Source organism: Elephas maximus, chromosome 23 (genome assembly GCF_024166365.1).
Source record: "Elephas maximus indicus isolate mEleMax1 chromosome 23, mEleMax1 primary haplotype, whole genome shotgun sequence".
Classification (NCBI taxonomy): Eukaryota; Metazoa; Chordata; class Mammalia; order Proboscidea; family Elephantidae; genus Elephas; species Elephas maximus.
In genome coordinates, this window is record NC_064841.1 from 68,717,276 (window position 1) to 68,789,364 (window position 72,089).

The following is a 72,089-nucleotide window of genomic DNA, read 5'->3' on the forward strand; positions in this document are numbered from 1 at the left end:
ATTCAACATCGTACTTGAAGTCCTAGCCAGGGCAATTAGGCTAGACAAAGAAATAAAGGGTATCCGGATTGGCAAGGAGGAAGTAAAGCTATCACTATTTGCAGATGACATGATCGTATACATGGAAAACCCTAAGGAATCCTCCAGAAAACTACTGAAACTAATAGAAGAGTTTGGCAGAGTCTCAGGTTATAAAATAAACATACAAAAATCACTTGGATTCCTCTACATCAACAAAAAGAACACCGAAGAGGAAATCACCAAATCAATACCATTCACAGTAGCCCCCAAGAAGATAAAATACTTAGGAATAAATCTTACCAAGGATGTAAAAGACCTATACAAAGAAAACTATAAAACTCTGCTACAAGAAATCCAAAAGGACATACTTAAGTGGAAAAACATACCCTGCTCATGGATAGGAAGACTTAACATAGTAAAAATGTCTATTCTACCAAAAGCCATCTATACATATAACGCACTTCCAATCCAAATACCAATGTCATATTTTAAGGGGATAGAGAAACAAATCACTAATTTCATATGGAAGGGAAAGAACCCCCGGATAAGTAAAGCATTACTGAAAAAGAAGAAGAAAGTGGGAGGCCTCACTCTACCTGATTTCAGAAGCTATTATACAGCTACAGTAGTCAAAACAGCCTGGTATTGGTACAACAACAGGCACATAGACCAATGGAACAGAATTGAGAACCCAGATATAAATCCATCCACATATGAGCAGCTGATATTTGACAAAGGACCAGTGTCAGTCAATTGGGGAAATGATAGTCTTTTTAACAAATGGTGCTGACATAACTGGATATCTATTTGCAAAAGAATGAAACAGGACCCATACCTCACACCATGCACAAAAACTAACTCCAAGTGGATCAAAGACCTAAACATAAAGACTAAAACGATAAAGATCATGGAAGAAAAAATAGGGACAACCTTAGGAGCCCTAATACAGGGCATAAACAGAATACAAAACATTACCAAAAATGACGAAGAGAAACTAGATAACTGGGAGCTCCTAAAAATCAAACACCTATGCTCATCTAAAAAAAAAAGACTTCACCAAAAGAGTAAAAAGACCACCTACAGACTGGGAAAGAATATTCAGCTATGACATCTCAGACCAGCGCCTGATCTCTAAAATCTACATGATTCTGTCAAAACTCAACCACAAAAAGACAAACAACCCAATCAAGAAGTGGGCAAAGGATATGAACACACATTTCACTAAAGAAGATATTCAGGCAGCCAACAGACACATGAGAAAATGCTCCTGATCATTAGCCATTAGAGAAATGCAAATTAAAACTACGATGAGATTCCATCTCACACCAACTAGACTGGCATTAATCCAAAAAACACAAAATAATAAATGTTGGAGAGGCTGCGGAGAGATTGGAACTCTCATACACTGCTGGTGGGATTGTAAAATGGTACAACCACTTTGGAAATCCATCTGGCGTTATCTTAAACAGTTAGAAATAGAACTACCATACAACCCAGAAATCCCACTCCTCAGAATATACCCTAAAGATACAAGAGCCTTCACACAAACAGATATATGGACACCCATGTTTATTGCAGCTCTGTTTACAATAGCAAAAAGCTGGAAGCAACCAAGGTGTCTGTCAACGGATGAATGAGTAAATAAATTGTGGTATATTCACACAATGGAATACTACGCATCGATAAAGAACAGTGACGAATCTCTGAAACATTTCATAACATGGAGGAATCTGGAAGGCGTTATGCTGAGCGAAATGAGTCAGAGGCAAAAGGACAAATATTGTATAAGACCTCTATTATAAGATCTTGAGAAATAGAAAAAACGGAGAAGAACACATACTTTTGTGGTTACAAAGGGGGGAGGGAGGGAGAGGGTTTTTTACTGATCAGTCAGTAGATAAGAACTGCTTTGAGTGAAGGAAAAGACAACACTCAATACAAGGAAGGTCAGTCTAATTGGACTGGACTAAAAGCAAAGAGGTTTCTGGGATAAAATGAAAGCTTCAAAGGTCAGCGGAGCAGGGTCTGGGGTCTGGGAACATGGTTTGAGGGGACTTCTAAGTCAATGGGCAAAACAATTCTATTATGAAAACATTCTGCATCCCACTTTGAATTGTGGCGTCTGGGGTCCTAAATGCCAACAAGCGGCCATCTAAGATACATCAATTGGTCTCAACCCACCGGGAGCAAAGGCAAAGGAAGAACACCAAGGTCACACGACAACCAAGAACCCAAGAGACAGAAAGGGCCCCATGAACCAGAGACCTACATTATCCTGAGACCAGAAGAACTAGTTGGTGCCTGGCCACAATCGATGTCTGCCCTGTCGGGAGCACAACAGACAACTCCTGAGGGAGCAGGAGACCAATGGGATACAGACCCCAAATTCTCATAAAAAGACCATACTTAATAGTATGACTGCGACTAGAGGAATCCCGGAGACAATGCTCCCCAGACCTTCTGATGGCACAGGACAGGAACCATCCCCGAAGACAACTCATCAGGCATGAAAAGGACTGGTCAGTGGGGGGGAGAGAGATGCTGATGAAGAGTGAGCTAATTAAATCCGGTGGACACGGGAGAGTGTGTTGGCAACTCTTGACTGGAGGGGGGATGGGAAGATAGAGAAAGAGGGAAGACGGCAAAATTGGCACGAAACGAGAGACTGAAAGGGCTGACTCAATAGGGGGAGAGCAAGTGGGAGAAGGGAGTAAGATGTATGTAAACTTACATGTGACAGACTGATTGGAACGGTAAATGTTCACTTGAAGCTTAATAAAAATTAAGTTAAAAATATTATATTATGGTTAAGGTGAAAGTTTACACAGAAAATTAGGCTACTCTTTAACAATTACTACATAAAGTATTCAATGATATTGGTTACATTTTTCACAGTGTGTCATCATTCTCACTCATTCTGTTCTGGCTGTACCAAATTCAAGCAATATTGAAGGATTCTAAGGGGAAAATACTAAATGGCACAGAAAGCATCAAAAGAAGATGGAAGGACTACACAGAGTCATTATACCAAAAAAGAATTGGTCAGAGCTCAACCATTGCAGGAGGTAGCATGTGATCATGAAGGACAGTACAAAAGGAAGAAGTCCAAGCTGCGCTGAAGGCGTTGGCAAAATACAGGACCTCCAGGAATTGACAGAACACCGATTGAGATGTTTCAACAAACGGATGCAGTGCTGGAATTGCTCACCGGTCTGTGCCAAGAAATTTGGGAGACAGCTACCTGGCCGACTGACTGGAAGAGATCCAAGTTTATGCCTATTCCCAAGAAAGGTGAGCCAACCAAATGTGGAAATTGTCATTAATATCACACACCAGTAAAATATTGCTGAAGATCATTTAAAAGCAGCTGCAGCAGTATATCCACAGGGAACTGCCAGAAATTCAAGAGATTCAGAAGAGGATGTGGAATCAGGAATATCATTGCTGATGTTAGATGGATCCTGGCTGAAAGCAGAGAACACCAGAAGGATGTTTACCTGTGTTTTATTGATTATGCAAAGGCATTCGACTTGTGTGGATCATAACAAATTATGGATAACATTGCGGAGAATGGGAATTCCGGAACACTTAATCGTGCTCACGAGGAACCTTTACATAGATCAAGAGGCAGTTGTTCGGACAGAACAAGGGGATATACATGGTTTAAAGTCAGGAAAGGTGTGTGTCAGGGTTGTATCCTTTCACCATATGTATTCAATATGTGTGCTGTGCAAATAATCTGAGAGGCTGAACTACATGAAGAAGAACGGGGCACCAGGATTGGAAGAAGACTCATTAACAACCTGTGTTATGCAGATGACACAACTTAATGTGCTCCGCTCTCTCTTCCCCTGACACCCATCACTGGTAACCACCCACGAACATTGGTCTCCGAGTATATATCTGTTCTTGTCTTCTTATAAAAGTATAATCATACAGTATTTGTCCTTTTGTCACTGCTTTATTTCACTCAGCATAATGTTCTCCAGATTCATCCACATTACGTTTTGAGGTCTCAGTGTTATCCGCTATGGCTGTGTAGTACGCTATTCCATCGTGCGTATGTACCACATTTGGTTTATTCATTCATCTGTTGATGGGCACGTTAGGTTGTTAGTATTCTTTTGGTATTTGAATAATGCTACAATGAAAACAGGTGTGCACCATTTGGTATTTTTAAAGAGAAAAGAAAATTTCCAACAAGAATAAAACCTAGGTTTGAAAAAGAATTTATGTCCTATTTCCTCTTTTTGTTTTCCTTCCTTTTTTATTTGTGTGTTGAGTGAAGTCAGGATGTAGGGAGGGCTGTTTTTTTTTTTTTCATCTCTGGTTGCTCAATATTTCATCTGTTCTTAAAGAAACTAAAGACAATTTGTTTTTGTTTGTTTTAGAATGGTGTTAAGTGGAATTTTGGGAGAGCATCTTGCAGTACATGCTGTATTGGTGCTGGAAACCATGATCTGGGCTTACATTTCAGCACCCTGGTCTCTAGTTGCATACTGATGGGCTCCTGGTCTTTCTTGAATGTTTTCATAGTTCAAAGGGTCCATACTTTTCTGTGACACTGAAAAACTCAGCACACAAACGCACTCAAAGTAGGTTTTGCTAGATTGAATCATTCCCAATGAGACTCTTAAAACAACTTGTTTATTCCACAAGTATTTATTTAATTAAAACTATGTTTATTGTATGTATTTGGCCCAATGGGGGAAGAAGGTAGAACAAAACAGATCTATTTTGAAAAGCCTAGAAACTGTTTGGCAACATGAGATTTTGAGCATGACCTTAGACTTGGAGATTATCTTCTTCAACATGTTTATCTTATAGATGAGGTGACTGAATTTGAGAGATATCAAATAACATGCCAAAATTAACATCCTGAGCACTGTAGCACTAGAAAGTACGTTCCCAAATCTCAGCAATGATTTTCCACTACTCTACAGATAACAATGTGGTAACCAGAATAGGGATGGGGGAAGAAAAAAAAGGTGCAAGTACACAGAAAGATGAATTAACATACACGACATAGAGAAAACTTCTTGGGGCTTAGACTTATGCAGACTAAGGTGCACCTGACCCAAGCCATGGAGTTTTCAATCACCTCATAAGCATGCGAAAGCTGGGTGATAAATAAGGAAGACAGAAGAAAAACTGATGCCTTTAAATTGTGGTGTTGGCGAAGAGTGTTGAATATACCATGGACTTCAGAGAGAATGAACAAATTTGTTTTGGGGGAAGTACAGCCAGAAAGTTCCTTAGAAGCACGTATGGCGAGACTACATCTCACATGCTTTGGCCATGTTTTCAGGAGGGACCAATCCCTGGAGAGGTTATGTTTAGTAAAGTAGAGGGTCAGTGAAAAAGAGGAAGACTCTCAATAAGATGGATTGACACAGTGGTTGCAACAATGGGTTCAAGCATAATAATGATTGTCAGGATGGTGCAGGACCAAGCAGAGTTTTGTTCTATTGTACATTGGGTCACTATGAGTTGGAACCAACTCAACAACACCAAACAACAGCACAAGAACAACAATAACAGGACTGGAATGCCCTTGAAAACTCAACTGGAAGAGAGATCTAAAAAATTAGAGAATTCATATTTTTTAAGTTTACTTTTAGTTAAGTTATGTACACTTATTTAAACTTTAAGTAGAAAAACTAACCAAGAGATCTCTCCCATGTGTATTTATACAATCTTGGAGAGTGAAAAGCCTTTCTGAGAAAAGTAGTGAATAAAGAAACAGACTGTAAAAAGAAGAGATGAATGCATTTGACTATGTAAGAATTTAAAACTTCCCTGTATAAAACTTTCAAAATCAGCATGCAACAATGCTCAGTTCACAGATGGAGAGACACTTGGAAAAAGAATCATTCCCACCCCAAATATAAGAAAAGAGTAGAACAAACTGCAAATTAACAACTTTCTTTGAACCAATCAGAAAACGGAAGTCTCAGGGCAAACAACTCTCCCAAAATCTAGAGAGAAATAGGTGGCTGCAGGGAGAAAAAGAACTAGAACATTTACTTGCCATGGTTAGATAACTGTTGAACACCATGTAAGCTGGTAAGAAAATTCAGATAAAAAGTTATAACAGCTTGTTGAAGACCAAGCAGATGCTAGTGTGAAGCCACTGGGGGCTGCAAACACAGTGGTTTCATACCCTCTTACGGGCATTTCCTTCAGTAAACCAGCCAGAAGTTCACAGAAAAGATAGGGCAGAATCCTGAGAAATCTTCCCACATGTGCAGAAAGGGGAAGGAAACGGCGGCCTCTGCTGAAACCGCCCAGACCATTCTCTCTCTCCCTATTGTAGGGAGAATTCTCGGATGTGCCCAATGAAATACGTTGTTTGATTTCTTGACTGCAGCTTCCATGATTGTTAATCCAAGAAGAATGAAATCCTTGACAGCTTCAATTTCTTCACCATTTATCATGATGTTGTTTATTGGTACAGTTGGAAGGATTTTTGTTTTCTTTATGTTCTGGTGAAAGCTATATGTTTAAACTATGTCCTTTGGAGAAAATATTCAGCCAAATTGGCATTTTATCTCTTATCTTTTTCTGCCATCTCATTACAAAGTTTGACTTTTAAATAATTTCAAATACAGGCTTGAAGTTGAAAGTAGACGACTCAATAAATCTCACCTTTATCTGCTCCTTTACCTATGTGCCTGCCACTCTAATGTTCTGGTATCAAGATGGTCTGATTGAGGACCTGGTGGTTTTTGAAAAGGTTTTCTCTTCCCTGAGGGACACATTCATGGGTAAGGCAGAAAACACTGCTTTCTGATAGCCCCAAATAGATCTAGGTGTTTCCTTCAACACTTCCATTCCACCAGGATTTGAATGCAGCAAGGAGCATTGGGCAGAAGACACATACTGACCTCCAGCAGTATCTACAGCCAGCTTCATTCCCTGTGATTCTCCTCTCTTCTACTCCTGGTTTGGGTAGAACAGAAAATGGAAAAACTCTCCTCATCAAACCTTTTTCCGTACTCTATGTTTTGTGTCTTACGCATTCTGCTTTGAGCATCTTCCAGTTCTTGTTCTTGTTTGATATTTATAGGAGAGAATCAAACTAGTCTTTCTCTCTCTCTCTTTCTGTTCCTGTCTCAGTCTCTCTCTCTCATTGCCTAATACTTAGAATTGAAAGTCAATGATTTCAAAACTATTACATCTGTTAAGGAATGTAAAGCTCTATTTCTTAATTTGACTTAATTTGACAGCTGGACTGGAGCTGCTATATCTCTGATGAATATATATAATAAATAGGTGAATTAAGGCTTGCAAGGTAACAAAATTGCAATAACAATATCCCTGAAGTGGAGAAAATTCTCATTATATTTAATTCAAGAAATATTTAATATGTTTAGTACATAAAGAACGTTCTCCTAATAACCAAGGAGAACATTTATTATATACTATACATATTAAGGAAACCCTGGTGGCATAGTGGTTAAGAGCTATGGCTGCTAACCAAAATGTAGGCAGTTCGAATCTGCCAGATGCTACTCGCAAACCATATGGGGCAGATCTACTCTGTCCTATAGGGTCGCAATGAGTTGGAATTGACTTGATGGCAGTGGGTTTGGTTTTATACATATTAAAGCAAAAGCTGAACAATGAATAAAGAAGACCGAAGAAGAAGAATTGATGCCTTTGAATTATGGTGTTGGTGAAGAATATTGAATATATAAATATCATTCTGTTGTACACAAGGTCACTATGAGTTGGAACCGACTCGATGGTGCCTAACAACAACAACATGCATATTAAATATTTGTTCAAAATAGAAAAAGACCAAGTTGGAAAAGGCAAAATTGAAAATCAACTTTGGAAAGAGGAGAAATGCCAATGACTAATGATCATAGTGAAATATTTATACCTTCACTAATAATATAAAAAATGAAAATTACACCACACTAGAGGGTCATTTTTTTTTGTTTTAATAGGGTCATTATAAGTCGGAATCGACTCTATGGCAAAGGGTTTGATTTTGCTTTTGGTGTACTACTAAATATATCAGTGTCAACTAGCAGACTAGCAAAGCAGAATAACTTGAAAAGAATGCATACACATACATCCACTTGTCACGTCCATAAGTATTTGATATTTACAACTTAAAACGCCTCGGATGGCATGTTCATCTTTCTCAGTGTCATGATAGACTCTTCATTGTAACTGAGTCATGGTCCTGGTGTACAACTTAAAGAAATATTGGGAAGTTATTTTTGTAATTGTGTTACTGTTCACTTTATTCTTTGGTAATTAATTGCAGCTTATAACATTAAATCATGTTGCAAAGGCAGTTGTTAGTCAAGCTAAAAGTTAACTGAAATACCTTCGTCTTGCTTGCCTAAAAATGGAAAAGCCATGCATTTAAGTTGGGATGACTAATGAATGAGTTCAGGTGCCACGTTCTTCCAGTTCTTCAAAAAAAAACAAAGCAAAAAAAAAAAAAAAAAACCTGGCTAAATGAAGAATTCAGAAGTCATCAAAATTTGCTGGTCACGATAGCGCTCTCAGACACCTATATTTCTGTTTCTTTCTTGACTGTGTTGTAGTGGGCAGATATCAGTCCATTTGGAGCTGTAACGGCCAGGAAAGAAGAGGAGGCACGTGAGATCCGACCAATCTACATGGGCTACATTTGTGCCTGGGGCAAGGAAAGGTTTCAATACCCTGTGTACTGTTAACAGTAAATGTCTTCTTGTTTACTTCAGGATAGTTAGAATTGTTTATTTTGTTTGGGACAAACATGTAAACAATGAATGCTAAAATACATGGTTTAGACTGTGGTGCTGTGCTATAGAAATATGACACAAGTCACATATGTAGTTTTAAATTTTCTAATGTGCATATTAAAAAAGGAAAAAAAAACGTACAAAATACATTAAAACATTTAGCCCAATGTATCCAAATAACGTAATTTCAACATGTAATCAATTTAAGTGTTAACTAGATACAATGCATTATTTTTAAGTCAGTCTCAAAATCCAGTGCTTATTTTACACTAACAACGCATTTCACTTCAGACATTATATGTTCATCAGAAATACTTGATCTATATTTATATTTAGTAAAACATAAGTCAAAAAAGTATTTGAAGTTGTTTCAAACAGATGAAAGATTTTCTATACTAAATCAAGTACCAAAATATCCTTTAATATTTGCACCCGTATTGACAGCTCTTTTGTTTTAGAAAAGTATATTTGACTTTACAGCGAAGGCATATGAGTTTCGAAACTTTCTGCCCAAGGTAAGTAAAATCATTAACTCTTAAGTAATACTAACATCAAGTTTAAAAGTGTATGGCATAAATTGGAATGAAACTCTAAATAGATTGGTCAACAAACCGTTCTTGAAATTATAGCCAATTTGCATAACACAATTACAGTAAAAATCTACCCATTGATTCATGTTAGAAAAACGCAAAATCATTATTGGCTTGTCTTATGAAAAGTTTCAAATTCAACACAGATTCTCTAATCTGCTATAACAGAAATAGCACACATGGATGACTTTAACACACGGAAGTGTATTTATTCACATTTAATATGGTGATACAAATAACTGGCAAGGAAAATTGTATATAACACAGTACTCAAAAAAAAAAAAGCAGCTTATAAAGTAATTTTAGACAAGGATTTAAATATAGTTGTAAATGGAGATGAAGAACTAGAAAGATACCAGTTAGACAGAAAGAGAGAGATACAGAGACAAAGATACAGATATGGATTTTTTTTTATAGATATAAATATAGGTATACCTGAAACATTACATGCAGTGGTGGTGTGCTGGTAAATACAAAACTGGCTCTTCAAAAAATGCCCTGATATGTAGTGTTGGATGATTTCTGGGCTATAAATACATCCACCGTGTCCAATGTGGGGGAAGCTACCAAAGTGCCATCATCACTGAGTGCAGAAAGTTGAGAATAGATGTGCCCTATAACACCATGTTATAGTATTACAACATACAGGTACGATAGTTGTACGTAACCCCAAGAGCACAGAGTGTAGTAACAGTAAGTACAATCATCAGGAAGAATGAATTCTTATTGGTTATTTCCTTTGCTTATAATTGATTTAATTGCAATTTATATAATTTAATTTTCATGATGGCCGTATTTAACAACTAGTACGTAACATCTCTGAGAATTTAATATTTGGGTCCTACAAGACAAAATGAGCTGGCTTCAGCATACATCTGGTTACACATACAGATGTGGCAGGGACAATTGGCTGCTTCCCCAGATGTGGACTTGCCATCCATTACGTAGATTGTTGTAAAATAGTGAATGCCCAGTCACAAAGTGTGGCTTATCCACTTAACATCTAGGTGTGGTCTGTGACTGCGTTTTTGCCAGTGTCATCTGAGTGGAAGTGATGCCTGGGCAAGGGTTTTTACAAAGTGCGTTTCCCTTCTCTATGCTCTTTTTTTCTCTACCACCATCATGTTACACAGGATGATGGAACCATAAGATATAAAGAGCCCAGGTCTCTGAATTACGTGGAAAAAAGCCGTCCCCTGACAAGGAATGCCTGCACTGGATTCTTATGTGAGCTATGAATAAACTTCTGTTGTGTTAAATTCTGGAGTTCATCATAGCAGCTAGGGTTATCATAAGACACGTATAAATTTAAAATTTCTTTCCTCTATTTTTCTACACAGAATGTGGATTTTATTTAACAAAAATAATATATTTGAGGTGAATTTCATCAAGATACAATTACAATTAAAATCTTAAACATTCTGAAACTATAAAGGATTGCTTCAATAATCGTGTGAGCTGTCTTTAAAAAATATTTAAATGTGCAGAACAAATCTATTCTGACTTTGTAATAATTTATCGTCTTAAATTTTATTTAAAACTACACCCAAAGATTCTCCTTAGAGAGGATGTTAACTGTTTTTACTCTATATAAAAAAAATTACTATTTTAATATTTCACTGATTAAAATAACATTGTTATTGTTGTTGTTAGCTGCTATCCAGCCATTCCCAACTCATAGTGACTCTATGTACAACAGAACGAAACACTGCACGGTCCTGCTCCATCTTCAAAATCTTTGTTACGTTTGAGCCTGTTCTTGCAGCCACTGTGTCGATCCATCTCATTCAGGGTTTTCTTTCGCTGACCCTCCTTACTAAGCATGATGTCCTTCTTCAGTTACTGATCCCTCCTGATAACATGTCCAAAGTACAGGAGAGGAAGTCTTCCCACCCTTGCTTCTGAGCATTCTGGCTGTATTTCTTTAAAGACAGGTATGTTCGTTCTTCTGGAGTCCATGGTATATTTAATATTCTTTGCCAACACTACAAATCAAAGGCATCGATTCTTCTCTGGTGTTCCTTATTCATTGTCCATCTTTTGCATACATACGAGGTGGTTGAAAATACCATGGCTTGGGTCAGTTGCACCTTAATCCTCAATGTGACATCTTTGCTTTTTAACACTTTAAAGAGGTCTATTGCAGCAGATTTGCCCAATGCAATGTCTTTGATTTCTTGACTTCTTTTTCCATGGGCATTGATTGTAGTTCCAAGCAAAATGAAATCCTTGACAACTTCATTATTTTCTCCTTTTACCATGATGTTGCTCATTGGTCCATTTGTGAGGATTTTGTTTTATTGAAGTTGTGGTGTAATCCACACTGAAGGCTGTAGTCTTTGATTTTCATCAGTAAATGCTTGAAGTCCTCTTTGCTTTCAGTAACGAAGGTTGTGTCATCTGCATATTGCAGGTTGTGAATGAGACTTCCTCTAACCCTGATGCAGTGTTCTTCATATAGTCCATCTTCTGGGATTATTTGGTCAGCATACTGATTGAGTATACATGGAGAAAGGATACGAGCCCAATGCAAACCTTTCCTGACTTTAAGTCATGTGGCATCCCTGTGTTCTATTGGAATGGCTGTCTTTTGGTCTATGTACAAGTTGTACATGAGCACAACTAAGTGTTCAGGAATTCCCATTATTTGTAATGGTATCCATAATTTGTTATGATCCACACAGTCAAACGCCTTTGCATAGTCAACAACACACATAATGCATCCATCCGTTTGTTGAAACATCTCAATTGGTATTCCGTCAATTCCTGCAGCCCTGTTTTTCACCAATGCTTTCAGTGCAGCTTGGACTTCTTCCTTCAGTACCATCAGTTCTTGATCATATGCTACCTCCTGAAATGGTTGAACGTCTACAGATGGTTTTTGATACAGTGACCCTGTTTATTCCTTCCATCTTCTTTTGATACTTCTTGTGTTGTTCAATATTTTGCCCATAGAACCCTTCAGTATTGCAATTCGAGGCTTGACTTCTTTCTTCAGTTCCTTTGGCTTGAGAAATGCTGAGTGTGTTCTTCCCTTTTGGTTTTCTAAGTCCAGATCTTTGCTCATTTTATTACAATACTTCGTCTTGTTGAGCCGCCCTTTGAAATCTTCTGTTCAACTATTTTATGTCATTACTTCTTCCATTCACTTCAGCTGCTTTACATTCAAGAGCAAGTTTCAGAGTCTCTCTGACTTCCATTTTGTTTTTTTCTTTCTTTCCTGTCTTCTTAATGACGTTTTCCTTTCTTCATGTATGATATCCTTGATGTCATCTCACAACTTGTGTGGTCTTTTGTCATTACTGTTCAATACATCAAATATCTCCTTGCAATAGTCTCTAAATTCAGGTGGGATATACTCAGGGTCATATTTTGGCTCTCATGGACTTATTTTAATTTTATTCAACTTCATCTTGAACTTGCATCTGAGCAATTGATGGTCTCTTAGCAGTCAGCCCCTGGCCTTGTTCTGACTTATGATATTGAGCTGGCTAAATAACACATTAGATAACTTATACTTCCAAAAAATATAATCTTTACTGTGAAAATATTTGGGTTTTATATTTCCTCTCTGAGGTTTGGTGTCAAGGCTGTGTGTGAAAACTTGTGTTTAACAGATCTAGATGCTGATGAGGTGTGAGTGATGCCACCATCTGCAGCTGTGGAAACACAGACTCTGTGGGGCCTGAACTTGGGCCCTGAGACGTGAAAGGCTTTAGAGGTCATCTGTAAAATATTGTTTTCTTTCCGTTTTCAAGGTTAAATATAATATACCTGAGAACTGGGATTCTAAAACTATTTTGAAGAGTTTTGAAATCATTTCAAGTCTTTAGGGAAAATTTATTCTAATCATTCTCTCCTAAAGCTCTCTCAAAACATTGTGTATTGCAGCAATTAATTTGAAACTCAATGTAAAACACTTTACATAAAATGATTTAAAGTAAAAAATAATCACAAAAGATTTATTGACAATTCCTAATGCCTGCTTCCATGTACTTAATGAATGCTATATAAGGCAAAAAAAAAAAAAAAAAAAAAATTAAAAAAAAAAGGCAAAAGCAAACATTAAATAATAATAATAAAAATACTATTAACATAACATTTTTATGATGAGGAACTTAAATAGTGTTTGCATAAGTTTACCAGAATATACTATTACCTATAATTTGAACTAATATGAAGGAATGATATATTTTTTTCCCATTTAAAAATTTTGAAACATCCTATACAGGCAAAGGGAACTCAAACCTACGTACCCCAGAAAACTCTCTGATTTCATGATATGTTCTACTTCACTATTTGTTTATTCTTAATAACATTTGTCAATATTTATTTTTAACTTTAAAGATAAAACTGTTCTTGGTATGAAATAGCTGAGTATATACCAAAACTATATATACACACTAAGAGTCATTTGTTCCTCTAATCATAGATGAATAGATAGATATCTAGATAGCTGCCATTGAGTCAACTCCAACTCATGGTGGCCTTCTGTACAATAGAATGTAATATTATCTGGTCCTGAATTATCCTCACAATCAGCAACCTGACCCTGTTCTTCACTGCAGATATTGTGTTGATCCTTCACACCAAAGGTCTCCCTCATCCTTGCTGACACTCTACTTCACTAAAAATGGTGTCCTCCTCCATAGATTAATTTTTTAAGGAAGTGTTCAAAGCAAGTGAGTCAGATAATGTTCTGTTGTGATCTATAAGGTATTCTTTGGCTATTTTTCAGGAGTAGTTTCCTAGATCTTTCTTCTTAAGCTGTCATAGTTTGGAAGCTTCACTGAAGCCTGCACACAATGGGTGACCCTGCTGGTATTTAAAATACCAGTGCCATAGCTCAGCATCACAGCACCATGCACACCATTAAGGTATAACAAACTGACAGACGGGTGGGGGACTATCATAAATAGTTCAAACTAAAACATATTTATAGAATAAAATGTATTAATTAAAATTACATTTGATACAAACATAACAAAACTTAGTTGACCAAAATGAAATTTAGTTCAGTTAAAAAGATCTTTTTATCACGTAAAAAATAACACATTTGTGTAACTACTATGCAGAAGGTAGTGCCCTGGTGATGTGGGAGTCAATAAATATCACCTCTGTCCTCGAGCTGAAGATCGGTATACTTGAAGCTCAACATAAAAATTGAGTCAGCTTAAGTTGGTTTACAAAATATACTGCTTAAAATCATCAATATAAAATTCCATTTTATAAAAGGGAAGTATTTGTGCATGAGGGTGGTCTTTCATTGTTGTACGCTGTTTTTCTAAGTGGAAATACCACACAAGAGTTTTCTGATTTACTTTTAACATGGAAGCAGAGTTTGGACTTCATTTGTAGATACATTACAAATGCCATTTCCATTGGAGGAACTGAGGAAGACAAGTCAATACATAATTAATATACTTTGTTTTGAGATTAATACTTAAATATGTACATGGTTTATAATAAATCTGTAGCTTTTGTGATTTATCTGAGTATAACAGAAGGTATAGACTGAAGTCATAGAAATCTTGGATTAAGCAAGTACAATCAGTTTTTATTAATTCTGCTTATTCTTATGATATCCATGACTAAGCAAAATTGCAAAACTTAAAGAACATCAAAGTATTTCTTAAGAAAATACTGCTTAGATACATATTTACCACAATTAAAAAAAAAAAAGCTAAGGGAATTGAAAAAAGAAAGAAAAAGAAAATACTGCTTATAAAGTACAAAATGGAAGAATATAAATTAATTTTTCTTCTTTTTAAAATTTAGAAATTTAGTATAGTGTAATGGTTTATAGTGTAGTGTATCTGTACGCTGAGCAAATAACCCAAGAAGTTAGACTATATGAAAAAGGCCATGGCATCAGGATTGGAGGAAGACTCATTAACAACCTGTGATTTGCAGATGGCACAACCTTGCTTGGTGAAAGCTAAGAGGACTTAGGTTACTTAGTGATGAAGATCAAAGACTATAGCCTTCAGCATGAGTTGTGCCTCAACTTAAAGAAAACAAAAATTCTCACAACTAGACCAGTAAGCAACATCATGATAAATGGAGAAAAGACTGAAGTTGTCAAGGATTTCATTTTACTTGGATCCACAATCAATGCCCATGGCAGCAGCAATCAAGAAATCAATGATGTATTGCATTGGGCAAATCTGCTGCAAAAGATCTCTTTAAAGTGTTAAAAAGCAAAGATGTCACACTGAGGACTAAGGTGGGCCTGACCAAAACCATGGTATTTTCAATTGCTTCATATGCTGGATAGTGAATAAGGAAGTCAGAAGAAGAATTGATGCCTTTGAATTACGATGTTGACAAAGAATATTGAATATACCATGGACTGCTAGAAGAATGAACAGATCTGTCTTGGAAGAAATACAGCCAGAATGCTTCTTAGAAGTTAGGATGGAGAGACTGCTTTTAATGTGCTTTGGACATGTTATCAGGAGGGACCAGTCGCTAGAGATGGACATCATGCTTGGTAAAGCAGCAGGTCAGTGAAAAAGAAGAAGACCCTCAACAAGATGGATTGAGAAATCTAAAGAAAATAGAGTGGCATCTTAGAATCTCTTGTTAAACACTTTAAAAAACACATGGTATTATTCTGAATTATGTAATATTTCTTGTCATAACAGGTGCTGATCTGTTCTAAAAACCTTGTCTTCTTTAAAACCATGTGTTGAAAGCCTATAGACAGAGTGTAAACATATGTATGCCAAGTTTTCAGTACATCCTCTATAAGTGCTCAGCTTCTTTTAAAAAATATTACATAAATCTGACTGCAAGAAATTACCTCAGAACTCATCAAATTATAAGTATACAATATTGATTTGTTAGATGTATTCTCACTTTTAAATGTATAAGGCAACAGGTTGTCATTGTTAGGTTCTGACTCATAGCAACCCTATGCACAATAGAATGAAACACTGCCCAGTCCTGCACCATCCTCACAATCATTATGCTTGAGCCCATTGTTGCAGCCATTGCATCAGTCCATCTCCTTGATGGTCTTCCTCTTTTCGGCTGACCCTGTACTTTAGCAAGCATGATGTCCTTCTTCAGAGACTGATCTCTCCTGACAACATGCCCAAAGTATGTAAGACCCAGTGTCGCCATCCTTGCTTCTAAAGAGCATTCTGGTTGTATTACTTCCGAGACAGATTTGTTTGTTCTTTTGGCAGTCCATGGTGTATTCAACATTCTTCACCAACACCACAATTCAAAGACATCAACTCTTCTTCGGTCTTCCTTATTCCTTGTCCAGCTGTCACATGCATATGATGCGATTGAAAATACCATGGCTTGGGTCATGTGCATCTTAGTCTTCAAGGTGACATCTTTGCTATTCAGCACTTTAAAGAGGTCCTTTGCAGAAGATTTGCCCAATGCAATGCATCTTTTGACTTCTTGACTGCTGCTTCCGTGGCTGTTTTGTGGATCCAAGTAAAATGAAATCCTTGAAAACTTCAATCTTTTCTCTGTTTATCATGATGTTGCTCATTGGTCCAGTTGTGAGGATTTTGTTTTCTTTATGTTGAGGGGTAATCCATACTGAAGGCTGTGTTACTTGATCTTCATCAGTAAGTGCTTCAAGTCCTCTTCACTTTCAGCAAGCAAGGTTGTGCCATTTGTGTATTGCAGGTTGTTAATGAGTCTTCCTCCAATCCTAAAGCTCTGCTCTTCTTCATATAGTCCAGCTACTCAGATTATTCTCTTAGCATACAGATCGAATAGGTATGGTGAAAGGATATAACCCTGACTCACACCTTTCCTGACTTTAAACCAGTCTGTGTCCCCTTGTTCTGTCCAAACAACTGCCTCTTGATCTATGTAAAAGTTCCTCATGAGCACCATTAAGTGTTCTGGAATTCCCATTCTTCGCAATGTTATCCATCGTTTGTTATGACCCGCACAGACGAATGCCTTTGCATAGTCAATAAAACACGGGTAAACATTTCTTCTGGTATTCTCTGCTTTCAGCCAGGATCCATCTGACATCAGCAATGATATCCCTGGTTCCACGTCCTCTCCTGAAACCGGCCTGAATTTCTGGAAGTTCCCTGTCAATATACTGCTGCAGCCTTTTTTGAATGATCTTCAGCAGAATTTTGCTTGTGTGTGATATTAATGATATTGTTCTATAATTTCCACATTCAGTTGGATCACCTTTCTCAGGAATAGGCATAAATACTGATCTCTTCCAGTCAGTTGGCCAGGAAGCTGTCTTCCAAATTTCTTGGCACGGACAAGTGAACACTTTCAGTGCTAAATCAGTTTGTTGAAACATCTCAATTGATATTCCATCAGTTCCTGGAGCCTTGTGCTTCACCAATGCCTTCAGTGCAGCTTGAGCTTCTTCCTTCAGGACTATGGGTCCCTGATCATATGTCACCTCTTGAAATGATTGAACATCGACTAATTCTTTTTGGTATAGTGACTCTGTGTATTCCTTCTATCTTCTTTTGATGCTTCCTGTGTAGTTCAATATTTTGCCCATAGACAAAGATTGTCAGAGTGAATTAAAAAACAAGAGTGTTGTTAACTCTCTCCTCTAGTGTGATGAGCAGTTTTGATCATTGTGATGTTATTTGGTCTGGATAGTTTATTGAGCTTTATGTCATCCGCAAATATGATGTGCATATCTTCACTGTACTATTGAAGTAATTAATAAAATTGCTTGTTCTTGACAGCCCCAAAGATTGCTTCAAATCAACAGTGTTTTGGGAATGGTTATTCTATATTACAAATCAACCGAAGTGTACTGTCATCTAGCCCAAGTTTGAATTCTTGGGCACGAGGACATGAGGGGCGATTTGACCAAATAACTTACTGAACCTAAGAAAAGTGTGTCTAGCATGTCTATTAACCCCCCATCACCTACCATGCTAATAACCATTGAATGTTGTTAAAGAGGGGGCATGACTTGGATCAGTTAAACAGTCGTGCTCAAAAGATTGCTTTTTCTTTCAAATCCCTCAAACACAACTGCTTTAATTCATTCCATTTTTTTAATTAAATTGTTATCATACATAATTGGCTATGATTTATACGATTTTGTGCATGTTATGGCACACTTTCCATGATTCCTCAAGATATGTTAACTGAAGCTCAATAATTACACCCACACATTTTCTGTGAGAGGTGTGATGGTACGTATTAGCCATGTAACAAACTCATTTAGATAGTTACGCAGGCCCTTCCAATCTAAGTATTTTTTGCTTCACAAATTCAATAGTATTCACTTATTCAACCAATATTTATTGAGTTCCTATTAAGGGATCAGTCTCTGAAGAAGGGCATCATGATTGGTAAAGTACAGGGTCAGTGGAAAAGAGGAAGACCCTTAATGAGATGGACGGACACAGTGGCTGCAACAATGGGCTCAAGCATAATGATTGTGAGCATGCCACAGGACTGGACAGTGTTTTGTTCTCTTGTACATAGGGTCACTGTGAGTCGGAACTAACTCGACGGCACCAAACAACAGCGACAACGACGACAACAACCTAACAACATTAAGTGACAGATACTGAGCTAAAAGAATATGCAAATGATTGTTGAAGATTTACCTCACTCTCTCTGCCACCTGTGAACAACCTGTAACTCTAGTCCTCTCTTGTTCATTTTCTACAGTTTTCAAATTTCCCCAACCAATTCCCTTCCTCTTTCTCTGTATCTTTCTCTCTCTCTCCGTCTTTCTTTATATGTGCAAGATATGTTTAATAACCAATCACATAATAAATCAATTTACTGATTTATTTGAAAAATAGTTAATTCTTCCATAAATGACAAGAAAACAAATGTTAGATGAAATTCACAACAAACGTTAAGCATAAAGAGTAAATAAGTTAGGAGTTTTTCAGATATGGAAGAGACCCATAGGAAATGTGAAGTATGTGTAGGGAGTTAGCGTGTGCCTTGTGAGACATAAAAATAACCTGTAAGAAGTGATAAATACAGATAATAAGGAAGATACTAACCTGTTAAACATGCTAAAGATAGAATCAATGGAAAAAGGTGAAATAAATAAGGATGTTCTAAAAGATGGAAATGAAGGGAAAGGACAAAGTCATTGTCATGTAACCTCTGGTCCAGTAAAAAAAAAAAATTATGGTTTATTATGGCATTACGTATACTCTCCCAAGATTCACAGATAAAATTCACAGTTGCAACAGCTAATTAACAATCTGTAGCTTTGGCCAGGCATGTTCCTCCTCTTACCTCTATAAAGTAGGTATGTATGGTTAGCTCAAGGCACACTCCATCTGATTGTGTCCCCCTGCCTAAATCTCAGGTTTGCTCCTCCTACCTCATCGTCATCTGAGGAAGGCTGATGTAGACGTGTAAGCCAGACTCATATCACCCAGATTCAGACAATGCTGTCTCTCTCCCTGCTTGTGCCCTTTCCTAAGAATTTTAACTTATCCTAGCTTTCTTACCTTGATTTTTACTCTGAAGTTGATTTAATAAACCATGTGATTTGAGCATATTCATTTGTCGTGTGAGGTTTCTATTCCAATATCTGGGATAGCTTAGCTGTTAGTGAAGTTGAGAGTCTACCACTACATCAAGATAATTTCCTACACAATAGCTATAAAAGCTTTATACCATAATATGTTTCCTGTCCTTAGTAATTCACTCAAATGCATAGTGTCTGGAAAAGAGGTTGACAAATGTTTAAAATGTCTAGAAAAGAGGGTGACATTTTTACCTTGTAGTTTGGGTACATTTTTCATTCTATACAACAGTATTCTGTTTATTCAAATAGAGGGCCAAAATGAATGGGAGGTTATTAGAGATAAGTTGTGGTAGATTATATCATTAATATATTTTAAAATATGTGCATTACATTATTATACTGTACTGATACTTAATCTTTATTATTTATAAAATTAAGAGAGGTACCTAGAGTTTAAAGATATTCAGCAAAATAAGTAAGCATGAAAAATATAAATCATTACTCTCTAGGTCCTCACTCATATCTGTTTGGCATACCCCTTATTTACATATTTATTTACTTTAATAAAAAAAATCCATAATGAATTTGTATCATAGTCAATACCGACATAAATAAAATAATGTTTCTTAATTACTACACCAAGAACATTATGATTCATTACAAATATTCTGAATCAATTTGAATTTAGAAGATCTAATAAAAACATATTTAATTAGTATCTTTCATCCTAACAGTAGTGCAATTTCTGGCCATGAAAACATAGACTTCAAAAATCTCACATGCAGTGTGCATTCATTTAGATGGAAGTAATATTGAAACAGCCACATTTGGCAGGCTAGGCCACTTCTGTAGCATTATTTTCTTGTTAGTGAAATCATCTAGAGACAAAAAAATATTCATAATGTGTTTGAAGCACTCAGAAGAGAAAGATGATGAAGTGTGTTTCTTCAAAGCATAAATTGTAAAATTATTCATATCAATGCTAAAAACAAAACAAAACTCATTGCCATCGAGTTGATTCTGATTCATAGAGACCCTGTAAGACAGAGTGAACTGCCCCACAGAATTTCCAAGGAGATTTTGGTGGATTCAAACTGCTGACCTTTTGCGAACTCTTAACCACTGTGTATATGGAACACATTTCTGTAACAACAGGTGATAGAGAAACATGGAACAATGAAACTCTTAGCATTAAATATTATAGATGTTTTAATCAGAAAGGAGAAGAAAAAAATCGGAAATTTAATCTACATTTCCCTTAAGATCTAAAATTTATTTAGATGGGGAAATAGCATTTTGTATAGTTTCATAATGTAAAAGAGAAAATTGGCAAAGTTTACATCCTCAGTTATTTTAAGTATTTAAAAAAAAAACACAAAATTAATCATTTAGGACAGAAACATAATTGTCCCAAGAAGTTGAAACTGAGTAAACGTCAAAAAGTGGTTTGTAAACTACAAAGGATTTTATTTTGGGGCTCTGAATCTTGGTTGGCCTTATGCAAGGTCTGTTACATTTTAAGCATCTGAAAAAAGGATATATTTTTTTAATGATTTACTTTGTAGATAAGAATATAGGCCTTTAATACGATAGAAATTTTAGATATGTATTCCAGAGATCACATCTAAAATTTCTATCATATTAAAGGAAAAGGCCCATCATTTAGAAGGCCCATATTCTTATCTACAAAGTAAATCATTAAAAAAAAAATCTTTTTTTCAGGTGTTTAAAATCTAACATGCCTTGCATAAGGCCAACCAAGATTCAGAGCCCCAAAATAACAGATTATGGATAACATTGCGAAGAATGGGAATTCCAGAACACTTAATTGTGCTCATGAGGAACCTTTACATAGATCAAGAGGCAGTTGTTCAGACAGAACAAGGGGATACTGATTGGTTTAAAGTCAGGAAAGGTGTGTGTTAGGGTTGTATCCTTTCACCATACCTATTCAACCTATATGCTGAGCAAATAATCTGAGAAGCTGGACTATATGAAGAAGAACGGGGCATCAGGATTGGCGGAAGACTCATTAACAACCTGCGTTATGCAGATGACGCAACCTTGCTTGCTGAAAGTGAAAAGGACTTGAAGCACTTACTGATGAAGATCAAGTAACACAGCCTTTGGTATGGATTACACCTCAACATAAAGAAAACAAAAGTCCTCACAAGTGGACCAATAAGCAACATCATGATAAATGGAGAAAAGATTGAAGTTGTCAAGGATTACATTTTACTTGGATCCACAATCAACAGCTGTGGAAGCAGCAGTCAGGAAGTCAAGAGATGCATTGCATTGGGTAAATCTGCTGCAAAGGATCTCTTTAAAGTGTTGAAGAGCAAAGATGTTAGTGAAGAATATTGAATATACCATGGACTGCCAAAAAGAACTAACAAATCTGTCTCTGAAGAAGTACAACCAGAATGCTCCTTAGAAGCAAGGATGGTGAGACTGCGTCTTACATACTTCGGACGTGTTGTCAGGAGGGATCAGCCCCTGGAGAAGGACATCATGGCTGGCAAAGCACAGGGTCAGCAGAAAAGAGGAAGACCCTCAATGAGGTGGATTGACACAGTGGCTGCAACAATGAGGTCCAGCATAACAACGATTGTGAGGATGGCGCAGGACCGGGCAGTGTTTTGTTCTGTTGTGCATAGGGTCGCTATGAGTCGGAACCGACTTGACAACACCTAACAACAACAACATTCTAGAGAAGGAATATTAAAATTTGACACTTTACATGTAAGGTAACATTTTTAAATGGTAGATCTAATACAGCTTCCTAGGAGAAAGATGGGGTTTGGGTTTCTGCCTTGATCTCTAGAAGAACATTAATGCTGGCAGGAAAGATTAGCAAAGTTAACCACGGTTTCTTTACCACACAATGCAATTCAAAAATTCAACTTTATGTAATGCATTCCTCCCACTTTTGCCACATGAAGGTGCTTTTTCATGGATAATGTCACGAGCAGGAGGATAACTTTGGGCCCCTATACGGACTGTATGAAGTTTTGGTATTAGGCTACGGTGCCCAGCTTAGAAAGCAGTCTTGCCTTGGGCACCTATGATAATACCGCTACCAATAGTTGCCATTGCATCGACTCTGACTCATGGCAACCCTTGTGTGTAAGCAGGACTGCTCCCTCAGGTTTTCAATGGTAGGTTTTTTGTATGTAGATTGCCAGGCCTTTCTTCTGAGGTGCCTCTGGATGGATTTGAAACTTGAATCCTTTAGTTAGCAGCTGAGCATGTTAACTGTTTGCACCACACCTCTGATAGATTGGGGGATTTTACAGAGGCCCAGTCCTGGTTCAAGTGTTTGTTTTTATACTAATGGAAACCCTGGTGGCTTAGTGGTTAAGTGCTACGGCTGCTAACCAAAGGGTGGGCAGTTTGAATCCACCAGGCGCTCCTTGGAAACCCTATGGGGCAGTTCTACTCTGTCCTATAGGGTCGCTATGAGTCAGAATTGACTCGAGGGCACTGGGTTTTTGGTACAGCAGAATAGGACTTCTCAGCAGGTAACAGTGTGCTACAGTTAAGAGGAAAGACTTCACGCTGCTTAACTGAAATAGAACTATTATTCCAATATTGTATATATAACATATAATGTGTAATACATAGTGTGTGGCTGTCTATCTATCTTCAGAGATATTATATCTCTGTTCTTCTGTAGCAATGACTTTTTAATAGAAGGTGGGAAGGAACAAATGCATTGAGGAAACCAGGCTTTTCATGTGAAAAGTAAGTTAAAGAACTACAGAATAAAGCCCATGGGAAACAATACCTCATGATATTTTAAAATTTGAAATTCCATAATAAAGCAAAAATTACAGTAGTAAAGATTTTACCATATCGAAATACATTCATACGACCTAATATAGCTTGGCTGCTAACCCCCTGCTGCTAACCAAAATGTCGGCAGTTGGAATCCACCAGCCATTCCTTGGAAACCTGTGGGGCAATTCTACGCTGTCCTGTAGGGTCGCCAAGAGTTGGAATTGACTTGATGGCAATGGGTTATGGGTAGGGTATATTAGCTGCAGTACATCAGCTTGTATTATATTTTATTATTTGTTTAAGAAAACCTCTCAGCTGAAATATCTTTCCACAAATCCTCTCAGAATTCCATTTTCGAGGATGTTTCCAAGTTTTGACGCCTGACTCTTGCGGAGCGCCGTGTCTGTGGTTAGCAAACTGCTTGACTCTGTGTATTTAAAGTTCTGTTCTGTAAAAACGGGTGGGTGTAATGAAGATTTAAGGGCCGCCTGAAATGCATATGGCATTCTAAGGACATTACAGAGGCCTCCCACTCGGTACTTCTATCCCTGAGTGCACTTACAGCCAGCGATTTCTTCAGGGGAAATAAGGGCCTAATGGCAACTCTTTGACTTGACTGGAGAAGAAGGTTGTCAGCAACATCCTTCTTCCTAGATAAATAATTTTACTTGCTCATTCCAGATCGAAATTTGCAGAACACCTCATAATAATTATGATAAAGCCTCAAAACTCCTCGGAGAGAGTTAGTGAACTAGGAGACTGCTCCATCAACAATTCGATTCTTATGAGTCATTTTTCCATCTAGTTTGGCAAAAGTTAGCTTGCTCTGTCTTCATGCTCATGTAATCCAACCAGAATTGGAGTTCTGATTTCCTTGTTCTTGAATGTTTATGCTTTAATAAGGTGCCCTTTTTGGAATAAAACAACAGAAATGACATGCCACTAGTTAGATGGCATTTTCTTTCAACCATCTGAGAAAGTTCCCTTCTGCTTTAGGCTTTTTTTTTTTAATAAGTCATATCTGTCAATACGTGTGTGTGTATAATATAAATGTATAGGTATTAAAAGTGTTGCCCTTTTCCTTACATTAACTGCTTATAGAGATGAAGAGACATGAAAATTAAATGTGACATAAATAGCACATTGCATGTTTCATATATCATATCAAAGTTCAGTATAAATATCTTGAGAAATATATCTAAAAGAAGCATAAAAAATATACTCTTTTAAAGACCATGTGAGTAAAAGGTAAATCATAAGACTAACATACACTAGTGCTATAAATATGGAAAAAAAAACAACACACAATTGTGTTAATCGTTACATATATATATATAAAAAAAATACAGGTATGCGTGTATTTGAAAACCCTGGTGACATAATGGTTAAGTGCTATGACTGCTAACCAAAAGATTGGCAGTTCAAATCCACCAGACGCTTCTTGAAAACTCCATGGGTCTGTTCTACTCTATTCTGTAGGGTCGGTATATAGGAATCGACTCCATGGCAATGGCTTTTTTTTTTTTTATGTGTATGTATATATGTGTGTGTATATATATATGTATGTGTGTTTGTATGTATGTGTACATATATGTATGTGTGTTTGTATGTATGTGTACATATATGTATGTGTGTATATATATGTATGTGTGTATACGTATGTATGTGTTATATATGTATGTGTGTATACGTATGTATATGTGTACATATACACCATCCTTACAACTGTTGCTATGTTTGAGCCCATTGTTGCAGCCACTGTGTCAGTCCATCTCATTGAGGGTCTTCCTCTTTTTCACAGACCCTCTAGTTTACCAAGCATTATGTTCTTTTCTAGGGACTTGTCCCTCCCGATAACATGTCCCAAGTTTGTGAGACAAAGTCTTGCCATTCTCACTCCTAAGAAGCATTCTGTCTTTACTTGTTCTGAGACAGATTTGTTCATTCTTTTGGCCACTCATGGTATATTCAGTATTCTTCACCAACACCATAGTTCAAGTGCATCAATTCTTCTTTGGCCTTCCTTATTCATTGTCCAGCTTTGCACGTATATGAGATTGAAAATACCATGGCTTGGGTCAGGCACAGCTTAGTCCTCAAAAGGAAATAAATAAAAGCATTTTTTCAGTTTTAACTATCTGTTAGAATTCCCTTTTAAAGAGACACACACCAATTTCTGTATTTGCAATAAAATCAGAATTAAAGAAAAAAGCAAGACATCTTCTATTTTACCAGAATTTTACACAGTATAAACCTTATAGCTTTGTGATGTATAATTATATTTATGAAGAGTAATTCTAGCTCCACTCTTGTTTTTTAGAGGCACCTCAAACTATTGGAAAATATGAATGAATAAAGCAAATAAAAATGGAATATTTACCAATAATTTATGAACAACTCAACTAGTATATAACCTAAGAAAAATTAATTATGTCATAATTTAGCCTGCATTTAGAGGCCAAAAGTAAGACGATTTCTTCTCCAAATATACATACTCCTCATTCAAAATAAAAAACTCACGTATCTCCTGAATTTAAGATATTCAGACATGACACCTTTTAATCTTTGTTTATTTATTTTTTTTATTCTTTACACGTGATTAATGAGTACCCAAATATATACTGTCCATCTGATTCATTTTATTATTTTTCAAAGCTATCTTTGTACAAATAAGTGATTCCTATCGCCTCAAACAATATTTTCCTATTTTTCCCACCACTGTATGGCCATACTGAATCCACCAAGGCTTATCAATATGAATAAAAATTACTTCGGAATATAAATTATCAAGAAAGTGTTTAAACATAAAAATGTTTTACATATTTTCTTTAAAATAATGTTTTAATTATGTGAGTGCTACATGGCACATACAAAAACACATCAACCTGCAGACCAGCCCACTGGTAAAGTGGCGAAAACACAGGTAAAAATTTGACTTAATGTTTATAAAAACCGAAACCAAACCAGTTGTCATCGAGTCAATTCCAACTCATAGCAACCCTATAGGACAGAGTAGAACTGCCCCACAGAGTTTCCAAGGAGTGCCTGGTGGATTTGAACTATTGACCTTTTGGTTAACAGCCATAGTTCTTAACCACTACACCACCAGGGTTTCCAACATTTATAAAGTAGTTTTAAAATACAAAGCAAACATTGTATGTGTGATAGTATATTTACTAAAAATTCGTCAATCCATGTGTCCATGACTAGTATTCAATAAAATTAACCAAAAATCTTCTCTAAATTTAATATTTTCCAGAAAGTATAGTCCATTTTATTAGCTTAAGAGCATTTACTGTTATTCATTTTGTCTCAATTTATTTAAAGTTATTTAATTATATTATTCAGAACTAAGTAAATCTTTTCTTTCAATTTGAGCAAATTCCCTGCCAGCCTGTATAGGCCTGGTTGCAAATGTGCTATTTTCCTTGAATAACCAAAAACCAGCACCTGTTGCGGTCGAGTCGATTCCGACTCATAGCAACCGTATAGGGCACAGTAGAACTGCCCCATAAGGTTTCCAAGAAGTGCTGGCAGATTCAAACTGCCAAAATTTTGGTTAGCAGCTTTAGCTCTTAACTACTGTGCCACCAGGGCTCCATTTTCCTTGCATAGTACATAGCTTATTACTTAATGGAGGTCCCCAAAGTTATTTTCTTGCCAAACATTTTTTAACACAGGTAGAAATGCATCTCAAGTAATAAATGGATTTAATACATAATACGTAAATTCCATGATCTGGACATTTCACACAGGAATCTCAGCTGGTAATCTATTTCAAATTGTATTGTAAACCCTAGGTAAAGAGTAATAAGGCCTTGTAGCCCTCTTCATCTTCAAAATTAGCACATCAAACAAATTCCTCTCACACTCTGAATCTCTCTGACTTTCCTCTTTTGCCACCAGAAAACACTGCTTGTAAGGAGCGCATGTGATTAGGTCAGGTCCCCTGGAGTAATCTCCCTACTTCTGTGTCAATTGTGCCACCAAACATAACCTAATCACCAAGTAAAGTTATTGCTGGTTGTAAAAGTAAATAAATAGATGCCCAGCTATGTTCAGAAGATTCCATAAAACTCTGTGTTAATTGTTTTGGCCAATATTTTTAATCATTTCTTTGGATAAGAGAAAAGGCACAATTATTACATTAGCATTTATCATACAAGGCAAAATAAAACATGCAGAGGTCTTATTTTTCATTTTATTATAAATATTTAAGAAATGAGTCAACATTAATGAGACAGAATTTTAGAAAGCTCAATTTTTTTTTTTTTTTTTTTGTAGTTAGATTACTAAGGTAGGCCGAATAATGGCCTGCCAAAAATGCCCACATTTTAATTTCTGTTACCTTCCATGGTTAAAGGGACAGCAGATGTGATTAAGATAAGGATATTGGGATGAGTAGATTACCCTGGATTATCTGGGTTGGCCCGATGTTATCACCCCAAAACCAAACCAAACCCACTGCCACCATGTTGATTCTGACTCAAAGCAACCACATAGGGTTCCAAGGCTATAAACCTCTGTGGAAGCAGACTGCCACATCTTTGTCCTGTGGAGCCACTGGTGGTTTAGAACCACTAACATTTTGGTTAGCTGTCAAGTGCTTTAACCACTGTGCCACCAGGGTTCCCTATATCCCAAGCCCAGTGCCGTCAAGTCGATTCCGACTCATAGCGACCCTATAGGCCAGAGTAGAACTGCCCCATAGAGTTTCCAAGGATGTGATGAAAACTTATCAGGTGATAGAAACGTTCTGATTCACTTAATCCACTGCCATCGAGTCGATTCCAACTCACAGTGACCCTATAGGACAGAGTAGAACTGCCACACAGGGTTTCCAAGGCTGTAAATTTTTACAGAAACAGGTTGCCACATCTTTCTCTCATGGAGTGGTTGGTGTGTTCAAACTGTCAATCTTTTGGTTAGAAGCTAAACCCTTTAACCACTGAGCCACCAAGGCTCCTTAAAAGTTCCTTATAGGAGGGATACAGGAAATATCAAGACGGAAACCGAGGGCGGAGAGGAGAGAAGATGCTAAGCTCTTGACTTTTAAGATGGAGGAAAGGATCATGAGTCCAGGAATATAGGTGGCCTCTTGAATCTGGAAAAGGCAAGGAAACGAATTTTCCCCTACAACCTCCAGAAGGAACGTAGCAATATGAACCCATTTAAAACTTCTGACCTCTAGAACAGTAAGAAAATTAATTTGCCTTACTTTAAGTCACTGTTTGTGGTAATTGCTTACAGCAGCAATAGAAGCCCAAGACAATTACAAATAAAAAAAAATAAAGTAAGTATTAAATGGAGTCAATGTTTTCTTAAACAGTTCATATGAAAATGTTCAAGTTCAATAAGCATTTATTAAATGTAATATTTAAGTATGTGCTATCAAGGGTACCAAGATAATAGGCAGGGCCTCTGTCTTTAAGGATCTCACAGCAAGCAGGGCATTTACATACATTGTGGTAAGGCTGGTAGTGTTATAGGGGCAGGGCAAGACCAACAAACACTAGGTGGGAGGAGAAGAAGGGGTTGATCCGGTTTGCAAAAGGAGGTACTAAGTCCTGGCAAACACATAGGTAAGGATGGAGAGGGAAGGGTTTTTCAGGCTATAGCATGGATTAAGGCACCATGACAGGAAACATCATTGAATATACACAGGACACATCATTGAGCATGAATTGTTTTGTGAGTAGTGGCATGGTTGTGGCTGGAAAAGATGATATAACGTTTGCATGCTGTGGTACACAGTCTGTGTTCTGTGTAACAGGTGATAGGAACTGACCAAAAGCTTTTTTAGAGGAGAAACAAATGTCAGCTTTATATTTTAGAATGAGAACTTCAGCAGCAGATTTCAAAATGACTGGAGTCAGGGAAGCTGATTTGAAGGCTCTTACAGTTGTGCAAGTCAGAAATGATGAAGGCCTAAATTAAAGCAATAGTAGTGGTAACAGTGAAAAAAAAACAGCTTTGAGAATAGTTAAAGTGGGTAAAACTTCAGAGAATAGTCGTCAGTTGGATGTGGCTGAGTGGCAGTATAGGATAACTGAGTTTTCTGGTTTGGGTGAATGGAGACCAGGTCACAAATGAGTTTGAAATAGTTTAAAAGAAAGGAATATCTGAGGAAAATATGATGAATTTTGGACATGCAAAGTTATATACATTAACTTAGTATGTTTTGGACATACATCAGTTTTGGACCTATTAGGTTTTAGATTTTCACTGTATATACAAGTTGAGATGTTTGGTAAGCACATATATACATGTATCTGAATTCTTGGGGGTACATCATAGGGGTCTCAGCTGAAACTTTGAGGTGATAAAAACAAGAGAATGGATAAAATTGCCTAAAGTAAAATATTTAAGAAGAGCAGAGGGAAAAGAAAATACAATCAAGGAATTCCAATATTCATTGTGTGTAGAAGAAGGGAAACTACAGAAACAGAAAATTTCAGAAAAGGGGAATGTAATAGAATCAAACGTTTGGAGATTTTCAGCATATAAAGAAGTGTTAAAATATCACTTTATTTCAGCATAAGTATTTGGTAGGTATCAAGAACATGGTTGATTTATTTTATGATGGTTATAATGGCTTGATGTGAGTAGAAGCCATAAAGCTAAAAGCTGAAAAGTGGTTCAGAAATAAGGACATTCTTAGTCAACGTAATCTCCTTTTCAAGAACTGTGGTTATGAAAGAAAATGCATGAGATGTATGATCAAGGTACACCTACTCTTCACTTATTGACCAGCTTGTTATCCAACATTTCACAGTTACAACAATGGTAAAAAATCTCCTATCCTACTATTTAGCACATTAACAACGTATGTCTGGCAGTAAAGAACACTGACTTGTGAGGTGAGAGTAACACTGACCGTGATGGTTAAGGTTATGTATCGATTTGGCTGGGCCATTATTCTCAGTGGTTTGACAGCTATGTAATGATGCAATTTGGCAGTTATGTAATGATGTAGTCATCCTTCATTTTGTGATTGGATGTGGTCATCCTCCATTTTTGCCTAATGCCAATTTTTGCATAATACGTGGTCTTTGGAACCTAACCACGTCGATAAGTTAGGAGTGGGTGTAGTCTTTTTTTCTGTACTTTCTTTTCTTTTATGTTGAAGACTTCAACTTTAAGTTGAAGACTTAAATAGACTAGTGCAAAATAACCATTGGGAAAAAGAAATTTAAAAAAAGGAAGTGAATAAGCAAAATCCCTGGAAGAGGATACCAAGTAGACATGGAAGGATTGATGTTGACTGGGTTGAGAATGATCTCATCATCTGAAAGCAGAGAGAGATCTGATGGTGAGTGGAGATAGGTCATGCCTGAATTCTTTGATTTTCTCTATTAAGAAGAAAGTTAAATGATTATGTAGATAAAGGCAGTGAATTTTATAAAGGATTGAGGAAGTCAAAAGAGCACTGGAATAGTCACCAAGGATAAATGGAGATTTAACTGGACAGAAAGACAAATGAATGCATCACCAAATTATAATGTGGTCTTGTGAACTTGGGGATCACAATGTAGGTATGGTGCCAGTGAACATAGATGGTAACTTGGCAATTAGGAAAAGGTAGATTATGGAATTGGTTTGTGGTAGTAGTTTTGTTGAGTAGATCTATCAGGAGTATATTCAATTGTATGTAACTGGAAAATCTCAAATGGCACCAACAAAACAATCAGGATTGATAGGCCTAGGTAATCTGAAGTTTCTAACAGGAACTTTAATGCTAAACAGTCACAGGAAACTCAGTTTCATGACATCTGGAAGACACCACTCCTCAGTGTTCCTGGAAATGTGGTCTGAAAACTCAATATCTTTGAACTGATAGGAAGTTCAAAAACATGAGACGGCTGCCCAGAAAAATGGATGTTATCTTAGCCTACAATAAACAGGGATTGAGTCTATGAAAAATAAAACACCACTGTTCTCTGATATAGCAAGACCATATCAGAATTTTGCGTTGTTTTCTAGAAATCATATTTTGAAGAAGGATACTGACTGGTTAGTATATATCCTCAGAAAGATATATAGTAGTGAGGGCCTGGAAAGAAAATACTAGCATAATTGAATTCAGAAAAGGGAAAATGTATGGGAAAAGTGATTAGTTACTATTAAAGATTGAACTGATAAGTCATAAGCTTGATTATACCTAGTTGCTGTAGAGGAAAGATTCAGAACCAAGGGATGGAAATTATATTCATTCAGATTTAAGCATCAAGATAAAACCGCTAGTAAACAGTGTGGCTTCCATATTGAATGGGTTCGTTTATGAGATTGTGAGCTGATTACCTCAGAAATATTTCAGGTGGAGGCATATGAATATAAATCAGTGATGTAGCATGCTGTAGAAAAATTCCAAAAACCAGTGTAATGCTAAACTAAAATTCCTTTAAAAGTCTTTTCGATGTCTCTCCAAGATTTTAAGAGATGCCACAATTCTCCACAAAATATTTTTTAAAAATAGTCGTATATATCAGTGTGTGTAAATGTATGTTGTAGAAATAGTCAGGCTGGGGACTCAGATATATAAGTTCTAGCTCTGATTTTGACATAATAAACTATACTTTGGTTAAATTATTTAAATTTTCTGTATCTCATTTCTGTTCTCTCTTTTGTGATATAATTTTCTTGGTAAAGAATATTAATATTTAAAGAAGTTCCCTTCTTCCCTACTAATCTATATTGGCCTAAGAGAAATAACCATTCCAACTAATTGCTTCTTTATATGGTATTGATATAATTTAATATGAAAACAACATTGTGTGTACACAAGTGTATAAATGCACACAAACACATGATTTATCTGTATGCCTGTGTTTCCATGTGGACTACTTAGGCTTTCAAAGTTAAAGAAAATATCTTATTCCTATTGTCTTTCTCCATATTGCTTAACACAGTATCACAGCATCTAGCGTATAGTAGCCATTTACATATATATATATATATATATATATATATATATATATATACATACACACACATACATATATATACCGTGAGTTTATAAGACTGATTCCCTGTTCCATACTCATCATAGCCATATGCAGGTGTCATGGTTAGTAAGACAAACTCAATTAAAGAACACCCCAGATTTTATTTTGGTTTGTGATAGAAAGGAGTACAAAATCCTACTGGCATTCAAACTTGTGTAAGAATAAACCATTTTGGATGGGGATGAATTCAGTGAGCTACTTGGCCCAGGCACTTTCCCACACCTCTGTTCAAAGTGGCGCATGTCTTCTGTTTCACACGGCACCATGGACTCTACACTGAAACACATGAGGGGGTTGTGCTTTCCTTCTGCGTCCTTATTGGAAGGCAGTGTGGAATATCGGAGAGAGCACTGAGTTTGGCATGAGATAATTATAGTTCCTATCCTGTATCCTTTACTTACCAAATGTGTGATTTTAAAACAAAGCAATACAACTCTGTAGAAGTCAACTTCCTCCTATCTTCAATGATCACATTCACATACCCCGCCCCCCGCTCCAGGATTGTTCTTATAATGAGACAATGCATGTGAAATCACTCAGTCCCTAGTCTGCGCGGACTATGTCCTCAATACATGTCATCGGGGGACAGTGACAAGCTCTAATGACAAAATTTAACTCCCAGTTTTTAAAGATCAAGGTGTGATTCTCATACCACTGTCTTTATAAAGAGTTCTGGATCCTCTGGAGCTGGCTTCAAGTATAAAACCTGTTGCCATCGAGTCAATTCTGACTCATAACGATCCTACAGGACAGAGTAGAAACGCCCTACAGGGTTTCCAAGGAATGGCTGGTGGATGCGAACTGCTGACCTTTTGGTTAGCAGCTGTAGCTCTTAACCACTGTGCCACCAATGCTTCATTGAAAAATATAACCAGTATTTTAAAGTTCGTAAGATAATTTTTCTCTCTTCCTGTAATATATGTGAAAGTTTTTATGGTTTTATTGAACATTTTGCTTTGATTTTTGCAATATAGATTAGATTACTTTTTCCCTTGAGGCCATTTACTGAGAAAAATGTTATGAATTCTTTATGGTCGATTTGTCCTTTTTTTAGTGTCTTAATGTAATTTTTTTATTCTATCAATTGACTAAACTTATCTATTTTAACAGTTCTTTCAACCTTTTTTTGTACAGAACTATTTTTCCAAATCTTTTTGAATTATCAGTGGCAAGATATTTTAGAATGTAATATTTATTCCCTAATATGTCTATACTAAAGTTTTTTGAAAAATTTGACCATTTCTAATCTTTCAGACCACATTTTTCTTATTGGAATTTAGGGTATTAAAATTCTCATGGTGTTATTATCCTTAGGTACAGTGTCGTGGGATTCAAAGATCTATTTGGGACACTACAGAACCACCCTTATCTTTAATTGGTGAGTATACTTTGAGAATCCCCCAGGTTTCCATTTCATTAGGCAACGTAGTGAACAGAAAGGAAATCTGGCTTGCATCTCTCTTAGGCGAACTGGGTTTTCTAATACCTTTTATGGACTAACTGTTCCTACTATTTCTTCTCTCTGGAATAAAAACAAGCAGCTTTCAAAATTTTTCACGTGCACCATTTGGGTGTACAAACAAATTTGCTGAGTTAAGCAATTCATCTGAAAACGTCATGGAATAGGTGCTGATGAGAGTCGTTCAAACGATCACCTCTTCAGGCATCAAGTCAATGATTATACGTTGAATCACAACTTTATTTCATATTTTGAAAACATTCTACTTCTTTAATATAATATAGGACATCCAAAATGGTTTATTTCTCAAAAGCTAATACATTGGGTCTGACTGGATTGCACACATATGAAATAATATCATAGTTCTTGAACTTTTTTTTTACTTGATGCGTAATTATCCCCATTCCATAGGACAAATACTTTCCTTTATAGCTAAATAAAAACATAGACAGAAATGACAATTCAAATTTGAATATATTTCTCTATTTTAAAGATAAATGCTAATCAATACTGAATTAAAAAAATTTTTTTCTAAGTATTATGCATTAATCTACTCAAACCATCTCCTTCCTGCCTACCTATGGCATTATAGAGCCTACCTGATTGTATTTAATTAATTTGAAACTCTGTTCTTTCTCTATATTATTTTTATAAACATTTCTTAACCTACACGCAGAAGATGAGCGATAAATATCATTTTTATGTGCTTGATTACCTGCATTCAATTTGGGAAGAAACGATGGAATTCATTCTTCACTGATTTTTCAAACATGCTCTTCAGCTGGGATTATTTCAGAAGAGGTCTGTGTTTTCAAGGAAGTATCAGGAGGACTGAAGTCATACACTGCGACTCAAACAAGTTTCGTAGCTATTTTCAACTGAGGCTGAAGAGCCATATAAAAATAAAATGAAAAAAATAAAATTAGAATAAATGCGCATATCTCACTGGGTTTTTCTGATAGTTAAATAAGAAAAGGTATGTGGAATTATTGTGAACTCAGGAAAATAATATTGAGCAGCCACATTACCATTTTGTAACCTACTTGTATACATTAAAAAAGGAAGATATTTAAATCTTTAGTAAACTTGAGGAGTCTTTTAAATGGACTAGCAATGCCAGTGAAAATTCACCAACACATTACATGGGACACGAGAAATTCTAGGGGTAGGCTGAATAATAGCCCCCACGTGTGTCCATCTCTTTTCCTTAGAATCTGTGAGTATGTTACCTGACACAGTAAAAGGGACTTTGCTGATATGCAGATTTGTAAATTAAGGATCATGAAATGGGGAGATTATCCTGGATTATCTGAGTGGGCCTGATATAATCACAAGGGTCCTTGCAGGAGGGAGGCAGTAGCAGGAGATGAGATTATGAAAGCAAGAGTCTGGAGAGATGCGAGCAAGGAGTCATGAGCTAAGGAATGCAGGTGGCCTCTAGAAGCTGAACAAACAGGAAAATGAATTCTCCCCTCAGAACCTCCAGAAGGAACCAGCAGCCTTGCCAACACCTTGACTTTATCCCAATGATACTGATTTTGGACTTCCAACCTGCAGAACTCTAAGATAATAAACTTGTGTTGTTTTAAGCCATTAAATTTGTGTGAACTTGTTACAGCAGCAGCAGAAAACTAATACTGTTCTCTATAAATATTCTGCCACTACAGTAGGGGAGGACGAGGACCATTTCTTTAAAAGGAGCAAAATATATCAAATTTATTTTTCACTCTCGTTTAGTGATTTCTTGTCAGCTCCTGTGCCACACAAAAACACACACAAACATGTTCATACACACACACACAGAAGTCTATGTTAGGAGCTTCTTGCTTTCCTTTAGTTTAGGGATTGCAAACTGCAGGCTGCAGGCCATATCTGGCCCAATGCCTGTGTAGTACAGGCATAAGCTAAGAATATGGTTTACATATGAACATTTGTGATTTATTTGACTATAGGAAATGCTAACTTGGAACTCCAAGTAAGTGAAATGTTGTCCTCTTCAAAAATAGAATCCAATCTTCTCATTGGTAGGTATGTTTTGAAATTCAATTATTATTACTATGTTTTGAATTTCCTCAATAAAAATATTGTTGAAATTTATTTCCTCTCTTGTGTTGCTGTTACATGCCATCAACTCTGCTCCAACTCATAGTGACCCTATGTACAATACAAGGAAACACTGCCAAGTCCTGCACCATGTTCACAATCCTTGCAAAGTTTGAGTCCTTTTTTGCAGCCACTGTGTCTCCATCTCATTGAGGGTCTTCCTCTTTTCTGCTGACCCACTACCTTACCAAGTATGATTTCCTTCTCCAGTTACTGGTCTCTCCTGATAACATGTTCAAAGTGTGTGAGACAATGTCTCTCCATTCTCACTTCCAAGGAGCACTCTGGCTGTGCTTCTAAGGTAGAAATATTTGTTCTTCTGGCAGTCCATAGTATTTTCAATATTCTTTGCCAACACCATAATTCAAATGCATCAATTCTTCTATGATCTTCCCTATTCATTGTCCAGCTTTTGCATGCATATGAGGTGATTAAGAATATCATGGATTGGATCCGGTGCACCTTAAGTTCTCAAAGTGGCATCTTTGCTTTTCAATGCTTTAAAGAGGTCTTTTGCAGCAGATTTGCCCAATGCAATATGTCCTTTGATTTCTTGACTGCTGCTTCCATAGGTATTAATAGTGGATCCAAGTAAAATGAAATCCTTGGCAACTCAGTACTTTCTCTGTTAATCATGATATTGCTTATTGGTCCAGTAGTAAGGTTTTTTGTTTTATTTATGTTGAGATGTAATCCAGACTGTAGTCTTTGATCTTCATTAGTAAGTGCTTCAAGTCCTCTTTGCTTTCTGCAAACAAGGTGGTGTCATCCACATATCTCAGGTTGTTAATGAGTCTTCCTCCAATCCTGATGCCCCATTCTTCTTCATATAGTCCAGCTTCTCAAATTATTTGCTCAGCATACTGATTGAATAAGTATGGTGAAATGGTGAAAGGATACAAACCTGACACACACCTTTCCTGAAACTAAACCATGCAGCATCCCCTTGTTCTGTTCAAACGACTGTCTCTTGGTCTATGTATAGGTTGAGCATGAGCACAATTAAGTGTGCTGGAATTCCCTTTCTTTGCACTATTATCCCTAATTTGTTATGATCCACACAGTCGAATGGAATGCCTTGGAGCAGTCAATAAAACACAGATGGTTACCTGTTAGGTAAAAACCAAACCCGTTGCCATCGAGTCTATTTCTGACTCATAGAGACCCTATAGGACAGAGTAGAACTGCCCCATATGGTTTCCAAGGAGTGGCTGTTGAATTCAAACTGCCAACGTTTTGGTCAGCAGCTGAACTGTTAACCCCTGAGCCACGAGGGCTCCACCTGTTATATAGGTACCCGCATACTATCCTCTAGTTTGCTTCTTGGCATACAAAGCTTCATGGCCCTTTCCAGAAAAAGTTTGCTGACCCCTGCTCAAATACCAATAAATCCAGAATAAGACACCCCACATCAAAGACATTCACACCACATGTCTTGCCTTTTTCTTTTTCTCAGCACATGGCCTTACTATGTGCAATTCCTAAAGGTGCGCCAACGGATAAATTAAAAAAAATAAATAACACCAACGAATATGCTAAGAAAGTATTGTAATAGTTTTTTGAATGTATTGAAACTCCCAATCATGTTGAAAACTTGCCTTCCGAAAGATTGTAGACCAAGAATGTCATTAAGTGATGAATCAAGAGTTTACCTTCAGCAGCCAGCCTGTGGAGGAGGTGATTTTGTACACAAAAGAATTTGAACATGACGCCTTTTATTTTACCATGTAATTGAAGCTGCGTATTTCAAGGATTGCTTCCAATCAAAAGTTTCCTGTTTTCAGATATCAGGTGAAAGAGGAAAGATCTCTCAAACTTTCCACCACCCTAAATTCTTTCTTAAGGTTTTTTTATAAGGTGACCCTCAGACTATCCCTGTAATGAGTAATGCTGGCTTAGGGAGGAATTCCTGAGGTAGAAAGAAGGCCTTTTGAAATGGATTCACTTTTCAAAAATATAAATTGAGCATACAAGAAAGTTTTAGGAGTTTCTGACAAGAAGTTAAATATTGAGAGATGTCTTTCAATGGTCCTGTCTGGGCAAAAATCATTGCTGAAACAGTGATATTTTTCGGAAATAGACCAGGTTCTTCAGGGCTTGGCCACATTATCTATATACATTCAGCCACAGAATATAATATTTACAATTATATCTATCAGAAGTTAAAAAATAGTCATTAAATATTTTAGGGAAATTAATTGCATAAGTAAAGGCACTTGGCTGCTAACCGAAAGGTCAGCAGTTCAAACTCACCAGCTGCAGCTCCACAGGAGAAAGATGTGGCAATCTGTTTCTGTAAATATTTATACCCTTGGAAACCCTATATGGCAGCTCTACTCTGTCCATAGGGTTACTATAAGTCAGAATTGACTCCTCCGCAGTGGGTTTAAATTTCTATCACCTGATAAATTTTCATTCAATGTGTAGGAGCCCCGTTGGCACAGTGGCTAAAGAGATTGACTGCTAACAGAAAGGTTGGTGGTTCTAAACCACCAGTGGCTCTGTGAGAGAAAGATGTGGTAGTTTGCTTCCTTAGAGATTTATAGCCTTGGAAACCCTATGGGGTCTCCATGAGTAGGAATCAACTGGACAACATTGATGGGTAGGGACAAAATCGAGTTGTTTGTTCTGTTTTTCTAGATAAGCTCCATACAACATGATGACCCCCTGCCACATGTGGCTGTTGAGCACCTGAAATGTAGTTAGTTTGAATTGGGAGATGCTAGTAAGTGTAAAATATACACCAGAGTTTAGTCTTCAAGTAGGATGCAAATGTCTTATTAATAATGTTATACTGATTGCACATATGTGCCTAATATAAGCCAGACCGGATGCAAAATATTAAAAATAAAGGAATGTTGAAGAGAGGCAATCCCAATCCTTTACCAATCCAGTGTGGTAAAGAGGTAGAAAACTATACGTATTATATGGCTACCAAATGCCATTATAGGGAAAATCCAAGTTGCTTTGAGGAAGAGGAGAAACATACATCACTTGGTGAGTAGGATGTTAGAATTCTGTTAGCAAACAATACTCTTGAAGCTTAGGCAGGCTTCCGGTTGTTATGTTATGAAGTGTCTTGCAAAACATATAGCAGTAGACACAATCATGCATGTTGTTGGTGTTGTTAGGTCCTGTTGAGTTGGTTCCAACTCATAGCGACCCTATGTACAACAGAACAAAACAATGCCTGGTTCTCTGCCATCCTCACGATCATTGGTGTGTTTGAGCCCATTGTTGCAGCCACTGTGTCAATCCATCTCATTGAGGGTCCTACTCTTTTTCACTGACTCTCAGTTTACCAAGCATGATGTCCTTCTCCAGGAACTGGTGCCTCCCGATGGCATGTGCACAGTATGTGAGATGAAGCCTCACCATCCTCACTTCTAAGGAGCATTCTGGCTCTACTTCTTCCAAGACAGACTTGTTCATTCTTCTGGCAGTCCATAATATATTCAATATTCTTCACCAATACGATAATTCAAAGGCATTGATTCTTCTTCTGTCTTCCTTATGCATTGTCCAGCTTTCATATGCATATGAGGCAATTGAAAACAGGATTTCTAAGGTTGTAATCTTTACAGAAGCAGATTACCACATCTTTCTCCTGGGGAGCAGCTGGCAGGTTCGAACCACTAACCGAAAGGTGCAGAACCACTACCATTTTAAAGTGCTGAGCACTTTCACCACTGTACCACCTATCCTTCCTATTATATCTAATTATGACAATCATTCTTAGTTTAGTTCAAACAGTAAATAGCAATGAAACAATTGTGTTTTTAATGGAGAATTTTCTTTTTGGTGAAAAGCTTCAGAAGGACTTGTAAGGGAGCAACACTGGAAAGAGACAAATTATGGCATTTGGCAGTACTACCAACCAAAGATGATAGTGGCCTGAACAAATGGTGGTAATGGAATTATTCTCAATCAGCTTTGTTTCTCAGTAATTCTATTCATATTATTGTTTTCTCCAGCCAAACACAACTAATCCCTGAACCTGCATTGTTCGTTTGTTTGTTTCACATAGCTAATTGGCTTTCCTTGTCTTGTTCCTGCTTCCTGAAATATCCTTCCTATTATACCTAATTACAAAAATTCTACAAATATATTAAGGCACAATTCAAATGTTATCTCAGTCATGACACATTCCTTGATTCCTGAATTGGAGGAGATTGCTTCCTTTTGTGAATAATCACTGCAATTTTTACCTCTTTTATGACATGTGGTGCATACTGACCTACTATATTACTACCCTGGGTATTGGCCATATTTTTTCCCTGCTTTAAGCTTATCAACAAGTCCCTGGGTGGTGCAATGATTAACACACTTGGCTTCTATCTGTAAGGGTAGGAGTTCGAGCCCAGCCAGAGCTGCCTGGGAAGGAAAGTGCCTGGCAATCTACTCCTGATAAGTCAGCTACCAAAAACCCTATGGAGCGTTGTTCTACTCCGACACACATGGTGTCATAGTGTGATGGACTAGACTCGATACTTGATTGCAACTTTTTTTCAAGCTTATAAAGAGCAGCATATGTCTCGTCGTATGCTTGTATTTATCTCAGCACATATGATATAGGGATATCATGTGCTAGGGACTTGATGAACACATTTTGAATTCATTAATTAGTATAGTTTAAAACTACATTGGTTAAATGGGTAATTAAAAAATGGTCATGAAGTTAAGCAAGTTATTTACTGCCTGAGAACTTCTCACAGACCGAATGAATAATATCAACTATAGGTATATAAACCCGTTGCTGTACAATAGCATCTGTCAATACTGCTATTTGAGGATTAGCTGTTATTACGGAAGCTACTGTTTTGGCACAGGTACAGTTAGATAGGTAAAAAAAGACATTCTGAAATAAGAAAAAGTTATAAAAGTCTGCTGACTAATTATGTAAGCAGTTTATGCCAGGTAATAATGAGATTTTTTTTACATTTGGCAACAAAACTCATCAAATATTTGGGCTTTTTTACATCTCTCATATGTGAACCTAATAGTTTACAGAGCTGTCATAGAGTAAAACATAAAAACGTATATATTAAAGAATTGTGTCTTTTGTTGTCACACCTTGTTATCCTATGCTAAATCATGTTGGAAAAAATATATATGTATCCATGACGGCAGTGAGGGACACATACTGTATCTATTCTACTGAAAAATATTTTTCAAAATCTAGAATAAATTACATGTGCTTTAAATTTCCTAAATAATGAAAAAAGGTGGGCTTGCTTTATGATTTTTTTTGAAAAGACTATAGGGTTATAAAAAAAAAAAAAATTTTTTTTTAATGTTTTTTTTTTAAAAGACTATAGGGTTATAGTAAATATTTATTCCGATATTCTTTTCCTTAGTAGACAGTGTTGTTAAAATCAAACTGATATTGAGAGAGGCGGGGCCAAGATGGCGGACTAGGTAGATGCTACCTCGGATCCCTCTTGCAACAAAGACTCGGAAAAACAAGTGAATCAATCACGTACATAACAATCTATGAACCCTGAACAACAAACACAGATTTAGAGACGGAGAACAAACAAATACAGGGAAGCAACCAACGACTTTTCGGAGCCTGGAGCCAGCGTCCCAGTCAGCGGATTTTCTGGAAAAACAAGTTTCCCAGGTCTGATATCTCTGCTTATTCAACAGAGCCCTCACTGACCCACAACAGGGAACTGAGGGCTGAAGCTCCCCCCAGACCACCTAGCCTCTTGCCTTAGGGGTCTAAGGAGGGTGACACCTACCAATCAGTAGAGGTACTTGCATTGGGGGCCTAAGGTACAGCTGCAGTGCCCTCCCACCAAGGTGCTATAGGAATAGAGACACACCTACCTCAGTGACACCTAGGGGAAGACTGTCAGCATCCTGCCCCCCCTGGAGGGTGAACCCCAGCTGCTAATAGAATCTGGTGCACACAACTATCACCACTACTTCTCGAGGTGGATAGGTGTTAGGGTGCACCACACACTTGATGACCCGAAATCAGATTCTACTCAAGAATAGTGAATAGACTCAGGCATATATATCTGGCAACAGCCCAAACCAGCTGGTAATAGGTCATAAGTAAGTCAAGGGCTACAACAAACAAGACAGCACAATCTAGTAGCCCATCCACGTATATTGAAAGAAAACAAAACAAGATAAGACTCAGTAAGCAAATATACAATAAATCACTACAATATCTTAGTGATGGCTTGGAGACAGCAGTCGATATCAAACCACATAAAGAAGCAGACCATGACAGCTTCTACAACCCCCCAAACAAAAGAATCAAAATCTTTCCCAAATGAAGATACAATCCTGGAATTATCAGATACAGAATATAAAAAACTAATTTACAGAATGCTTCAAGACACCACAAATGAAATAAGGCAAACTGCAGAAAAAGCCAAGGAACACACTGATAAAACAGTTGAAGAACTCAAAAAGATTATTCAAGAACATAGTGGAAAAATTAATAAGTTGCAAGAATCCATAGAGAGACACCATGCAGAAATCCAAAAGATCAACAATAAAATTACAGAATTAGACACGCAATAGGAAGTCAGAGGAGCAGACTCGAGCAATTAGAATGTAGACTGGGAAATCTGGAGGACCAGGGAATTAACTCCAACATAGCTGAAAAAAAATCAGATAAAAGAATTAAAAAAAAAAAATGAAGAAACCCTAAGAATCATGTGAGACTCTATCAAGAAGGATAACTTGCATGTGATTGGAGTCCCAGAACAGGGAGGGAGGACAGAAAACACAGAGAAAATAGTTGAAGATCTGCTGACAGAAAACTTCCCTGACATCGTGAAAGACGAAAGGATATCTATCCAAGATGCTCATCGAACCCCATTTAAGATTGATCCAAAAAGAAAAACACCAAGACATATTATCATCAAACTTGCCAAAATCAAAGATAAAGAGAAAATTTTAAAAGCAGCCAGGGAGAAAAGAAAAGTCTCCTTCAAGGGAGAATCAATAAGTTCAGACTACTCAGCAGAAACCATGCAGGCAAGAAGGCAATGGGATGACATATACAGAGCACTGAAGGAGAAAAACTGCCAACCAAGGATCATATATCCAGCAAAACTCTCTCTGAAATATGAAGACGAAATTAAGATATTTACAGATAAACACAAGCTTAGAGAATTTGCAAAAACCAAACCAAAGGTACAAGAAATACTAAAGGAAATTGTTTGGTCAGAAAACCAATAATATCAGATGCCAGCACAACACAAGGTCACAAAACAGAACATCCTGAAATCAACTCAAATAGGGAAATCACAAAAACAAATTAAGATTAATTAAAAAAAAATGCTCATAACAGGGAATCATTGAAGTCAATACGTAAAAGATGGCAATAATGACAAAAGAGGGACTAAATACAGGTGGCATAGAACTGCCAGATGGAGAGAGATACAAGGCGATATAGGACAATACAAGTTAGGTTTTTACTTAGAAAAATAGGGGTAAATATTAAGGTAACCACAAAGAGGTATAACAACTCCATAACTCAAGATAAAAGCCAAGAAAAACGTAACGACTCAACAAACATAAAGTCAAACACCACAAAAATGAGGATCTCACAATTGACTAAGAAAAAAGTCTCAGCACAAAAAAGTAACTGGAAAAATGAAATTGTCAACAACACACATAAAAAGGTATCAAAATGACAACACTAAACACTTATTTATCTATAATTAAGCTGAATGTAAATGGACTAAATGCACCAATAAAGAGACAGAGAGTCACAGACTGGATAAAGAAACAGGATCCGTCTATATGCTGCCTACAAGAGGCACACCTTAGACTTAGAAACACAAACAAACTAAAACTCAGAGGATGGAAAAAAATATATCAAGCAAACAATAAGCAAAAAAGAAGAGGAGTAGCAATATTAATTTCTGGCAAAATAGACTTTAAACTTAAATCCACCACAAAGGATAAAGAAGGACACTACATAATGATAAAAGGGACAATTGATCAGGAAGATATAACCATATGAAATATTTATGCACCCAATGACAAGGCTGCAAGATACATAAATCAAATTTTAACAGAACAGAAAAATGAGATAGACACCTCCACAATTATAGTAGGAGAATTCAACACACCACTTTCGGAGAAGGACAGGACATCCAGTAAGAAGCTCAATAGAGACACGGAAGACTTAATTACAACAATCAACCAATTTGACCTCATTGACTTATACAGAACTCTCCACCCAACTGCTATAAAGTATACTTTTTTTTCTAGCGCACATGGAACATTCTCTAGAATAGACCACATATTAGGTCATAAAACAAACCTTTGCAGAATCCAAAACATCGAAATACTACAAAGCATCTTCTCAGACCACAAGTCCATAAAACTAGAAATCAGTAATAGAAAAACTAGGGAAAAGAAATCAAATACTTGGAAACTGAACAATACCCTCCTGAAAAAAGACTGGGTTATAGAAGACATCAAGGAGGGAATAAGGAAATTCATAGAATGCAATGAAAATGAAAATACTTCCTATCAAAACCTCTGGGACACAGCAAAAGCAGTGCTCAGAGGCCAATTTATATCAATAAATACACACATACGAAAAGAAGAAACAGCCAAAATCAGAGAACTGTCCCTACAACTTGAACAAATAGAAACTGAGCAACAGAAGAATCCATCAGGCACCAGAAGAAAACAAATAATAAAAATTAGAGCTGAACTAAATGAATTAGAGAACAGAAAAACAATTGAAAGAGTTAACAAAGCCAAAAGCTGGTTCTTTGAAAAAATTAACAAAATTGATAAACCATTGGCTAGACTGACTAAAGAAAAACAGGAAAGGAAACAAACACCCCGAATAAGAAACGAGAAGGGCCACATCACAAGAGACCCAACTGAAATTAAAAGAATCATATCAGATTATTACGAAAAATTGTACTCTAACAATTTGCAAACCTAGAAGAAATGGATGAATTCCTGGAAAAACACTACCTACCTAAACTAACACATTCAGAAGTAGAACAACTAAATAGACCCCTAACAAAAAAAGAGATTGAAACGGTAATCAAAAAACTCCCAACAAAAAAAAGCCCTGGCCCGGACGGCTTCACTGCAGAGTTCTACCAAACTTTGAGAGAAGAGTTAACACCACTACTACTAAAGGTATTTCAAAGCATAGAAGATGACGGAATACTACCCAACTCATTCTATGAAGCCACCATCTCCCTGATACCAAAACCAGGTAAAGACATTACCAAAAAAGAAAATTACAGACCTATATCCCTCATGAACACAGATGCAAAAGTCCTCAACAAAATTCTAGCCAATAGAATTCAACAACATATCAGAAATATAATTCACCACGACCAAGTGGGATTTATACCAGGTACACAAGGCTGGTTTAATATTAGAAAAATCATTAATGTAATCCACCACATAAATAAAACAAAAGACAAAAACCACATGATCTTATCAATTGATGCAGAAAAGGCATTTGACAAAGTCCAACACCCATTTATGATAAAAACTCTCACCAAAATAGGAATTGAAGGAAAATTCCTCAACATAATAAAGGGCATCTATGACAACATCACTCTAAATGGAGAGAACCTGAAAGCATTTTCCTTGAGAACGGGAACCAGACAAGGATGCCCTTTATCACCGTTCTTATTCAACATTGTGCTAGAAGTCCTAGCCAGAGCAATAAGGCTAGACAAAGAAATAAAGGGCATCCAGATGGGCAAAGAGGAAGTAAAGTTTTCTCTGTTTGCAGATGACATGATCTTATACACAGAAAACCCCAACGAATCCACCAGAAAACTACTGAAACTAATAGAAGAGTTTGGCAGAGTCTCAGGTTATCAGATAAACATACAAAAATCACTTGGATTCCTCTACATTAACAAAAAGAACATCGAAGAGGAAATAACCAAATCAATACCATTCACAGGAGCCCCTAAGAAGATAAAATACTTAGGAATAAATCTTACCAAGGATGTAAAAGACCTATACAAAGAAAACCACAAAGCTCTACTACAAGAAATTAAAAAGGACATACTTAAGTGGAAAAACATACCTTGCTCATGGATAGGAAGACTTAACATAGTAAAAATGTCTATTCTACCAAAAGCCGTCTATACGTACAATGCACTTCCGATCCAAATTCCAATGTCATTTTTTAAGGTGATAGAGAAACAAATCACCAACTTCATATGGAAGGGAAAGAAGCCTAGGATAAGCAAAGCATTACTGAAAAAGAAGAAGAAAGTGGGAGGCCTCACTCTACCTGCTTTCAGAACCTATTATACAGCCACAGTAGTCAAAACAGCCTGGTATTGGTACAACAACAGACACATAGACCAATGGAACAGAATTGAGAACCCAGATATAAATCCATCCACATATGAGCAGCTGATATTTGACAAAGGCCCAATGTCAGTTAATTGGGGAAAAGATAGCCTTTTTAAAAAATGGTGCTGGCATAACTGGATATCCATTTGCAAAAAAATGAACAGGACCCATACCTCACACCATGCACAAAAACTAACTCCCAAGTGGATCAAAGACCTAAACATAAAGACTAAAACGATAAAGATCATGGAAGAAAAAATAGGGACAACCTTAGGAGCCCTAATACAGGGCATAAACAGAATACAAAACATTACCAAAAATGACGAAGAGAAACCAGATAACTGGGAGCTCCTAAAAATCAAACACCTATGCTCATCTAAAGACTTCATCAAAATAGTAAAAGGACCACCTACAGACTGGGAAAGAATTTTCAGCTATGACATCTCCGACCAGCGCCTGATCTCTAAAATCTACATGATTCCGTCAAAACTCAACCACAAAAAGACAAACAACCCAATCAAGAAGTGGGCAAAGGATATGAACACACACTTCACTAAAGAAGATATTCAGGCAGCTAACAGATACATGAGAAAATGCTCTCAATCATTAGCCATTAGAGAAATGCAAATTAAAACCACGATGAGATTCCATCTCACTCCAACAAGGCTGGCATTAATCCAAAAAACACAAAATAATAAATGTTGGAGAGGCTGTGGAGAGATTGGAACTCTTATACACTGCTGGTGGGAATGTAAAATGGTACAATCACTTTGGAAATCCATCTGGCATTATCTTAAACAGTTAGAAATAGAACTACCATACAACCCAGAAATCCCACTCCTCAGAATACACCCTAGAGAAACAAGAGCCTTCACACAAACAGATATATGCACACCCATGTTCATTGCAGCTCTGTTTACAATAGCAAAAAGCTGGAAGCAACCAAGGTGTCCATCAACGGATGAATGGGTAAATAAATTGTGGTAGATTCACACAATGGAATACTATGCATCGATAAAGAACAGTGACGAATCTCTGAAACATTTCATAACATGGAGGAACCTGGAAGGCATTATGCTGAGTGAAATTAGTCAGAGGCAAAAGGACAAATATTGCATAAGACCACTATTATAAGATCTTGAGAAATAGTATAAACTGAGAAGAACACATACTTTTGTGGTTACGAGGTGGGGAGGAAGGGAGGGAGGGAGAGGGTTTTTTACGGATGAATTAGTAGATAAGAACTGCTTTAGGTGAAGGGAAGGACAACACTCAATACATGGAAGGTCAGCTCAATTGGACTGGACCAAAAGCAAAGAAGTTTCCGGGATAAAATGAATGCTTCAAAGGTCAGCGGAGCAAGGGCGGGGGTTTGGGGACCATGGTTTAAGGGGACTTCTAAGTCAATTGGCAAAATAATTCTATTATGAAAACATTCTGCATCCCACTTTGAAATGTGGCATCTGGGGTCTTAAATGCTAACAAGCGGCCATCTAAGATGCATCAATTGGTCTCAACCCACCTGGAGCAAAGGAGAACGAAGAACACCAAGGTCACACGACAACTAAGAGCCCAAGAGACAGAAAGGGCCACATGAACCAGAGACCTACATCATCCTGAGACCAGAAGAACTAGTTGGTGCCCGGCCACAATCGATGACTGCCCTGACAGGGAGCACAACAGAGAACCCCTGAGGGAGCAGGAGATCGTGGGATACAGACTCCAAATGCGCATAAAAAGACCATACTTAATGGTCTGACTGAGACTAGAGGAATCCGGGCGGTCATGGTCCCCAAACCTTCTGTTGGCACAGGACAGGAACCATCCCCGAAGACTACTCATCAGACATGAAAGGGACTGGTCAGCGGGTGGGAGGGAGATGCTGATGAAGAGTGAGCTAATTATATCAAGTGGTCACTTGAGACTGTGTTGGCATCACCTGTCTGGAGGGGGGATGGGAGGATAGAGAGAGAGGGAAGCTGGCAAAATTGTCACGAAAGGAGAGACTGGAAGGGCTGACTCATTAGGGGGAGAGCAAGTGGCAGTACGGAGTAAGGTGTATATAAACTTATATGTGACAGTCTGACTTGATTTGTAAACGTTCACTTGAACCTCAGTAAAAGTTAATTAAAAAAAATCAAACTGATATTAAATATGTTTATAAAGTAAAAGTTAAGATTATCATTGGAATCAGTGAATGACAGTAAATTAATAATATACTACAGAACTGTAAAATGACATCTTTTCTGTGAGCTTTTAGATTCTAAGCGAAGGCAATGTACATCTTTACATGAGAACAAAGGATAATATGGACTGATATTGGCTTTTAGTTTCATTTCCTTTTTTAATGTGGTTGTTTAATTGTTATTTGGTAATACTGAGAAAGTTTGGGGGACTGTATGGAGGGCTTATACTGTGGAACTCAGGTCAAGTTTCTGATACGGTGTCAGAAGCAGCTTTTTGAGGTATCTTCTACTTCTCATGCTTGGCATCTGCTATCCTACTGCCACTGTCCTTTATTGATACCACAGGAATTCTTCCACTCTTGTGCATGTATATAGGACAACCAGATGTACTTGAGGGGCCACCAGAATCCTTGCTGGAGTAAAAGATAGTGATAACATTTGTATATTACCACATTTTTATGCAAATAACATGCACCTTCTACATTTGTTTGCCAACCACACCCTCCCCTCCCTCTGTAAGGTATATTTGTAATCACCCTATGCTAAACATTTAAAAAAAAAATGCGTAGCAGCTCTTATGAAAATACTCCACAGGTGGAGCGAGCAGCTGGCAAACAAACACAGAAGGTGCACGTTATTTGTATAAAAATATAGTCATCATATAAACAGTGGTCATGTGCACGTGTCAAGGTGGGTGAGTAATGTACTTTAGTTCATAAATTAAAATATATTTCATGCCTTCAGTATTAAAGTACATTATAGTGCTCTTTTATGATATGTCACATGAATATAAAACTTAATTTTGTTCGTGTCTTTCTATTTCCAGATGCCTATAAATCTATTTGTAGGGAAAATTGGCATATTGACGTCTGTAGGTGGATGACTGTCATCTTGGCTTCTTGGTGTACGGGGATGTAATGGGTTTCACTACAAGAGGCACTAATAATGATTTGCAAATAAAATTAACTAAAATCCAGAAGACATGTTATTACCAAATAGGTTTGTATTATGATTCGCGAGGATGATTTGGTTGATAAAATGCAACTAGTATTCACTAATGTGATCCATATGCTATACCTTTGTTTCAAATTAATTAACTTTTAAGATGGATCTTGGGGGGCAGGGGCATTGGAAGCTTTTTTTGCCAACAACCTAATGGAGATGAAAAAGGCTATTATAGACTGCATTAAAATAGTAAAAAATATATAAAACTAGTAAAAAAAAATCTGCTTTCAGCATTATACTCTTTTAAGACATATCTATATAGTATCAAAGTGACACAGCAACTCAAAAGATCACATTAAAAAAAAAAATCTGAAGAGTCCTAAAAGGGAGCAAGAGGGAAGAGGGGAGGGAGTATGGGAGAAAGACACAGGTGTAAAGGTATAAATTTAAGAGAATATGTGCAGGATTTGTGTGCTTAAAACCATGAAATGCTGATGAAATTAATAAAAGTAAAATTAATGGAAAGTTACACCGTATACATGGATCAGAAGACACAATATTGTTAAGGTATAAATTCTGCTAAATTTGATCTATAAGTTTAATGCAACGTCCATTAAAATCTCAGCAGGCTTTTTTTGAAGACATCAATAAGCTGATTCAAAAAGTTATATGGAAATAAAGGAACCATAATAGCCAAAACAATATTTGAAAAGACTAAAATTAGAGAATTCGGTCTACCTAACTTTAAGATTACAGTAATAAAAACTGTGTGTGCATTGGTCAAAAGACGGACAGAAATCAACAGAAATGAATAGGGAGTCCAAAAATACACCCACACAAAAGTGCAAAGACAGTTTAACGAAGAGAGGAATGTGCTTTCCACGAGTGGCGCTGGAACAATTGTACATTGGCATACAATAAATGAACCTCAACCCACATCGCATGCTTTAAAAAAAAAAAAAAAATGCTTTACACAAAATGAATTCGAAGTAGATCATATGCCTAAATTTAAAAGATAAAAGATAAAGCTATATATCTTCTAGGAGAAAACAGCAGAAAATAGAGAAGACAGATATGAAGCCAAAGGCATAATCAATAAAATTTTTAAAAAAAGAAATTAGGCTTTATAAAAATTAAAAAATTTTATTCTTTGAAAGGCATGCTAAAGAATGCTAAGTCAAGCCACAGATTTGAAAAAAAATAATTTGCAAGTATATAAAGAACTCTCAAAACACAACAGTAAGAAAGAAAAAAAATGAATTAAATGTATAAAAGTTTGGAATGAACAGTCCAACAAAGAAGATATACAGATGACAAATAAGCTCATTAAAAAATGCTCCTTAACATCAAAATCATTCTCCTTCAAAAAAATTGATAAATTGAGCCCCATCAAATTTAAAGTTTTTTGCTCTTTGAAAGACTATGTGAAGGAAATGAAAAAAAAAATGAACTACAGACTGGGAAAAAGTGTTCACAAACTATATTCCCAACAAAATATTCTTCGAATATATGAAGAACTCTCAAAACTCAACATTAAGAAAACAAACCGCAAACAAAAATATCCAATTAGAAATGAGCAATAGGCATGCACAGACATTTCACCCAAGAGAATACAGATGGCAAATAAGCACAGAAAAAGATGCTCAACATCATTAGTCATTGTTGTTGTTGTTGTTTTTAGGTGCCATCGAGTCAGTTCCAACTCACAGCGACTCTATGCACAACAGATCAAAACACTGCCCGGTTCTGTGCCATCCTTACAGTCATTGTTATGCTTGAGCTTACTGTAGCAGCCAATGTGTCAATCCACCTCATTGAGGATCTTCCTCTTTTCTGCTGACCCTGTACTTTGCCACGCATGATGTCCTTCTCCAGGGACTGATCCTTCCTGACAACATGTCCAAAGTATGTAAGACACAGTCTCGCCATCCTTGCTTCTAGGGAACATTCTGGTTGTACTTCTAAGACAGGTTTGTTCATTCTTTTGGCAGTCCATGGTATATTCAATATTCTTCTCCAGCACCACAATTCAAAGGCGTCAATTCTTCTTTGGTCTTCCTTATTCATTGTCCAGCTTTCACATGCATATGATGCGATTGAAAATACCATGGCTTGGGTCAGGCGCACCTTAGTCTTCAAGGTGACATCTTTGCTCTTCAACACTTTAAAGAGGTCCATTGCAGCAGATTTACCCAATGCAATGTGTCTTTTGATTTCTCGATCGCTGCTTCCATGGCTGTTGATTGTAGATCTAAGTAAAATGAAATCTTGACAACTCAATCTTTTCCCCATTAATCATGATGTTGTTCATTGGTCCAGTTGTGAGGATTTTTGTTTTCTTTATGTTGAGGTGCAAGCCATAGTGAAGGGGCTGTGGTCTTGTCTTTGATCTTCATTAGTAAATGCTTCAAGTCCTTTCCAGTTTCAGCAAGCAAGGTTGTGTCATCTGCATAACGCAGGTTGTTAATGAGCCTTCCTCCAATCCCGATGCCCTGTTCTTCTTCATATAGTCCAGCTTCTCGGATTATTTGCTCAGCATACAGATTAAATAGATATGGTGAAAGAAAACAACCCTGACACACACCTTTCCTGACTTTAAACCAATCATTATCCCCTTGTTCTGTCTGAACAACTGCCTCTTGATCTATGTAAAGGTTCCTCATGAGCACAATTAAGTGTTCTGGAATTCCCATTCTTCGCAATGTTGTTCATAATGTGTTATGAACAACATTCGAATGCCTTTGCATAGTCAATAAAACACAGGTAGACATCTTTCTGGTATTCTCTGCTTTCAGCCAGGATCCGTCTGACATCAGCAATGATACCCTGGTTCCCTGTCCTCTTCTGAAACAAGCCTGAATTTCTGACAGTTCGCCAGTCGATATACTGCTGCAGCTGTTTTTGAAAGATCTTCAGCAAAATTTTGCTTGCGTGTGATATTAATGATATTGTTCTATAATTTCCACGTTCAGTTGGATCACCTTTCTTGGGAATAGGCATAAATATGGATCTCTTCCAGTCAGTTGGCCGGGAAGCTGTCGTCCATATTTCTTGGCATAAACGAGTGAGCACCTCCAGTGCTGAATTAGTCATTAGGGAAATGCAAATTAAAACCACAATGGGGTATCTCCCCATACTTATCAGATGGCTACAATTAAAAAGAGTGACAACATCAAATGCAGACAAGGATGTGGACAAACCTGATCAGTCATACAATGTAAAATGGTATGCACAATCTGGAAAGCAATTTGGCAATTTCTTATATAAAATCAAGGTAAAAGTGCAACTCAGCAGTAGCGCTGGCTTCCCCATTCCTTCACCATGCTGCCTGGAATCACCTCTCAAATAAACTGCTTGCAGTGAAAGCCTTGTGTAAGTGTAATTTTTTTGGGGGGGGGGGGAGGGGGCAAAATCAATGAAGAGTGACCTCAGTTATTAAGGTTTTGCCCACACACCACATGTACATATATCGTGTATCTTAGATAACTAGAATGGAAAAAAAAAGGATAACATGTGTGTGTCTGTTAGATATGTTCATATCATTTTCTTATTTAATACTCTCCATATTTTATAAGATAAGATGAATTATCCACTGTCCTGAGGCTGCAGTTTACCTAGCTTCAAAATAGAGCCCAGGCTTTAATTTTACAACAAATAACTAGAAGTGTCTTCCTGTTGCTACGATGCCACGGTGGTTAAGAGTTTGGCTGCTAACTAAAAGGTCAGCAGTTCTAATCCACCAGCCTCTCCTTGGAAACCCTGTGCGGTAGTTCTACTGTGCCATACTGGATCGCTTTGAGTTGGAACGGACTCGATGGCAATGGGTTAGGTTTTTCCTGCTGCTACTAATCATATGTTATTAATAAAAAAAAAAATTTTTAGATACTAACAATATAATGACTAATATATTGCTATTTTTTCTTTCTTTCTTTTTTTAATTCAAAAAGATAGGTAATTAAATGTCTGCACGATGCCTCCTCACCAACCCATTTTCCTTCATGTTGAGAGGGGTGATCTGCCATTAACTGTGAGCTTCCCTCCACGTTTCTACTGGATATGCTCAGAACGCAAGTCTCTGACCGTTCTTTAACCAGTCCATTTCTCAGAGTTGTGTTTGTAGTGAGCAATTTTGAAAGATTTGCTTCACTTACTGAGTGGAAGTGGTGAATCTCTGAAGTTCAGTGCTCCTTTAGGGTAAAGCAATCCATCGCTTGTGCAGGCTTCCATCTAAGCCCATCTGTGTCATGCTTCTGGGGGCAATGGAATCGCATTCACCAACACCATGGTCATGCTACTTGCTGTGCTGTGAGTAACGGAGATATTTGTCTTGACCCAAAAGGCAAATGTTATTTGCGAACATCAATGAAACGGTAACAGGTTAACTGATTTGCTTGGTAAAAAACAAAACAAAACAAAAAAACACTGCCATCGAGTCCATTCCGTCTCATAGCAATCTTATAGGACGGAGTAGAACTGCCTCATAGAGTTTCCAAGGAGCATTTGGTGGAGTTGAACTGCCGACCTTTTGGTTAGCAGCCATAGCTCTTAATCAGTAGCCATCAGGGTTTCCTTTGTTTCTTAAAAAAAAAAAAATTTTTTTTTTTTTTTTTTTTGTTTCTTAGTAAGGTAAAAATCTCAGACTCTTCACAGCACTTTGTAATTTAATCAACAGTATTAAAGTAAGCTTCCCCTTCCCCTCCCCCTCATTAAAAGATAGCTTCTCAGAATGTTGCAATGTTCCCGGATTTATAATTTCTTCTTTATATTTTTGCATATTTTTGGACAGGTCAAGCAATAAATAGATGTTATTTTTATGATAAAGAAATGTTTAAGAAAATCATGCTGAAAGTATTTTCATTTGTTTTGGATTGTTCGTTAGACAACACATTAGCCACACCTAATTTAGCTCAAAATCTTAGTCATCCCTCAGATTTCTGCTCAATTGTCCATTCTTCTTGGGACACTTACCTATTCCCTTTGCTGTTAATTACTTCCTGGTAGGTATACCTGTTACCCAATTGCCATTGCGTTGATTCCGACTCATAGCGACCCTGTAGAACAGAGTAGAACTGCCCCACAGGATTTCCACACTGTCCTATAGGGTCGATCTTGAATTTGGACTGCCAGCCTTTTAGTTAGCAGTGGTACCTCTTAACCACTGCACTGCCAGGGCTCCAGTGGGTTTATACACTAATTAGGGTAACATTTTGATTAATAAATGATGGTATTATCATTAAATAGTAAACCGTATAAGTACGGACCTTTTTTTCTTTTTCTCTTGAATTCTGCTCTTCTTTTTTTCCTTCTCCTTAATGTTTTATGATCACGGCTAGTACAGAGCCTGGCATATAGTAGGGACTCAATACACTTTTAATGAGTTAATTAAATCACATAACTTGAAAGTGGCAGAGTATACTCAAATTCAGCAATATCTGATTCCAACACTCATGTCCTTTGCTCACCACGATGTTCTAATTTCTCCCGGTCTTATGATAATCTCTATATTTTGTAGCTTGCAAGTACTCTTTCAGGCTGGAATTGCATACCCTCATTCCTCAAAATACAAACGTAATTGCAAGATTTTCAAGAAGACTTCACAAGCTGAGCTTCTCTCTAACCTTTAGCATACCATCTTGCGTACTATGCCCTTATCACATTGAAATGGGCCTTGATCTTACTCTGTGCGGTTGCTTAGAAGGTCTTGTCCACACACTTCAACAGGGTCACACCTGATCACTCTCCAGTTTTCATATTAGAATTATTTCAAGGAGCTTTCTCTGATGTCCCTACCTCATGACTGGAGTGCTCCTTCTGTGAACTCATGTGATCTTTTAATCTCCCTTGCTCAGGCTTACAGTAAAAATCTCATTGCTAATAATTTGTAATTACTTGTTGATTTTAATCTTCAAAACTGCAAGCTGAAACTCATTAAGAGCAGGAGCTCTGCCTTAGTCATTATTGTTAGGGCTCCTGTGATAATACAGGGTGTTGGACAAGATGCAGATGCTGAATAAAACAAAGAATTAATGAATTTTTAAGGCATCTGGAATTGAAATAATAGATATTTGGTCCATAACATCCTTTAATTCTTATTCTAAATTGAGAAAATAGGCCCCTAGCAAACTTTTCAGTATATTTTCTAGAGATGAATTGAAAATATGGTTTTGCCTTGTCCGAATGGAGACATTAATATGATGTTGATATCAAGATTTTAGTAGCTAACAAGGAAAGTTTATTAAGAGCTTACAATATTTTAGGCATTATTCTAATTTTTCCCCCTAGCAACCTTATGAGATGGGTACTGTTATAACCTCCATTTTAATCATGGGAAGACGGACTCAGAATGGTTATGTAAGTCACCCACGTAGCTGGTAAATGGCAGAACAGCGGTTCGAGTTCAGTAAGTTTGGCTCCAGAGCCCACAGTGACTACAAAGCTGTGCTGTCTTTCTGTGTAACTCAAGTAACACATTCCATACTACCTCTGCTCTTGTTTGCCCCTTGTGGGCATGTTAAATTCCAGTGCCATGTGTTGGCAGGCTGAGAATATTTGTCACATATGGTGACTGAATGGTAACCCTGGTGGTGTAGTGGTTAAGTGCTATGGCTGCTAACCAAAAGGTTGGCAGTTTGAATCCTCTAGGCGCTCCTTGGAAACTCTATGGGGCAGTTCTACTCTATCCTATAGGGTCGCTATGAGTCAGAATCGACTTGACAGGAGTGGGTTTTGGTTTGGATGTTGACTGAATTTTCAACATCCTTCACAAATTTGTTGTTGTTGTTGTTGTTAGTTGCCATTTAGTCTATTCTAATTCATGGCAACCTCATATGTGCAGAGTAGAACTGCTCCATAGGGTTCTCAATGCTGTGACATTTCAGAAACAGATTGTCTTCTGAGGCAATTCTGGGTGGATTTGAACCAGCAGCCTTGTGGCTAGTAGTCAAGCGCTTAAACATTTGCACCACCCAGCAACACATCCTTCATAAACACAGCACCAAAAAATGTGAACCTAACATTCCAGGTGTGGGTGAGCAGCATAAAGAGAAGTGGGGCCGTCACATTCTTTGGTTTTTATTGCTACTCTCCTATTAAAGGGACTTCATGAAGATTTTAGTGTATCTACCTTTTTTTTTTTTTACCTTTTATTAATTTATAATGTCTCTATTTTCCAGATTGCAGTTGAAACTTCTTTGCTATCCAAGTTCCATAAAAATATCAATTGTTAGAAATAATATTCTGGAAGACTGGATGGCAGCTTTGAAAGCATGCTTTCCATTAGTCTGCTCTGTTTTTCTTCAAAGATGGTCCTCAAAACACCTGCACCAGAATCTTGAGTGGTGCTTGTTAAACAAGACATATCTATTTCTTTTCTCCACTTACTTAGTCAGAATCTTTGCAAGTGGGACCCAGCAATCTGCCTTTTGTAACCACACTCCAACACATTCTTAAACACACTAAAGCTGTTTTTTATATGGTCCATTGGTTCTTTGGGTTGATTGGTTTATTGGGTCTTCAGTTTTCTTCCTATTTCTTTGTTCCTGGTGGGAAGAGAACCACAGCTTCTTCTTAGATGGCCACGCATAAGCTTTTAAGTCCCCAGATGCTACTCACCAGGCTAGGATGTAGAACATTATCTTTATGAACTGTGTTTTGCCAATGACATAAAGGTCTCCAGAGATTATAGTCCTTAGCCTTCATGTCCAGAAGTTTAGTCCTGATGTTAAGTAGTTTCTATAACTGTGACTCTTATACAGTCTATTATATACATGAGTATACATGCAGCATTTATAAATATGCATGAAAAAATATCCACAACCATACCTATATATGTACACGGGTATAGGCCCATAGCTATTTAGCATATGTATTAGCCCATGCCCAAAAAGAAAAAAAAAACAACCCGTTGCCTTTGAGTTGATTCCAACTCATAGCGAACTGCCCTGTGGGGTTCCAAAGAGCACCTGGTAGATTTGAACTGTCAACCTTTTGGTTAGCAACTGTAGTTCTTAAACCACTACGCCACCAGGGTATCCACTTAGCCCATGTATCTACTCCCAAATTATTGACTATTATTATTACTGTTGTCTCAAGATTGTATATGTTATGGTTTTTACTGTAGTTGCCCTTTATTCTTGCATACCAGTGTCTTCCTTTGCAAGAACTATATGGTGCCCAGCTACCACTGCTGACTGCTCTGACTGGGATCACAGTAGAAGGTCTTGGGTAGAATGGGTAAAAAAAAAAAGTAGAACAAGATTTATAAGTAAATAAATAAGATCAGACTTACTGGTCTGAAGAGACTGGAGGAACTCCGAAGACTGTTGCCCTAAGACGATCTTCTAACTTGAATCTGTAGACACTCCCAGAGGCTACCTTTCAGTCAAATAAAAAGTGAGGCTATAAAATCAACAGTAACTTCCATGAAGAAGGTACTTCTTAGAACAATCAACTAAATGAAACCAAAGGGAAACATTTGCACAAAACCAAGGATGAAAAGACAGGGAGGGACAGGAAAACTAACAAATGGACTTAGGGAACCCAAGGAGGAAATGGAGAGTCCTGACATATTATAGGGATTTCAGCCAAGGTCATGAAACAATTTGTGTAAGGATTATTGATTGGAAAATTAATTTGCTAAGTAAAACTTTTACTAAAGCACAATAAAATGTTACACACACACACACTAAAGCTTAAGAAACATCGGTCTAGATTTTAACCTTTCCTATAGCTGATCATCAAATATTGTATACTGGGACTAAGTTGTTATCATGTCCTGCTGAGTTCCTTTCAGCAAAATGAGCTGAGTAAGTATACCTTCACCTTACTTCCAAGAACATTGTAAAGACTCACTTCCTGCTGTTAATGACTTCATTATGATAATACCATCGACAATATTGCCAATTTTATCATTTAGCATCTCATTAAAATGAGCCAGACCATTAGTGTCCCAGAGCTCAGGGGTGCGAAGGCCTTACTTGCCCTGAGACACCCGTGTATGTGTGTGCGCATGTGCACACACACCTGTATACATCATAGTATGTGCACTGAGAGTTCTGTAATTGATAAGCATTTGAGTTGGTCATTTCTACTACTAAACTCGTGTACTTTAAAAATAGAAACATAGAATTTATTTTCATTTTCAAATGATTTATCTCCAGTGGAAAATATTCCTTAGCCCAGGAGGAGCAAAGCTCATATTAGGGATCAAATTTTTGAAAGTTTTAAATGTTAAAATAAGTCAGGTTGCTGAAGATATTAACAAATATCCATTCATATTGTTTTAGTTGAGAAAGGCAATCTCAAATTCAATCAGGAGTGGAAAAGTGGCCTCTTTGTGAGATCAGCTACTCTAGTCTTCTAAAAGGTCAATGGCATCTGCCCTTTTACAAACCACTTATACAACATGAGGAGGGAGGATAGCATCTGTGGGCTTATCTGGCTGGTCTTTCTATAAATAAATCATCTTATTAGAAGGCAGGGAAAGCAAAGAGTTTTTTATGTCAGCAGAGCAGAGATGATTTAAGACATTGTACAAAAAGTAAAGTGGGCCATTTCTAACGTGATTTCAGAAGTAATCAAAATGGGGGGAAGTGAGGAATATTACTGAGCTTATATTTTCAGACATGTCATATTTTTAAAGGGTTTCATTTTCATTCATCACAATAATGCAAGACGCTCAGGCTGCTGGTGGCCATTTCAGATAATCTGAATGATTTCAGGTAGATGATGGGGTTTTGGGTTCGATAAGAAAAAGAAGACGGATTTTTTTTTTTTATTTTAATGGGACGTTTATAATTTCGGATTTTGTTAAGTGTAGACTATCGGAAAAGGTAGAGACCATGGAAACCTAGCCGGCTTACAGATTTACTATCCCAAGAATGATTAGAAAATGCTGTAAAGTTGCTCAAAATCTCTGTTAACGTTGTAAAGTTGTTCAAAATTTTTGTTGTATAAATACCGTCAGATATGCACAGAAAAACAAAAGCAAACTGAAAATCGCGCATTGAAGCAAAAATTATATCCTTTTGATATAATTTAGAAAAAATTCTTGATTTCTTGTGATACATATTGCCATTTTATGCGTTAACAATTAGAAATTATTCTGCAGTTGTGGAATAATTTCCTGATTTATATTTGAAATCTTGGCTTGAATTCCTTGAAATCATGTCTTCTTAAAGAATAAGAACACACTGTTATGGTTTTCTTTCTATTTGGAATGTTTCCTCATTTATTAAGTTTTGAGGTTGCACTAGGAATTTACAAACACACTGTAAATGTCCCTACTTTAAAAAATGAATGACACAAGCTTATTTCTTTAGTGTGACTACTGGAAATTTAGTCTTATGGTGCCCTATCAACACTTTGATATGTAGAATTTTAAAAAAATACGTAAAATCATTCGCTGTAGCATAATGTAACAAATGCTAAACAATCATTATTACTTAGGAATATATCAATATAAAAATAGTGCCAATAAACAGCTTCTTTAAGAGATATAAAGTGAGACACTGCTCTGTGAAAGAGACCTTTCTGATAACATCAAAAAGGAAATATAGAAACAGTTACTTATTAGCTATCAGAGCTAGCATTCATATAACTCTACTATACGCTGTATCTTTTTTTCTTCATTATGGTGTTATCCAGACAGACATGCTCGTGTGCATGTGTGTGCAAATAAAAAGCTTTGGTATTTTTACATCATTATAAATTCTGTAAAAGCAATGATTCTTCTTATTGTAGGAGTTGTATTTAAAATGATATTAACTGAGAAGCAAACAAACATTTTTCAGGATACACACAATTTAGTTTTCTAAGTTTATATGTTGGGGGGTTACTTTGCTGACATTGTCAGGTATGTGTGAGATAGGAATGGTAAATTGCCTGGTCAGCACACTAGTAAATACTGGAAAGAAGACTTCTGTTGATCAGAAGGTAGCTAGATTTCCATACCAGTTTAATCTTTGACCTTTTAACTTGGTCATTGTTTTTATGATTCTGTGCTGTGGGCACCTGCTAACTTGGAATTCCATAGAGACTGTAGGTCTCCTTTCACTATCAATTGGGCATCAGATTGTAGCAATTTTTAGCTACTTTTAACAGAGGCTATATTCAAATTGTTGACCTGTAGGTCGGGGGCCTCTTACTATATCCATGGAGCAATTCAGTCTCCTAGTTATTATGTGTCATTTAGTTGGCTTAATTCATGGGCCCATCTCCTAGCAACATCAATAAAACTTCTGTGTGGGGATCAAAAGTGATGAAGGGACCAGATTTTACTGAAAAAACACAATAGAAGAGACGGATTAGTTATGTGATTTGGAGATGTGATTATGAAGGGGGTATCTGTGTATGCGTTAAAACCAATGTGGTAGTACAAAAAATGGAGCATGATACAAACACACAGTTTTTTAAGAGTTTAGCACATGGGATTTTTTTCCACTCGCTAATGCAACCAACATATATATGTAAGTGTCTATTCAACTTTTAATCCTTATTTGCTGGAAAAGTTTTTCTATTTTAATAGATTTTTAGTAAACATCACTTTTCCAGTAATTGCTTTTGTAACAAAGACATTATTTATTCAGGTTAAATAAGACAGTATATTCCAGTTCCTTTGAGACTCCTTCTTTTGAGCAATAGGCATTTAGCGGCTATATGGATAGCTTTGGGAAAAGGCATTCTATTAGATTAGTTTTGTGTAAGAGGAGGAAAGTCACAGAATTGATTAAAAAGTAGAAATATACGGCTAGGAGGGTTTTTTTTTTTTTTTTTTTTTTTTAGGAGGGTTAGAGAGCAAAATGATTTACATTCAAGGCTATATTACAGAGCGACATGAGCAAACGTTTCCGTTTTCACAGAGATACACAGTGCAGGTCCAGTAAAAGACCTTAGACCCAAGATAGAATATGTTAAAGAAAAGACAGTTAAATGTCAGCTAATTAAATAACGGTAACAACAATGGCTGGAGTGTATTAAAGGTTTATTATGAGCTAGGTATTCAAAGCACTTAGTATGCATTAATCCAGTAAAGACTTGGAAAAAAAAAAAACAAAACACTTGCCGTTGTTACTACTCTTTTCCCCAATTTTAAACAAGAGTCAACTGAGGCACTGATGAGTTAAATCGTTTTCCCAGAGTTATGTTGCCTTGTTTTGAACAGAAGCAGCCTGTTTCCAGAGCCTAAATTCTTAACCTCTACCTAAGGGGAGCTCTGGCGGCACAGTGGTTAAGAGCTCGGGTGCTAGCTGAAAAGTCGGCAGTTCGAATCCACCAGCCGCTCCTTGGAAACTCAATGGGGGCAGTTCTACTCTGTCCTATAGGGTCGTTATGAGTCAGAATTGACTGGACGGCAACAGATATGCTACCTAAGGAAGTCCTTTCTGCATTCTTTAGACTATAACTGAGAGTTGCCATGTAATCAGTCTCATCATTTCTTTCAGACTGACTTCCTAACTTCCATTTCTCTGTTTCTATTACCAGGTAATATTATAATCCTCAGAGTTACCTTCAAGTCCTTTTTGCTCCCTGAACCCTGCATTTAGTCATTCATAAAGTTCTATGCCTGACATATTCTCTGTCTATTCCTTTGTGTGCTTCCTTTTGCCACTTCTCTAGCCTCATTTTCGTTATATTTCCCCTGGGAGGTTGCAACGTATTTTTGCGTTGTCTCCCTTCCTGAACCAAGATGAATCATTTCAAGGTTCAGTTAAGTTTGTGTCACTTCTACATTTAAAATTTTCAAAAATTCTCTATTGCCAGTAAAATAAAAAATAAAGTAATGGCTTAGCCCGAAATTTATTGTTCTTCATGACCTTCTAGACTCATCTCCCACTAGCCTTCTATATACTTTCTTTAATCAAACTGTAGTCTTCATACTTTTAGAATATGCTCTCAGTATTTCCATTTCTGTACTTCCACTCTTGTCCTTTGTATGAACTATACTTCACCCCGACGTTACTTCTCAAAATCCTTGCCATGTTTCTCCACTTTCCAGTGAAGCTCTTTGCCACTTCAGAGATCATGTGTGATTTTTCTGTTCTTTGTCCTCCAAATGTCCAGTGTTTATAATCCGTTTACACTATAACCCACTTTTTTTTTTTCATTGTCTGCAGTCTTTAAATGGAACCATAGACTGCTAGAGGAGAATACATGGAATATTAAGCTCTGTTTCTCCAAATAACCTGTGATCTTGCTGAAATTTCAAATTCTCAGACCTTTCCCAATATATATCAAATGAGAATTTCTGGAATCTATAAGTCATCTCTCTTGGTAGGGCTTCATTCTTCCAAAGGGGTTACTTTTCTCTAATTTACATAAGGGCTAGCAGCTACCAGGGTGATTCCGTACCATTTTATTTGACAAGTGTTCACTGTCCCTTCCTACCTTTTGATTCTAAACTTGGTTTACTGATTTAAACACGGCCTGTGACAGGACAGGTAATAAAGCTGGCAACCCATGTCTCCACGACAATATTTAATTTACTGCATGATGTATCACAGATCATTTAATGGTTTTCCTCTTTGAGAAGTGTGGTAAATGAGTCACATTTTATTTTCCTACCACCATCCACACCCCCTCAGGGTCATTATTAGTGAAATCACATTTAGAATACAGATAGTAAAGTGGACCAAGAAAAACCATCCTCTTTTAACTCTAAGGCCAGACAGTGTGTTTATATTTATCGTGATTATTCAACACTGAACCTCTCATTCAAAAAGCCCATGCTTCTGATGTTTCCGGTACTGTCTGTGGACAGAGATGTCCCTGAGGCAAAATGTTGTTAGGGTTCCTGCTTTGGAAGTCTTCAAGCAGCTGAGTCCTAATTTAGGAAAGCAAACCTGTGTATGTAGTATAACTTGATGGGGTCCATGTTTTGGATCCCCGTATACAGGGTGTGTGCCTAATGGTTTCTTGATCTAAAGCAAAGGATCATGTACTCAAAATATGTGAATGGTTAATATTATATAATATAATGGCTTTTGGTGAAGCTAACTTCATTCTTTTGTTTACTCGAGAATAGACAAGAAGAAAAACTCAGTCTACTTAGAACATCCAACACTTCTAATGTTCTCTGCTTACTCTATTTACATCTTCCCAAAGATAAGAGAAGGAAATGTTGGAAAGAGGGGATATGTGAAGACATTCTAGCAGGTAAGAAAACAGGGGTGAGAAGTGGTTTAGTATCTACAACTTGGAAAAGATGGATGCAAGCTGACAACATTGGTATTTATACGGTTTCAACAGTAGTTAAGTCGGAGCTTTCCGCACACAGACAGGATTTCCTCTTTAATGCGGTTGATTGCATCTTATGATTTCAAAGTACTTTTTTGCTAAAATTTTATAGAAGAAATATAATTGTAGATGCAGATACTTCCTCTGATTGTATCAGCTGTCTAAAATGAATATGTTAGTGGCTTCATCTAAAAACAAACAATTTTCATCCCCAAATGCTTTCACATAAAATGAATTTTCTAGTAAACATAGGATGTTCCAGAAACTCTGGGTCTTTTAGTACTGAAGAAGAATATTAAATGATGTTCTAATCAACAACCAAAAAAGAACGTGGAGCGTTTTCATCATTATTCTTATTGACTTAATGACAAGCTAATGGAGAAGGCAAGGGGTAAAAGATATCTGCCTCCATAAATATCATGAGTACCATGATAAGCGAACTGACTTGACCCTCTTAGTACACCATAGATGCACTGGAAATAGTGCTTGGCAACTTATAACCTTATTTCCACCTCACGCAGTAACATGGCCACAACCAAAGCAAAAGTAAAAGGCACTTTAACTTGAGCACTGGCACTAAAGATATTAATTTCTTTTTATCAGACTAGGATATTGGATGGGTTCATTCATTATATTTCTTTTTATTACATGGGCTTATTGCTTTTTTTTTTCTGCTGAACTTACTCATATTTTAGTTTCTGTTTATATTTTTAAGAGTGTGATGAATTTTAATAGTGCCCTATCATTTTAATGCCTTTTTATGAGTTTAATAGCAGAGGTACAGTATTAAATTATTTAGAAACTACCTGATGCTAAAAATTTTGTCTTGAGCAATACTGTTGGGCAGGCTAAGAAGCACTGAGTAAGTATGTTTTCTCGTGTAGAAATTGTTCATGCATCCATGTTTATTTACGTTGTTTTTATTTGCCAAAGACAGCAGTATGCTATTTTTAATACAAATATTTTACTATCCACTTAATGCAGCAATTTAAACATTTTTCAAGCCAGCTATTTCTTTTGTCTGAGCTTGTATTTGAAAAAAAATTATCTACTGACTAGACGTTTATCTTACCTGCTTTTTAAAAATTTCATGAATAAAGCCACATCATTTCCTCTACATAGCCTCAGGGTGCAAATAAATATAAAAATATATAATGCCTGCTAATTCAATACAACAGGAACATCAGCGAGTCACAATGACTAAAACAGAATGGACGGAAGCTATCACACTCTAAGACCAGAGCAAACAACATGTTTCAATCGACTAACATGACAAACTCATACTATATATCACTTCTTTCCTTAACGGATAATATTAAAATAAAGCTATCTTTTATATAACTATTACTCATTTATCAGTGGCTTTAACAGTGGGTCCAAGCATAACAATGATTGTGAGGAAGGTGCAGGACCCGGCAGTTTTTCCTCCTGTTGCATATAGGCTTGCTATGAGTCAGAACCGACTCAAGAGCATCTAACAACAATAACTCTTTTATTCAGTAATTTCATCTATTGGTAAACCATTCAATTAACAAAAAATAAAGAGTAGATTGAGAATAAAAAAACAATTGTCTTCAAGTTGATTCCAACTCATGGTCATCTCATGCATGTCAGAGTAGAACTGTTCCACAGGGTTTTCAATGACGGATTTTTTCAGAAGTAGATCAGGCTATATCTATACAGGTTAGTGGACTCAAACCACCAGCCTTTCAGTTAGCAGCCAACTCTTAGCCCTTTGTACTACCCAGGGACCCTTGGTTGAGAATAACATGTCAAATAGTGATATATCATAAACTGTATTAAATTATTTTACTAACATTGGGTAGTTTAATTTATTATTATTCCTCTGAATTTTGCTTTTCAATTTTTTTCCTGAATTGTAAGTTTTATATTTCCTATATTCCACTCAGTTTTTTACTTTAACATGGTTGCCACCCCAACATGGTGGCATCACAAAAACTAAAATTTCTCTAGTGATATTTAGTACTTTGATTACAGTACAGGGGCATATACAAGTGAAAATGGACTATAATACTGAAACAAAACATTAAAAATTCAAAGTCAGTAATGTCAAATGTAAAATTCTGTATTTAAGTTAAAAGTCAGTTGCAAAGTACATATTTTAAATAAAAAATTTAAAGGATTTAAGATTTTTTGTTTTTTTTTACTCTGGTTAGACTATGCACTGACTGTGTCAGGATTACCAAAATATTACTACAGTTTTAATCCATAATTAATAGGAGTAGAGCACACAGACCGAAGGGAAAGCTACCCTATGTTCTCCACTATTGAAACCATGCTCTGGATTTAGTGCACATTTTAAGAGAGTGCTGAAAATCCTGATAGTGAGCAGAAAGTGAATGCAGGTATGGTAGAGGATCTAGAAGCAGGAAAAATGAGGAACATCTGAGGGAAGCAGGAGTGGAAATTTCCTAAAGAAGAGGTAGGATGAACATGATGGCTTCTGAAATGTTTCTGCGTCTGTCTGTTATAAATTATATTTACCCATGTAGATATTAAAAACAGAACTAAATGGAGACATGGAAATTATAGAAAGACAAAATTTTGTTCATCTACAAAAAAAAAAAAAGATAGTGAGGCACCGGTGGTTCAGTAGTAGAATTACCACTTCCCATACGGGAGAACCAGGTTCGATTCCTAGCCAGTACACCTCATGTGCAGCCACCACTCATCCGTTAGCAGAGGCTTGCGTGCTGCTATAACACTGAACAGGTTCTGGTGGAGCTTCCAGACTAAGACAAACTAGGAAGAAAGGCCTGGCAGTCTATGTCTGAAAATCAGCGCTTGAAAACCTTATGAATCACAACAGCCTGAATTGCAGGAGTTCCTGGGCAAGGTGCAGGACTGGGCAACATTTTATTCTCTTGTGCCTGGGATCACTATGAGTCAGGTTGCTTAATTCCATGGCATCTAACAACAACATAAGAACTTCATTTTAATTAAAGTAATATAACCATGCGATGTGCTGTTTCCTGGGCGCCTAAGATCTTTGTCTCTGGAGACTAATAGTCTTAAATATTTCAGACGAGGTTCTTATATTGGGGGAAGAAGGTAGAGTTCACGTCCAAGATAACTTCAGTTTAAGCACCTCTGAGTCAAGCTTTGCTTTCCTTTGTCTTTCTGTTTATTTTTTTAAATTAATATATTTTTAACTATTTCTCACCATATTCTAACAACAGGTTTCTGCTCCTACCCTGGCTCCCTAACAGTTGATCAACCATGAAGTTGCCACAGTGAGTCTTTAAAAACTCTTAAAGAGCTTCCCTCCTATTTCTTTCACTAAACCCTAAGTTCTTACGATGGTCTACAATGTGCTTGAGGACCTGGATCCAAATTACCTCTTTAACTTCCTTTCCTGATTGTGTCCACTCAACTCACTTCATCCCACCCATGTTGACCTTCTGTCTGTTCCTCACACATGCAGTGCCATTCCCATCTGATGCCTCTATACTGGCTATTCTTGACCCCTGGAATGCCTTTCATCTAGACAGCCGCATGGAAAACAACCTCACCCTTTTCAAGTCTTGGCTCATGTGTCATTTCCTCAAGGAGAACTATCCTGACCATCTTATTTAAAATTGCAATCCAGCCCCTTCCATTTCTGGCTGGCACTGCCCATTCACTTTACCTTGCCATACATTTTTATTTTTTCATAGCATTCATTGTCTTCTGGCATACTATAAAAGTTATTTGTTTTGTTCATTTTTTTCTTCCCTGGTAAGCAAAGATCATTTTCTTATTTGTTCACTCATGTGTCGTAAGTCCCCATAATAGTTTCCACCATTTAATCGGTGTCCAATAAATATTTGTTGAATAAATTATTTTTTTTGCCTTGTGAAAATGCCTTTGTCCCTTGAGTTTAATAATTTTGCAACTATATTCTAAGTGTCTTTACATGCATATTTTAATTATTAATTTCCATGCATATTTATTATTCATACAGCATGAAATCCACAGATCTTAAGTATACAGTTCAATGAGTATTGACAAAAGCATACACCCATGTGACCTATCATTCCAGCAAGTTTTAAAACATTTTCTTCATCCTAGAAAGTTGCCTTGTGCCTCTACTATTTAATCCCAAATGTTCAAACACCCCATCAGCACAAACACTGATTTGATTTTTTATCCCTTTTGATTAGTTTAGCACATTGTAGAACTTCATTTAATCATCTAATAAAATGGTACCACACTACTTTTTAAATCTTCTTTAACTCAGCCTAATGTTATTTATGGAAACCCTGGTGGCATAGTGAGTAAGTGCTACAGCTGCTAACCAAAGGGTCAGCAGTTCAAATCTGTCAGGCACTCCTTGGAACTCTATGGGGCAGTTCTACTCTGTCCTGTAGGGTCGCTATGAGTCGGAATCGACTGGACGGCGCTAGGTTTGGTTTTTTTGGTTTAATGTTATTTATATATTTATTTATATATTTAACTCAACCATGGTGTTGTATGTATCCGTAGTTCATTCCTTGGGGCAATTTATACTTTTCTCATTTTTATTTTACTATACAAACAATGGGAGCCCTGGTGGCACAGTGGTTAAGCACTGGGCTGCTAACCCTATGGCATGGTGATTTAGTGCTTAGTTGCTCACCGATAGGTTGGCAGTTGGAACCCATCAGCTTCTCCGTGGGAGAAAGATCTGGCAGTCTGCTTCTGTAGAAATTTACAGCCTTGGAAACTCTATAGAACAGTTCTACTCTGTCCCATAGGGTCGCTCTGTATCAGAATCCATTTAACAGCAGCGGGTTTCGTTTGGTCTTTGGTATACAAACTATGGTTTGTAAATTAGAATTCTGGCCTTAAGATTTTTCAAAAGGATTTATTTACCCTTTGACTGCAGGTCTTATATATGTATGCCATTTAGCATTTTTGATATAAGCAACATGCTGAAGGATAGGTACACAGACATAGTATTTGAGATTATCACAGCGTAGCAGTTTGCTTTTCTGTGATTACAAATTTTTCCACTTGTTTACATTTGTTCCATTCTTCAAAGGGATGATGGATGAAAATGTGCATGGATTTATCTAATCTGTCCCAGTGCTTTATGTCTTTTGATTACCTTAAAAGCTCTTGTTGCCATTTGCTCACAGAGTATATCACCCATCCACTTCTTCAGCTTCCAAGGATCCTGGCTGTTACTCATTTTGTTTAACAAATATCATTACTGACACTCATATTTCCAGAAGCTCTGGCAATTTTACCCAAAAGAAGCCTACATAGTTTTAGCAACCTCACGTAAAGTGATCTTGAAAATTAATTTTCTATGTAATGTTTGCCATTCATGATCAAGTAGATTCAGGCTAAACTGATTTTTATCAAAATGCTTAACCCATGTTGGCCTCACTTATGTCCACTTAATTGTAGTTAGGTAGCAATGGAACAAATTTAAGGGGTAGAGCTTTGAAATGTAAGATTATTATTTGCTGATAACAATATATGGTGCTGTCCAGTCGGTTCTGACCCTGCGTACAACAGAAGGAAACACTGTTCAGTGCTTTGCCATCCTCACAATTGTTGCTATGTAGCCACTGTGTCAATCCATCTTGCCAGAGGTCTTCCTCTTTTTTATGGATCCTCTACCTTACCAAGCACAATGTCATTCTCTAGGGACTGGTCCCTCCTGATAACATGTCTAAACTACTTGAGATGAAATCTCTGTATCCTTGCTTCCAAGGAGCACTCTGACTGTACTTCTCCCAAGACAGACTTGTTCTTTCTTCTGGCAGTCCGTGGTATATTCAATATTCTTTGCCAACACCATAATCCAAAGGCATCAATTCTTCTTTGGCCTTCCTTATTCATTACCCAGTTTTTGCATGCATATGAGGTGATTAAAAATACCATGGCTTGAATCTAGTACACTTTAGTCTTCAAAGTAGATATCTTAGCTTTTTAACACTTTAAAGAAGTCTTTTGCAGCAGATTTGCCCAATGCGATGTGTCTTTGATTTCTTGACTGCTGTTTCCATGAGCACTGATAGTGGATCCAAGTAAAATGAAACCCTTGACAACTTCAATCTTTTCTCCATTTTTCGTGATGTTGCTTATTGGTCTAGTTGTTTAGGTTTTTTTTATGTTGATGTATAATCCATACGGAAGGCTTTGATCTTTACCAGTAAGTGCTTCAAGTCCTCTTTACTTTCAGTGAACAGGGCTGTGTCATCTACATAACGGCGGTTGTTAATGAGTCTTCCTCCAATCCTGATGTCGAGTTTTTCTTCATATAGTCTAGCTTCTCAGGTTATTTGCTCAGCATACAGATTGAGTAAGTATGGTGAAAATATACAACCTCGATGCACACTTTTCCTGATTTTAAGCCACAAAGTATGTCCTTGTTCTGTTCCAAGGACTGTTTCTCGTTCTAGGTACAGGCTTCTCATGAGCATAATTAAATATTCTGCAATTCCCATGCTTTGAAATGTTATCCATAATTTGTTATGATTCACACAGTTGAATACCTTTTCATAGTCGGTAAAACACAGGTAATCATCTTGCCGGTATTGTCTGGTTTCAACCATGATCCATCTGACATCAGCAATGATATCCCTCGTTCCATGTCCTCTTCTGAATCTGTCTTGAATTTCTGGCAGTTCCCTGTAGACGTACTGCTGCAACCATTTTTTAATTCTGTTCAGACAAATTTTACTTGGATGTGATATTAATGATATTGTTCAATAATTTCAGCATTCGGTTGTATCACCTTTCTTTGGAATGGTCACAGATATGGATCTCTTCTTGTCTGTTGGCCAGGTAGCTGTTTTCCACATTTCTTGGCATAGGGGGTTAAACACCTCCAGTGCTGTATCCATTTATTGAAACATCTCAATAGATATCCCATCAAATCCTGGAGGCTTGTTTTTTGGCAATGCCTTCAGTGCAGCTTCAACTTCTTCCTTCGGTTCCATCAGTTCTTGATCATATGCAACCTCCTGAAATGTCTAAAAGTTGACCAGTTCTTTTTGATATAGTGACTCTGGGTATTCTTTCCATCTTCTTTTGCTTCTTTCTGCATCCTTCAGTATTTTGTCAACATAATCCTTTTATATTTTGACTCAGGTCTTGAATTTTTAATTCAGTTCTTTCAGGTTGAGAAATGCCAAGCATGATTTCCCTTTTGGTTTTCTAATTCCAGGCCTTTGTACATTTTATTATAATACTTTACTATGTCTTCTTGATCCATCCTGTGAAATCTCTTGTTCAGCTCTTTATGTCATCATTTTTTCCATTAGCTTTAGCTACTCCACTTATCTGTCAGCTTGTCATACTGTGGCTGTTTTCATGTTGCTGGAAACCAGGCCAGCAGTATTTCAAATGCCAGTAGGGTCACCTATGCTGGACAGGTTTCAGTGGAGCTTCCAGGCTAAGACAGACTAAGAAGAAGAATCTGGTACTCTACTTTTGAAAAAGTTGGCCAATGAAAATCTTATGAATAACAGTGGAATATTGCCAATATATAGGTCTTTATAAATATTCCTTTCTCTGCCATCAAATACAACACTTTCTCATATTTAACCACTTCAAACAGATATTTTTGAATACACCATGATGTCACTTTTGGCAAAAGTAATGTAAATAAAAACACTATTTAAATGTAAATAAGATGACACTATTTTAAATAGTTAAATGTAATTATAGGGAATTGATGTTTACTACTGTAATATCACTTAAAAGCTTTTTCTTGGTACTAAAAAATGATTCATAGAGATAAGTGATTAAGGAACAACTTATATTTTCCCAAAGCCAGATTTCAAGAAATTGCTCATAAGAGTCTCCTTTTCCTTCCTTCATAGTTGATTGAACAAATACAAAATAATCTCTCAGCTAATTTTCTCAATAGTAAATTTAAAGACTTCAGAAGTGACTAGAAAAATATTTGAATAGAGGCATACATTTTTATTGTCAAGAAGACTTGGCAAACTTGCTCATTTCAGCTGTGTTGGACCAGAACAGAGAAGAGGTTGAACCATGGGATACTCCTCCATTCAAACAAATTTGCCAATTGGGAGGATTACTGAAAAAGTTCTCAAAGCCAAGTTGTACAAGTGTATTACTCTAAGTAGTTTTGAAAACAAGTGCCATGATGGAAAAGACCAGTTATAAAGTAAAGATTAATGTAAGAAGTAAGAGATCTAGGGAAGCTGAATCATTTGGGACACAAAACTGGAAGACTTGGTATAGGTAGAAATTTAGG